Here is a 72,089-nt window from a genome sequence, read left to right as displayed (position 1 = left end):
GCATGATTCGCCACAATCCTTTCCCCTTGCATGGGGACTGTGGAGGCAGCTGTCAGAATACAGTTCCTGTCATCTGGGTACCTAGGACTCTCAGGAGGGGATCCTCACTGCCATGAAGACCATACTATGACATACTATGAATGAACTAGACTTGTGTAGTGTTAAACCTAACACTGAGACTTGTGTAGTGTTAATCCCCTGTTGCTTGTTGTTATAGCATTCCCCAACTGAACCTGATTGAAATAATAGATAAGTGCTTTCATAGGTATAGCATCATTTCTTCTGGGAAAGGTATGGGCACACATCTCCATTTTTTAAAATAAAAATATGAGGCTCAGAAAAGTTGGGTACTTTTAGGGAAGGCCAGTGAATAAATTGGTGGTTGGCCTCAAATGGCCTCAAATTTGGCCCTTGGGCTTTGTTCTGTCCGTGACTGGATATTGTCTCCACCGTGGTTGATGCAGTTCATTCATATGGCATCTACATTCCCCATTTCCTCCATTTCTCCCCTTTGATCCTTAATGAAATCCAGGCTTCTATTGGGTAAATGCCTCTGATACATTTGGACAATCCAGACAGGTCTCTGAAGGCTCCATTCTCATCAGTCAGATGAAAATCCTAGAAAGGGACCATGAGAGCAGAGAACCTTTTCTAGAGTCCAGATGATTTGGGAAAATGTGCATTTTGAGGATAGAAAAATTTAATCACAAAGACTTTTATATGTTTACAGAGTGTAAGTTGTACCTGCACACAGTACCTTGCCAACACTTTCCCTAGACGTGCACGTGTGTGCGCGCACACACACACACACACACACACACACGAGGGGGGAGAGAGAGAGAGAGAGAGAGAGAGAGAGAGAGAATATGAATTAATTAGGTCTAAATGAACTCCATGAATTTAACTGGGTTGTAGAGATGGAGAGAACAGGACTTGTTTTGAGTTCTTAGTGGTTACTGAAAGGTTTGTTGAGGAGATGAATGGGATTGTTTTGGCTTAGGAAAACAATAGGTAACTCAAGGCAAGAGTCACCTCCCTGGAAGTGTAATGCAAACTTCTAGTGACAAGATAAGGGGGGAGTCCAGGGGGTGGAGGAGGAGAAGGACCCCCATTTGACTGAAGGGTGGTTAATACAGGGCACTGATCGAAACTTCTCAGTAAACAGCACACATCGCTGCCCAGATCATCTGGCAGAAGATCAATAGGCTCAAGCTGAAGTGAGAACCATCGGGGAAGCTAAGAAATATTGCCTGGAGAATTGCATTAGGCAGCATTACACTCAATAAAGTCTGGTCCTGTCAGCCACTCACCCTGCCTTTGATTCAGGAAGACGCTTTCTTAGATTGGAATTGGCATGGCTGGGGAAGGCTATTAGATAGATGCAGGTTTTTACTTTGTGAGAACTGGATGGAGCCCTGTGAACTCTCTGGGGGGCTCAGAAATCCTTTCCCCCAAAAGTAGGAAGTTGATTTTACAGGATTTACTGGAATATGTGTTATTATTGGCTTAGTTTCTCCCCGTGTTTCTTTTCATCTCTCTGTCTCTCTGCCCCCCTCCCTCCCTCTCAGCCCCCCATTTCTGTTCTGTTCTTTTTTTTAAATCCCTGAAGGCTCTCTTTGGTGAGACTTTCCATACCCCGTCTCATTAAAACATGGTTCACGCTAAACATGTAGAATATAAAACATCAAGCTAGACCAAAAGTTAAAACTCGGGAAAATGGGTTTCTCTCTTCCCATTTAAATGGAATTTTCTCCTCTTCAAAAGAGTCAATGTCAAATCCAAATAAATCTTTGGTAATAGAATAAGATCTCCATTATCCAGAATAATTAGGGAAAAATGTAATACTCTGTAAAAAGAAGGCTGTCACATATGCTACATAGATTACTGAAGTTCCAATAATTGTACTATACTAAAATCTGCTGCATAAAAATCCAGGGATATGTTTCTGGTGATTCAGAAGGTCCACCACAGTGTGGTAGGGCACTGTTACCTCATTATGAGTAATTCTCATTATTTAGGACACCAACTGGGTGAATATAGGAGGCTGAGCTGAACCTTTTCTGACACGTGGACTCCCAGGGGAAAATTTATATATAATCTGTCTGATGTAAGCTTCATTTCTTTGACATTTATCTCTTTCATAAGAGTAAAAGGCTGAGAAAAAAATGTCTGTTTATTTTAGCTTTACTTTTGTTTGGGTTCTGAGAAGCAGTAGGCTTATAATCCTCTGGGTTTCTTTATTATCTTCCCAATGATTTTTTCTCATCCATGGTTTCATCCATCATTCTAGCATCCCAGGTAGACAGAAAGAGACAATTAGCATCAGCATCATCCCCACAATATGGATGGGAAAGCAGAGCCCCTGGTCATCAATGAAATGTTTTCCAGTTCTCCCACCCCATCATCCAAGCTGGGACTCCCCTGTCTTCTCATCCATTGCCTTTCATCAAGAGCAAACAGAGATGATTTCTCTTACTCATGTGTGCCAACTCTCTACTACTTGGGCAAATGGTTCACAATCTTGGGAGCACTTATCTAAAGAGGTGTCATGGTGGAAGAGAAAGAAGAACTAAGCCAAGTTCCCACTAAGTTGGAAAATTGAATCTCAAATCCTATGTTCACCTCAAACTTCTCAGCCTTTTGCCAAGAATGATTTGTTTAGGTCGCTTGAGCCCTGTTTTCAGCACCTGTGAAATGACCTTAGTCACCCTGTCTTGACATCCTCATGCAGTTTTGAGGAGGAATGAATGAACTATTTGTCAGGGAAGTCTGTGAGGATCATATGAATGACACAGCTTGTCCTTTGGCTGTGCTCTGGTTCCTTTTGTGAAGTTTCAGTGAGTGTTAGGTCCTGGGAAGGAGGTGTTTGGAGCTTGGTCTGAAGTTTAGAATTTTGTAGGCACTCAGCTGCCAGAGTGATGAAGTGTCGGTGAAGAACTCCCTCCCAGTTGAGGTTCAAGTTCATCTCTATATGGGAGGCTGGTGAGGTGTGGAGGTCAGCCAGGCCCTGAGAGACTAAGCAGAATCTTCTACCACTGAGTCCCTTCAGTGAGCCCAGGCTCACTCTGGACTCTGCAGGTGTTCAGGCCTCACCTAGAGATACAGGATCTGAAAAGTGTGATTTGAGAGGTTTCAAAAGGTACCTCTGTTCACACTCATCTTTCTGTCCTTTCTGAATTCCATCATCAATGTCAGTGCTGTTCTAAAGATCTCTCTGCAATGATAGAAAAGCTCAAAACTGTACTGTCTAATACAAGAACCATGAATCACAGGTAGCCACTGAATGCTTGAAATGTAGCTAGTCTGACTGAGGCACTGAGTTTTTAATTTAATTTCATCTGAATTAATTTAAACAGCCACATGTGGGCATGCAACATCAAAGTATTTCTCCTTTTCATTAACAGAAGACCCCTGTTAAAATGCTTCTGTATTATTATTTTAAAGTGAGGCCATATGGCCAAAGACGAGTTTCTGGCATGTGTGTGGGGACAGGGGAGAGAAGAAGAGAGGAAACTTGCCAGAAAGGCCAGCTCGTTGGCTCTCAAGAGGCCGCGAGGGGAACATCTGGCTCTTAGTCTTGGAGGCTTAGAAATAGGATTTTTCAGGGCATGGAAAGTCCAATTGATCTTCCAAAATAGGAGCTCTTTAATCAAGTGGATGCAATCAATCAGAAAGCGAATGTTTCCAAGTACAAGGAGGCTAGCAGCCCTCCCTTACCCAGGCATCAGGTGAGGGAGGGTAGTTATTTTATGCAGGGAAACCTGGGGTCTGGAGTGGAGGTAGTAATGGAGAGCATGCACCCAGGGGCCACAGCTTGAAATAATTCAGATGGCTGATGGGGTCCTACACTCAATGCATAGTGGATCTTATGGCCCTGCTGTGTTTCTGACTGTAGCCCTCTTTTCTGGAATGGTACTTGGGTGGTTGTCATCGGGTTTTGCTTCTGCTACCACTTTATTTTCTGGGCTTTCCTGCTTGATCAGCCCTATTCCCATTGTGTTAGTCCATTTGGTCTGCTCTAACAGAATACCAGCACCGGGAGGCTAATAAACAACTGAAATGAGTTTCTCACAGTCCGAGAGGCTGAAATGTTCCAATCAAGGTTCAAGATTCTTGATTGGAGGGTCTGCCCCCCGGTTCATGGGCTTTTCTTTTCTCTGTGTTTTCATTTGGTGGAAAGGGTGAGGGAGCTCTCAGGGAACATTTTATAAGGGCACTAGTCCTGCTCTGAGGGCACCTCCCTCATGACCTAATCACCATATGTGCCCAACCTCCTGCTATTGGACATCCAGCTTCAACATATAAAATTGGCAAGTAAGGGAGCAGATACATTCAGTCTGTTGCACTCTCTGATACATTACTTCTTTAGTTATGTCGCATGTGCAGCTGGGTTCCTGGAACACTTATTGCTTGAAGAGTATTTAGGCCAGACAATGTTGAGTCAACAAAACAGTTCATGTCTCGGAGTGCAATCTCATTTCTCTTGTTTCCAAAGTCTTGGAGCCTCTAAGTACTGACAGCATGTGTTTTCTGTGAGGGGTAGCATACTGGTTAGTTATTCATATCCTTGTGTGTTCTCTTTGGTAAGTAATTTGGCATAGTCAAGGGTTGATAATTGAAGTGCTTATTGGAATGGACAACAACTAAGTGTGTGATGATTGACCCCTTGGAAATAGATAAGCTATGGCTCAGTTCTGGCCATACTAGAATTTGGGCAAGGAGTTGCCAGATCTTCTGCTTTTTTTAAAAAAGTTGATCATCTGGATTTTTTTCCATTTTTTATTTTATTTTTTATTAATTTACTTATTTAATTATATATATATGACAGCAGACTGCATTTTGTGCAGCACAACTTTTCATTTCTCTGGTTGCACACAATGTAGCGTTGCACCATATGTGTAGTCATACATGTACCTAGGGTAAGATGTCCATCTCATTCCACCATCTTTCCTACCCCCATTCCCCCACCTTACCCCTCCCTCTCCTTTTCCCAATCAAAGTTACTCCATTTCCCCCATGCTCCCCCTCCCCTGTTATGGATAAGCATCCACTTATCAGAGAGAACATTCGGCCGGCCTTTGGTTTTTGGGGATTGGCTCATTTCACTTAGCATGATATTCTCCAACCCCATCCATTTACCTGCAAATGCCATAATTTTATTCTCTTTTAATGCTGAGTAATATTCCATTGTGTATAAATACCACAGTTTCTTTATCCATTCATCTATTGAAGAGCATCTGAGTTGCTTCCATAGTTTAGCTATTGTGAATTGATGTGGCTGTGTCACTGTAGTATGCTGATTTTAAGTCCTTTGGGTATAGATTTAGGAGTGGGATGGCTGAGTCAAATGGTGGTCCATTCCAAGTTTTCTAAGGAATCTCCATACATCTGTATATTAATGTGAAATCTTTTGCTATGGTTTGGATCTTGAATGTCCCCCAAAGGCTGATGTGCTAACAACTTGGTTGCCACCCTGCAGTGCAATTGAGAAGTGGTGGAGCCTAGTGGAAGGGAGTTAGGTCATTGAAGGGCTTTTTGGGACCCCAGCTTCTCCTCCCTCTCTCTTTCTCTTTTTGCTTCCTGGCCTCCATGAGGTGAGCAGCTCCACCATGTGCCCCCCTTCATGATGCTCTGCCTTGCCACAGGTCCATAAATGGGGAAAACAACTGACCATGAAGTGAAGCCTCTGAGGCTATGAGCCAAAATAAACTTTTACTCCCTTTAAATTGTTTAGCTCAGGCATTTTGTCACAGTGATGGAAAATTGACTAATAACACATCTGATTTTTTCCAAAGTGGAAATGAGTTCCGTTAAAATATTAGGCTGGATACAGCCTGACAAAATACCTCAGCAATTTGGGTTTAACTCATGACCATGGATCAGAGTTTCTGGGTATCAAAGGAGGTGTTGGCCTAGGAGTCTGTCCTTTTGGGTTCTTGTCAAAACTCTCCCCCTAAATCACTATGAGGTCTTGGAAAAGACACCTTCTTTATTACTGCTCAGATTCCTCTTCTATGAATTAAATGTCAAATGAAATGATCTCTAAGGGTTCCTCTTACTCAGTATTAGTCACACAGGGTTGATGTAACAAAAGACCACTGAGTGGGTGGCTTAAACAGCAGGAATTAGTTTTTTCACACTTCTGGAGGCTAGAAGCCGAAGATCCAGGTGTCAGCAGGCTCTGTTTCTCCTGAGACCTCTCTTCCTGATTTGCTCAGTTTACCCTGTGTCTTCACACGGCCTTTTCTCTGTGCACATACATCCAGATGTCTCTTCCTCTTCTTGAAATGAAACCAGTCATATTGGTCGAAGCCCCACCCTTATGATCTCATTTCACCTGAATTGCCTCACTAAAACAGTTACATTGGTTTCGACATTTGCATTTGGGCAGGAGTGGGGACACAGTTCAGTCTATATATATTATGGTCTGAGAGATTATAATTTGTTGACAGGTCACTGAGGCTAGAACATGACTCGTACTTGACTGTCTCCTCTTGCCCACTCTCTGGGCCCACTCTCCACCTGCCCTGCCTTCGAGAGGTTAATCTCTATGTATAACATCAATGGACTTTCTTGCCTTCTGCCTTTGGTTAGGTTTAGCCAGTGGGGAGTCCAAGAAAATATTAGAGAGAAAGAGGATGATGAGGCAGGGAGAACCTCACTCCAAGTTGCCATGGGCTGACCATGTGCCTCACTGAAGGTCACCGCTTCTATCCAACAGCTTCTCTGTCTCCAGGTTCCCAAACCCCATGGCTCCCCTAACCCTGACACACTCTTGAGAAGAGTCCCTTTATTACACTTTCCTAAAAGCACCCAACTTGTGGGTGCCAAGATCCTGGCTGATAAGCTAGAGTATGAAGGAAACCCACTGGCAGGCCATCCTGTCCACCCCATTTTCTGCATCCGTACTCTCCTTGCTCCAGTTTCTAGACAGATTTGCCTCAGCCTGAGGTTTGGCTGGCTTCCTCCAGGCCACACACTTTTTTCCTGAGGCAAACCACATCATGTCTCTTGTTCTGGAGTGCATTTACTATTATCTCTTCACAGTCCCTTTGGACAAAGGTGAAAAAAAAGAGCTAGTTTGAAAATGCAGCCCCCTGCAGCTTGGCTCTGAGCTCTGCCTGGCTACAGGATGTTACCTCCCTGACTACCTGTGCAGGTAGGTGTTTCTCTAGGACTGAGGGGTGTGTTCAGAATGACATTTAGCCAGTCCCTGCTCTTGGGCATAAACCTCTGAGGATGGAGCAGATTCCCTCTTTCATTCACAACGTCTACACTGACAGCCTCTTCCTACGAGTTGAAGGTCCCCCTCTGAAGTTTCAGGTACTGTGCAGGCTATAGATGTAGATGAATATAAATGAATAGGGAAGAGATAGTAATGAATGCAATATCCAGAGTAGGGGAAGGGAAGACAAATCGTGAATGGTCATTGTAATACACGAACAAGATGGAATAAAGCCAGCACCACGAGTCAGTCAAGTGATACGGATTGGGTGCAGTGGCATGGAAGGATGGTTTAAAGGTATGAGCCCTGGACTCAGACTGCCTGAATTTGAGTCCTGCTTCACTTCTTCATAGTTTTAACATATTGGACAAGAAATCTAACTTTTAAAACATCCCCTGCCCCATTTGTAAAATCCAGGCAATCATAAGTTGTTTCTGTTAGGAATAAATGACATGTAATGTCTGTGATGTGCTTGAACCAGTGCCTGGCATATCTTAAGTGCTTCATAAATGTTCATTAACCCCATTCCTTTCATTGCTATTTAGCAAATAACAATGATTGCATAAAGGAATGGGGTTTGTGGTGGCCTTGAAGAATGGGACTATTTTATGTAAAGGACTGGATCATTTCAGAAGGACAAAGGAACAGGGATAAAGGCACAAAGACAAGCTTATTTAAGAATTATTAATCAATCCAGCTACTACATGGGGAACATTATTAGGAAAAACATTAGAAAAATATCAAGAAGGGCACTGGATATCAGGTGAGGGGGTCTGCACATACCTTTTTAGTTAGTGAAGAGCCATTAAGAACAAGGATTCGAAGCAGGGCTGTGTGTATTTAGATAAACTTGAGGAGTCATTAATCTGGCTGATTTTTGTGAATTGGGTTGAAGGTGGAGAAAATAGGAGAAGGGTATTACTGTTGTCTATGAAGGTAGTAACAAGATCTGCCAGGAGGAAAGTTGATAAACAATAATCAAACTCAAGGCAGAACTAGTTTGGCAGGAGGTGGAGCAGCTGGTAGCTCAAGTGTTAAAAGCCACTCAAGTCCAATGGCCACGCCTAACTTCAATTGGAAATTAAAAGGAGCACTTAATCCTAATGTCAATCAAAGTATCACGCACTTTACAAAATCCTGGTTCAAACATAGAGCAGGAGCAACAGCCCACCTGTGTGGCCATGTGTGGTGCTGACGTGGAGGAATCAAGACCTGTGTCCTGGGGATGGGGTTGGGGCACAGGGCATACATACACATACTTTTTTTGTGGGCAGCCACATGGAGCAGCCTGAGGCAGGAACTTGAGCAGCTGAGGACTGTCATCAAAGAGCACATGTGCGCATTTGTTCAGCCCCCCTCACAGCTCCTGCCCCATCCTGACGAAGAAGACTGCTAACATTTAGTCAGCGTTTTATTTAGAAAGATAGCGCTTTGGCTGGTATTTTAACTTGTGGGAGCTTGCTGTCCTAAATGTAGTAGGAAAGTGCCCTGAAACCCACATACCAGACCTGCAAGGAAGGTACAGAGAAGCCAGATTGTTCCACCTGGGAAATGAATGTTAGACTCTAGTAAGTAAGGATGGAGTCAGAGTTATAAAGAACCCTAAGCTCCCTGACCTCACATCCAGGAAGGATTTATAAAGAATGGTTGGGAAGGAACTTAGTCATGGGACACTATGGGGAAACCCAAGTATGTAATCCAGGAAGATCTCTCAGAACCTAGATCCTGTTGATGAGCCTTGTGTTGATAGGCTACAGATTCACATGAAATGAAGAGGATGGTTTTCCTAACACAGAAGAAGCAAGAGGAGGTGAAGGTCTTTTTCATAACCAGAGAGTCCTCCACAGAGCAGGGCTGCCTGGTGAAGCTATCAGAGTATAGGAAGACCATCTCCAATGGGGCTGGCCATGAGGAGCTGTCCACGGTGCTGGGGTTGGACAGCTGAGCCCTCCAAGAGGTATTCTATTAGCTGCCATGTGACAGGTGCTGAACCAGGTGCTTTGTGCACCCCTGTCTTTAGTCCTTGTGGCAACCTTTCGAGTGAGTACTATTATCAGTGGCCTTTCTCTGGTTTGCTAAAGATATACTGTTCCTTTTGGAGATGGAGGTGGCGGAGATTCATTCTGAAGGCAATAGAGTTCAAGTCACAAGGGAGTATTTAATGAGAAAGATTAAGCATGTATACCCATACTCCACACCATTGATTACAAAGTTATGTAGAAATTTCAAGTATGTTGGTTAAAAGAGAAGGAAAAAATTAACCCCTCTTAATCAGAATAAGGCAAATCATAGGCTTTTTGTGAAGATCAGTAAGACCTTATTGCTTTTTAGTAATTTTCTCTTTTCTTTTTCTTGGCTAAAAAATAAAGGTTCTGAAACAGAAGTAGAAAGTAAATCAAGTATAAAGTAAATCAAGTATAAAGTAAATCAAGGCCCATCTTTGATTAGATAGGGAGAGATCTTTGCTAGGTCAATTGAAGGAAATGAAGGGAAATTTCTGATGCCAAACATTGGTACATTTCAGAGTCTAAAACAACATTCATACCAGGGAAGTGATTTTGCTTAAAGTCTCATGTTGCAAAAATCCAGAGGGAGAGAAGTATAGTATTTAATCTAGAACAAGGACTGAGAACAAGCCCAAGATTCTCACTCTGGGTGCACAGACCCTGGGTAGGGTGCAAAGGGAAGTCCATGGATGGGTTCTGGGGGAGTTATATATACCCTCGAAAAGTAGGTAAAATGTTGTTTATGGATGCATTTTTACAGGGAGGGATTGATAGCTTTGAAGATATTCTCAAAATGTCTAGGAATATCCATAAGATAAGAGCGACTAGTTAAGTCTTGGTGAGCAAAGATTCTAATTATACCTACATATTTACATTTATGGGTTTGAAATAAGCATCCCATTGAAGCATGACATTTACAATAATTAAAATTAATGCTTATGTTTGTGTATTTTAGCAAAGAGTTCTGGTTTTATAGGAAACACATCTAATTAAAAATAAATTGTGTGTTGTTCTTTTCAATTGGACTTATTCCTCGAGGGAGCCTACAAAGTGAAAAAGACCTTCAATAAGTCAGGAGGAATCTGATGGAACCCACAATGTGAGAAGGCTATCACTCACCTGCCTAAAATCCAATAGTGATCCTTGTAAAAGACTCTGCTGGAGGTCACTCTGTGTCCCCATCTATCACTCTGCATCCCCCAATGTGACCCATTAACAATTGCTGATTTTTTTTTTACTTTTAGCTTAAGAGCAATGGGAAGCCACAAGTCAAGAGAATGACATGGTTAACTTGGACTCTGATTCTGACTTTGGTGTACGGAATGGATTGTAGAGGAGCAAGGGTGGAAGCAGAGGAAACAGCTGGAAGGCTTTTGCAGTTGTCCAGGTGAGAAGTGATGGCAGCTTGGACCAGGTGGTGGTGGTGGAAATGGAGAGAAGAACCCCACAGGTGCCCCCTGCTCTGCAAGCCCATTTCCTCACTAGACCCTGTCACCAGAGTGTGCTCACGAATTTGCAGTACATGGAAGCTTGTCCACACTTCAGGGCTCTGCTGGAGTCTCCTCTTCCAGGAAGCCTTCTCCAGGCAAGGCCAGTCTCCGTGGTCTTTCAGAGGTTGTGCATATCTTCTGCACTGCCCATTCTCCCACCTGATGCTTCTCTAGGGCTTGGCTGCTCTGCGTCCTCTCCAGGAGATGCTTGCATTTCTCTTGTTGTCTTGCTTTCTCCCGCAGTGCGACTGGAAAACCTGTGGCTTGATGACCTGATTACAGGCACTGCACACTACAAGATAGAAGTCGTCATGTGCTGGATAATGGCCAAATAAGTGCATATCTTCTTTATTAAGCCTCATAACCTCCCTGCTTTTTCCACCCTCTTTTCCAGCCTCTTCTAAATCTACATTGTCGGAGAAGTGTAATTTGGCGGCGTCGATCCAGGAGGACCAGGGTTTGCCCAGAAACGCCTCCGGACTGGGCACTTTGCGATCCAGTGTCGCCATTGCTCGGCTTCAAGGTCATGTATGGTCTGGACCACATCCTGTGCCAGGCTCCCTTTCACTCTCTATATGCCAGTTAAGATGGCCTTCAAAATTTCAGCACATTGGGTCTTCTCGCCACAGGGCCTTTGCCCATGCTTTGCCCTTTCTATATGTGATTTTTTTTTCTTTCATCCTCTCTTTCCAAAGCTATCTCTGATTCATCCTCCAGAATGCATCTTAATGATTACTTCCTCCTGGAAAACTTCCTAATTTTCATAACTAGATTAACTCTCCCTCATGTGTTGAAAACAAATATTGATTGTATGAATATGTGTTTGATGTCTGTCTCCCCAACGATGCCACAAGTTCTATGAGAGTAGGGATTCAGAGCATCCCTCAGAACATAGCACAGCCTCAATAAATATGTGTTGATTGGAAAAAAAAAAACAATTGCTGAAACAGGAGATCAGGGAAAACTCTAAGTGGGGCCCCACTCTCCTTTTTGTTCACTCAGCAAAGTTGTTTACAGATCTCTGATGGCCAAATATTTGATTCAGCTTGTTGAAAGTAAGAATCAGGATGCAGCTGGATAGGTGAAACCCACAGATTTAATGGGGAAGAAAGATGGGTGTGTGCATATAAAATTCTCTTCCTTTACTCCAATCCTCTGTGTGTTTCTGACTCTTACTATGATCTTGTTGCTCTTTAGTAATTTTCTCTTTTCTTTTTCTTGGCTAAAAAATAAAGGTTCTGAAACAGAGAAAGTAGAAAGCAAATCAAGGCCCATCTTTGATTAGATACGAAGAGATCTTTGCTAGGTCAATTGAAGGAAATGAAGGGAAATTTCTGATGCCAAACATTGGTACATTTCAGAATCTAAAACAGAAGAGCGTGTGTGTGTGTGTGTGTGTGTGTGTGTGGGTGTGTGTGTGTGTGTGTGGTGTGTGGGTGTGTGTGTGTGTGTGGTGTGTGTGGTGTGTGTGTGTGGGGTGTGTGTGTGTGTGGGGTGTGTGTGTGTGTGTGTGTGTGTGTGTGTGCGCGTGTGTGGTGTGGCCACACCAACTACAAAGGACATTTGATTCTTCTCAAGTGTTTTTACAGCTCAGTGAGCTCATTAAACCCTGGAAACATGTGCTGTTATTTTTGTAAGGGCAGAAAAGTAAGTATAGTATTATAATCTCAGAGTTTCCCTTGAGAAGACCTAAGCTTACTGAAGGAAAAAAGGATATGAATGTTAGGGTCCCAGAAGCTTCTAGGTGCCTTAGAATGTGGAGATTCCAGACATGAGAGCATACAGGGCACACACCTCCCTCACACCTTCATCTTATCTCAAAACCAAGGCAGGTATGCATCGGAAGCAGCTGTGACCTGGAAAGGCCCTGACCCTGTTGTTGGAGGCAGGTGCTGGGGCTACAGATTTAGTTGCAAAGAAGTTTGGGAGGACTGTGAATCAGGACTTCCAGAGGGTAGCCATGAGGTCAGTGCTGGTTTCCCAAGAGTGGCATGTTGGGCATCCCTGACTCATGGGAATGAGGCTAGGAGCTGCTCATGACTGTGTCAATTCCCCAGTGGAGAGGACCTGAAAAGTTATTCTTCTGGGCTGGCCACCGTCCTGATATTAGAAGGTCAGAAGATGAGAGACCAGCTCAGTTTTATGGCTATCTTGGTGGATACAGAACTCCTCCCTGCTCCATGGCAATAAGTAGGAAACAGGGCATGTGTGACATCACTCAACCCTCCCAGGATCCCCACCTGGTAAGCACTGTCAGTTTTCCTGTGTTACATTTGAGGGGACCCATGAACAGAGATGTTAAGTAATCTGACATCACACTGATAATGATGAAGCTGAGATTCAAATCCAGACTTTGAGTTTCTGGTGTCTATGTTATACTGCACTTGGACTTTCAGAATGAGAATTAGGCTTTCCTTTATCACATCTGTCTTTCCCAAATTAAGCCTTGCTCTTGCTTATGCAAACTGTCACCAGTTCAAAGGACAAAGGAGAGAAATGGTTTGGGGCATATATTAGGAGGAACATCAAAGGGGATGTTCCAAAGAAAATTTTGCTTAAGATTCCATTTCACCACTACTTCCTCCAAGTCAAGAATGAAGAGTGATGCACGTCCTAGCAGAATCCTTCATTTTCTTCTCTGAACTCTATGTGGCAGCCCAGCAAGAGAGAGTGAGAGGGGGAGGTGGTTCATGTCACTGTCTCAACTGACCCAGGTGAGGAATGGCAACCCCAAGGGGTGAAGACAGCATCATTCCTGAAGCAGCATGGGGAACCACATCCTGGTGCTATCAAGTGCTGTCTTTCTTTCTGGATCTCAATCCTCAAGATGGGGAGCCCTTGTTGGTGTATAGGAAAGTGTATCTCAGTACTCAAACCCAGGGATATCAGGACCAGATTCTTGCAGTTTCATGTAATCTTAAATAAAATTGCTACTATCTTCTCAAATTAAAAAGCCGAGAGCACTCAACTTGTAGTCAGTGAGCTAGTAATACATTTTATCATGGACTTCATGGCTTCTTAGAGTAAAATACAAGCTCTTAATGAGATATTTAAATATTAATAAGAAGCTGAACATTGTTTTTCCAACCCATTGAAGTAAATGTATGATAAATTGAAATGAAGTTACATTATATTCCACAGAAAGGAGAGGAGAAAGTCTGATGCAGAGGATTTTCCCTTTCTTAGTGAATTCTGACAGTGCTTTTTGCAAGAGGCTAAATCTATAGGTTAATACATTTAAGCTTGTAATAATGACGTTTGACCTCAGGAATGGGATATACAAGGAGAAACTTGAGGCCACAGTTTCTAGGTGCCCTGGGGAAAAGTCAGCTATCTAGTGACCTGAGGTTTGATCTTACTCTTAAGTCTTGCCCAGCACCAGCAAAACATTAAGATCACTGGAACTTGTCAATGTCATGGCTGTGTTTGAAGTTGATGACTGACATGTGAGAATCAGGTCCCACTTCACTCCTTTGATCCATGTCACTGAACATGCCTCTCATAGGATCATGAAGTGTCAGAGTTTAAAACATCCCCAGAGCATCTCGGCATTCTGTATATGGAGAAACCAACGTTCATTGAGGGAGAGTGACCTACCCAAGTTCATACTGTAAGTTACCAGCAGAGGTAGGAACTCAGCTCAGCTAAAGCACTGGGGGAATACCTGTAACAGGTGTCCAGCTCCCACTTCAGCTTTCCCTAGAGAATGATTTTCACCCATTATCTCTGAGCTATGATCATGTTCTCCCACCTAATGCCTGCTTGAGCCCATCAGTATTAATGGGTGGTGAAAGTGTAGACTTCGCTACAGTTCCTAAATGCATTGGGGGTTGAACTTTGCACACAGAAAGATGTGCACTTTGAATTCCTTAGAGATTCATTTAGACTTCATTCCTGCATTCTTTGGTCTCCAGTCTCTTTGCAAAGTAATGAACTTGCAGCTTGGAACAATTGGTGACTGGTCTGTAGCAAATTGTGTGTATCTCAGTGACCCCTGGACTTTGGAGATATGTTGACAGTGCAGTTCAGAGGACTGGTAACCAAGGAGAGCTGGTAAATGGCAGGCCCCAGCCTACCCAGCCATCTTTACTGCTCTGTGGAGATATTTACTTTCTAATCAAATTGGAGAACTTTATCATTCTTCTCCTGCCTATATCTGCTGTCTTGCATTAGTGGCTATGACTATCCCATTCTCATTTTCTTGAATGCTCTTGCACTCAAATATATGTACATTCAATCCTACCCACCTGGCCCATCCAAATTCAAGTAGTTATGCTGTTTTTATATAACATCAATGGCTTTGATGAAATATAGTGTTGTGTGGGCTGATTCTGATCCAGTTTGCTTTGCCCCATGGCATCTGGCACCATGCCTTCCACAGAGGTGTGAATAAATGAATGAATGATTAAATAAATGATTGAAAAGAAAAACCATTCTTCCCAGTATCTTTCACCAAATCAAGGACCACAGAAAATGTTTTATTGTCATATCACTTTTAAAAAATGTTCCTTTTATCTTACATTACAAACCACCTGAAAACTTGGTGTCTTCAAGTGCCAGGTTATTATCTCTCAGTTTTGTGGACTGGAGAAGCACAGCTGGGTGTCTTTCACTTGAGCTCTCTCATGCAGTTTTAGTGATATGGAGGCTGTGGCTGGATTCATCTTGACTGGGCTAGATGGACAGGATGCCCTGGAGGTAGATGCCAGCTGTTGGACTATCAACACTTATCAACTGAAGGGACCACCTACACTTGGCCTCTCCCATTGGCTTGGGCTTCTCACAGCATGGCAGCCATGTTCCCAAAAGCAGTCTCCTACAAATGAGTATTCCCAGAGAGGCAAGAGCAAGCTGCAAGGCTTCTTATTACCTAGTCTTGGAAGCCCTGGAATGCCATGTCCACTGCATCTTATTGGCCAAGATACAAGGGGAGGAAGTAGCATACATCCACAGAGAAGGCAGGCATTGACAGTGGCCATCTTTGGAAACTTCCAGCTGTAAGTGAATATATTATCCTGGGGGTGCTACCCAACTGCCTGCACCTTCCTCCAACAGGTAAGCTGCTGCACTGCTGTGACTGGTACAGTTCCAGTATTCCGTATATTTGGGGGAGTAGGTGGTAGGAGGGAGAAGAGAGAGAGAGAATCGGTAATTTGAGATAATGGTTAAAGAATTAGGCCTGGGAAAGACAATGCAGGATATAAAATGAAGAGATTAGGGAAATGGAGTGGGAGGATGAGTGCTGGAGAAAAACTTTGCCTGCTTCTTCTACCAGCTCCCAGTATGTTGGGGTGGGTTGGAGAGAAAGACAAGCACAGTTGAAAATGTTTTAATTATTTAAGTCACATAAAATTATAATGAAGATCATTTTAAAAGAGGAAACAAACAAACACACAAAAAACCCCAAACAAAAACAACCAACATCCTGACAACTGGACACAACTGCATTCATTTTTCTTTTCAATTTTAATTCCTCCTATGTACGTTTTACATCTCCATCCTGGGTTCTACGTTTTTCACCTGCAATTGTTTCATAAATGCTGGCCAACGAGAGCAGCTGTCTTGGTGTCTTGGTTTTAGAGCCTTCAACCCATCCTAGTTGGGGGGGATGGGTGATGGGCCAATGAGCTGAGAGGGAGTCTCAGGCTTCCTGGAGTGCCTCCCCCACTGGTGATTGGCTGAGCCTCTGGGGAAGCTGGATTCGGCCCCTCCCACACTCTGAGGAACTGTCCCTGCCCTGCTGCCCTACCAAGGATGAAACCCTCTGGTGCTTCCTGAGTGTTACAGCTGTTAGCAGGAAACACTCTTCCTTTAAGCAGGGAGAAAAAGTGAATTCTACCCCGCTTCTCTCTTCAACCTTTCAAGGATCTTATAAGTTTCTTAAAACTATTAAGCGAGGACACAGAGGTTTAGGTTTCTTGTCTTTACAAGGGCTTATGTTTCTTCCGGGAAGGGGGATTTAATTTTACTGCGGTAGCAATTTTTCATCACAAGAATCTGCTTACCTCTTTGTTCTGATATTGAGATGCCAGGTTTGGCACATTCTGGGCAGATGGAGGGCATCCCCTGCTTTCTGCAGTGTCCTCTGCTCCCCTTTTATTTAAATGGGATCTATTCTTCAAAGCCTCTTCAGTTTATTCTGTGTCCTCCTGGAATACTTTCCTGGCCTTTTGCACCCGTGCCTTGGTTTCTGCCATCTGAAAAACCTTTATGTTTGCTCATAGTCATGTCCTCCTAAAAGGCAGCATGAGGTCATAAACAGATGCTGGAAACCTGGATACTTCAGGTCTTGTTCCATTGCCAACCACCTGCGTGACCTTGTTTAAGTCTCTGTGCTCTCTGAGCTTCAACTGTCCCAATTTTAACATGAGGAGCTGATCTCTTTTGTTCCTTCCTACTATGAGTTTATAATCTGAGTCCTTTGACCTTTGGGATCATCCTTGCACATCACTCCAGAGACTGTGGAAGTTTGTTTTGACAAATCACGCTCATTCCCCACAACATCCTTGAGTCATCTTGCTTGTAAGACATAATCTTGCTCCTAAGACATTGTGGAAATGTGCATTGTTATTGAAAACATGAATTGGGTCTTTACCCTGCTGGTCTGTCTCTTTCATTCAATAAAGACTTCAGACTCTGTTCTTTCTTGTGGTTGATGCTCTGAGTCTCTGATTATGATAAAGTGTGGCAAATGGAAGTATACTTTCTGAAGGCTGTACTTCAAACACTCTATTAATGCAACATGCCACATACCAATCCCAGTAGAATGCCCACAAGCCAATTTGGTTCTCCTTTGATGAGGCAGAGATGCAAGGCAATAGCTACTCCTCTCGGAGGGAGAAGTGATTAGCTGGAGGGCTGCTGAACCCCTGCTATCTCCATCACCAGAGCATGAAGGACCATGGCAAGGACAAGCAGTCTGTCCTGGGAAGTCCATGTTTGCTGGGTCCAAAATTGCTCAAGGTTTTGTTGTGCTAGAAAAGATGATAAGAAAAGTATTGAGGGAGATGTACAGGATTTGGTTTAAAATCAGAAAATGCCAGAGATTTCTAAGGCTATTTTTATGTCCTAAAGCATGATCTATTTGGGGGAACTACCATTGTGGTTAACCAGTGGACACCAAATGTGAGACCCTCCTCAATACTCAGTCGAGACCCCACCTGCTCTCAAGACTAATTTCTACCATAGTCCCCCTTTCTTCTACCCTGGGGACACCCCACACTTCCCTGAATCCAGAATTTCCCTTATGGTCTTCCCTGGACTTAGAATGTATTAGTCCAAGTGACCCTCATCTACATCTCTACTCACTTTTGGGGGGCAAAACCCAACCAACCAACCAAACCAAAACCAAAACAGAAAAACTTCAATGATGCCTTTACTATGGGCTTCAGCTTTAGGATTTAATCCCAGCTTTTCTACTTTAAGGGAAGGTTACTTGACTTCTCTGATAACCTCAATTTTCTCATTTATAAAATGGAGCAAATAATCCCTGCTTTACTGGATTATAGTGAGAATTATATGAGATGGTACTGAACTGAACTCAGAGACCCAGTGAGTGAGCTTTACTGTTGCATCCCTTGCGGGGGGGGGGGGGGGTTATGGGAAGTAATACAGTTGCTTTGCTTTGGATGTGGTTTGTCCCTCAGGGGATCTGTGTGGGAAGCCTCCACTCTCTAATGTGGCGATATAAGGAGGTGGTGGAACCTTAAGGAGGTGTGGCCTAGTGGAGGGTGGTTAGGTCCTTGGGGACACTACCCTCAGAGGAATTAATTCTGGTCTTGTAGAAGGAGTTAGTACAAAAGAGCAAGATGAACCCTCTCCCTGGTGTCAGGCTTTCTGTTTCACCCTGTGACTAGTCCTCCTTTTACATGTGCTCCTTCCATGATGACATCTGCTGCGTTATGATGCAGCCAGGGGCTGAACCGATGGCATTGCCCTATCTTAAACTTTCAGTTTTCAAAACTGTGAGCTAAAAGAACCCTCATTTCTTCATAAAATATCCAGCCTCAGGTATTATGTTATATTTTATCTCACTGCCAGATAGAATACTTCTTGAAGATAAGAAATATTTGCTACTCTTGTTTATCCCTTTCGATGCCAAGAACAGAGCTTGGTATAGAAGAAATTCTTAATATATTCAGTTCAGATGAATTGACTATGTCATTTTCCTTGCCTTTTCCTTCAGATTATACTCAATAAAGACAGGAGAAAGTCAGTGTTCCAAAAACAGGGCAAGAGCTGCCTACATTTGTAGGCCACATTTTATCAAAAGTGCAGCTTAGGGGTCTTGGCTCTTAAACTGTAAATTCCAGGGAGAAGGAAGGGGATTGAGACCATGACCTTTATGTGTGCTTTCAGTATTTAGCGCTCTGCAGGGCACTTGCTGAATATTTAAGTGTGTTGCTATTCATGATAAAAGCTTGTAGAGTGACAGATCTGGGAGCAGAAAGACAACTCAGTAATGGATTTCATCTTAGACAAATGCAGGAGAAAGCCTGCCTAAGGGTTGTTATTGCCCTAACTCTTTCAGCCCCATCCTGAAATTCTGTTCTGCCCACACAAGTGCTGCTCTGGAGTGTCTGAGCATCCTTTTGATGATAAGTTTCATCTGAACAGTGGTGGGAGAGGCCTGGTATTGGGCAGCCCCTCTCCTGGTATGCCAGGGTAAGGTCCCCTGGGCAAGAATTCTCTACATTCTCCTGAGGAGTAGCCCAGCCTAGGAGGGGGTTGTCACCTGAGCTGACTTTGGGTTCAGTGTTAGTGACCCTGGCAAGATAAATAAAGCTGAGGTCAACAGGGGCAGCTCAGCACAAGCTCATGGTTAAAAACACAGACTCGAGTCAGACGTTCCCCATCTTTAAGATGAGGGTGAGGGCTGGGGATGTGGCTCAAGCGGTAGCGCGCTCGCCTGGCATGCGTGCGGCCCAGGTTCGATCCTCAGCACCACATACAAACAAAGATGTTGTGTCCGCCGAGAACTAAAAAAAATAATAAATAAATAAATATTAAAATTCTCTCTCCCTCTCTCTCTCTCTCTCTCTCTCTTTAAAAAAAAAAAAGATGAGGGTGACCGTTGGAATGCCTACTTTATAGGTTTATTAGGAGGATCAAATCGATAAATTACCTAGAGCTCTGCCTGGACCAGAGTAAGATAATATAAGTGTTGGATGTTGTTATATTAGAGCTGTAAGGACTGTTCTCAAATTTGTATGAAAGATCATGTATCTTGAGTTGCTTTTGTGCCTCGACTTGGCTCATTCTCATCCTTGGGCTGAGAGGGGCTTTCAGGGTGGAAAGGGGGAACTTGTGCAGTAGTTCAGGTAGGAGATGAAGGTTGATGTGGCAACAGTGGGAAGGAGGAGATGTATTTGGAGGAACTCACAGCAGTTCCATGGGGAGCTAAAGAGATCCAGATTGGCTTCCAGGTGACCGAGACATGGGATCTCTGGGTGGTGATGCCTTAAATGAGACAGGGAACACCGTAGAAAGAGAGTTTCGTGTGGGGAGATGAGATTGAGAAGCCTGCAGAATAGCAGGTGGAGGTGTCCAAAGAGTGTTCATATGGAGATTTGGGGGTGTTGAAGAGAGGTTCAAACAGAGCTATAGATTTTAGGAGTTACCAGTATTTGTGATGAGCTGTGAGAGCCAGTAAGACTCTCCAGATGACTTCCTATGAAATACCCCATTTCCAGGTCATGGTCAGATTATGAACACTTTATGATTTGTTGGGTATGAGGTCCCTGCTCCAAGTACTCACTGTCATTTTAGTTTGAAAGCAGCCATAGACCACATGTAAAAGAATGAGAGAGCTGTGTTCCAATAAAACTTTATTTACAAAATCAATAAAGAGTTTGCTTATTATCCTTGTGCAGACCAGTGTCTTACACATGTTATAAATGTGTACTATGAAATAAGTATATAATAAATATTTGTTGGATTTATTTACTAGTTTCTGGAATTGTCTGAAGTTCATGCAGATTTTTTTTCAACAAATTTTTGCTAATGACGTACAAATACACCACAAAAACAGGAAAGAGGAAGGATATTAGGAATACTGCTGCCATACATAAAACAAGCTACCATGAATTAGAGATATACTCTTGTGTTGCAAACTATCTAGCTGAAAACCTTTTCTGAACCAAGAACTAGGCCCTCAGCCAAGTACGATAAACCAGAGTTGTAGATTCAGGCGCAGGTGATGAGAGAACCACTGGATTTTAACCCCCTGAGGACTGCGGCTGGTGGGAGAGACTTCCGTTTCTAGGAGAGTGCTCCTAGAGCCCTCAGGGACCCTGGACAGCATTCTTAGGTCTGGGAAATTGACTGCAAAGGTATTAAATAATTAAGATACTGTCCAGGAGTATTTGTAGCTTTCATTGCTTAGAAGCAGCTGGTGGGGGGAAATGGAACATTTCCGGAGGGAGAAAATCAAAAGAGTAGATGAGGAATGGAAGCCATGTGAACAAGAGAATGGTCATTTTGGACACAGGAAACTAGTCATAGAAAATGAGAGAATGTGAAAGAGAGGGAAAGGGAGAGGGAGAGAGGGAGAAGGAGGAAAAGAGGGAGAGGGAGGGAGAGAAAGAAATATCTTTCCTTCAAACAATAGGGTGGTAGAACAGATAGTTAGTAATTAAAACAATCAACACAAGGGTGGAAGGTTTCAGTAACTAAATCATTGGTACACTTTTCATTGGTCATTCAGCTCACCAAAATCTATCTTTAACTTTTTTTTTTTTTTTTGTATCAGGGATTGAATCAAGGATGCTTAACCACTGAGCCACATCCCCAGCCCTTTTGATTTTTTATTTTAAGAAAGGATCTTATTAAGGTGCTTATAACCTTGCTAAAGTTGCTGATGCTGGCTTTGAATCTGCATTCCTTCTGCCTCCCTCTGCCTCCTGAGCTGCTGGGATTCCAGTGTGTACCACTGTGCCCGGCTTATCTTTTACTTTTGAAATCTGAAGCTACATGGCTCAACCTTGTTCACCTTCCTGGGGACAATTCCAGGGTCCTAGTTGTCAGATAATGGGAGAAAAATCTAGAGAGGAGGTTTGTATTTGACAAAAAAGAATGTGCAAGAGGCAGAAGATACCTGGGGTTCCTGGGCAATCCATATAATTGCGATCTTTAGTATCTGTGTTGCGGTGATGGCAGCAGCTTCCTCTGTGTTGTGTGTATGTGTGTGCATGCACCTATATACACATACACACAAACATGTATGCATGTTTGTGTGTATGTGTATATAGGTGTGAATATACATGTTTGTGTACACATATGAAGCTATAATTGTGTATGTATATATGTATAATATATATTATATAAATATATCCATAATGATGAGCATGATTTAAATGCTTGAATTGGTTGCTGGTAGGTCCCATACCAACTGAATTGTCCAAACTTATTCAGGGCAGTAAGAGTTCACGTGTAGAGTAAGAACAATTCGGCATCCATTTCCTGAGTTAGACAGTATTTGGGAAAGCAAGGACCGAAAGGAAGGCCAGATTTAAAAAATTAAGATATAAAAAATTAAAGATTTAAAACATCTGTATCTTTGGGGCCACTCTCCAACAGGGCAACCCATGCTACCCCCCCTCCCCCCTGAGCTGGGGCAGTTGACAGCACTTGGATCTCAGCACGCTGTATCCAGTTACTGTGGGCCCACCTGGGCTGCTTCTTAAGTTGGTAGTAGCTACTTGTGTGGAAGTCATAAAAATTTGCATTTAGTCCTTTGGCTTCCGTGCTCAAGCCCATCTCCTCCACTTCGGTACCAAACTGTTCTTGCTAGAACTCAAGTTCAGTCAGACCACGTCTTGCTTAGGGCTCCCCAGTTCCTGAAAGCAAAGCTTAAGCCCCCTTGTCCTCCATCACCTGCATAGCCTCCTCTTTCCATTTCATTTCCTGCCTCATTCTCTACAGTCCAAAGCACCCAAGCCTCCGCTTCTTCTGGACAGTGCCCTTTTTCTCCCATCAAGCCATTGCAAATACATTTTCCACTAACCTAAACACCTGGTGGGTGTCTATTCATGCTTCAAGACCCAGCTTATTTGCTACTTCCATTGTGAAAACTCAACTATCCCCCCCACTCCCTCTCCATGATTGATAGGACTGTGCCTGTACTTACAGTATGACACTTATTTTCTGCATTATAGTTGGGCACAGGGTTTGGGGTTATATCTAATTTGAAGCCTAGATCCTTGGCTTCCTAGATGTGTGGCTTTTCACAAGTTACTTTGGGTGTTCACAATAACTCCTTTGGACCTCAATTTTATGATCTGTTAAAAGGTGGATTTTCAGAAGTTCTATTCATAGGGTTGTTGGGAGGTCTTGATGCAATTATATGTATCCATGGGTTTACTTAACACAGTGTTTAGAACATAATAAGTATTCAATAAATTCAAGCTTTTCTTCTTTTTCTGCTCCACTTGACTTTAAGCTTGTGGAATCTTGGAACATGACTTAAGTATGTTGGTAAACCAAATGCCTAGCTGTATTACTAATGCATGGTTGATTTCAGTTTTAAGTTGCTAGTGATGAAAATACAACTCAACATGAAGAAGGAAATAAGTACATGTTTGGTTGAATGATGTGATGGGTTGAGTTTTGGGCCCAATTTTCCATTATTTTCATCCTTACCTTATAGTGGGCAGAGTGAACTTCATTCCTTGACTTTGGGATTGGCCACTTAAGTTACTGGACTATTTAGGAATATGATTCAAACAGAGGCTTATGTAACTGGGTTTCCTTTTGTGCATTTGCAAGACATGCATTGGATGCTAGTTCCAGAAGATTGAGAACAACATAAAATGGTCCCGAATCTAACCCCAGGCCTGCAGAGCAATCTAGATGAATTTGGACTAGATCAGTCAAACTTAAACTGATCTCTAACCCATTAAGTTATGTGGTGGTTTATTACACAGGAAAAATTGTCACACATGCTTCTGTTATTTTGTGATCTGGCTTTAAGGACAAATCCAATGCACCCAACCCTCTGATTCAAACATGATAGAGAAAACGAAAAGGATGTCATTGCTGAGAGATAGGAATGAGATAGATAATGAAAAAAAATATTGAAATTCAAGTCAGATGAGAAGTGATGACTGAGCTTCCCTTTATGAGTTTTATTTCCAGATCTATCTGAATGATGAGAAGTCTTCCAATAGTCAGTGTGGGGATGGAACTTTTTATGACTGCCCTTGTCAAACATGTGCTCCTAGAATCTCTCTATTGGAGAGGGACTCTCAGAGGTCACCAGGCGCAGCCTTTTGACCCTTGCACAGATGTGTTCTGTAGCATTCCTGACAGAGCTGTCCAATTCAGTTACTTACCTGCTATGTGACCTTGGGTAGGCACAAAGGTTGGCATTTCAGAGTCAGGCAGACTCGTTTTGGAATCCAGCATTGTGACCTTCACAGCTTCCTCATTTCTGGATCTCTCATTTCTGCTAGAAAATAGAGACAATTAGAGTGCCTACCTCACAGAGCTGCTGGGAGGGCTCACTGGACTACAAAATGGTATACCCGGTGCAGCATCTGGTACCAACTATAATGGCTCCCTTCCCTTTGGAGCAGCACAGAATACATTACCTCTCTGCTGTGTGAAAGCTTGTCTCTATAAAGAGGAGGGAAGAACCCAGCTGAGATCCAACTGGGCCCTTCCATGTCCAGTCCAGAAGCTGAGCTTGCTGGCTCCCAGCTCATTTGATGGGGCATTTCGATTTTAAATTGTAAGTTGTCAGCACATTTAAATGTCCCAGGTCTAGGAAAACATCAGAAGGAATTATTGATTGCTTTATTGATTAATCAGATAGTTTTGTGTAAATTATGGTTCATAAAATTCTGGGGTTCCTGTCATCTTTCATAACACAGACTTTCAGTGTAAGCTAAAGTAGAAATTACTCCCCTCCCTGAAGGTAGGATCTAGAAGAGCAGAGATGGATCATGTGAACTGAGTGGATGCAGGAGAGGTAGCGGGAGAGATTTCTTCAAAGAACAGTTTCTAAGTGAGCTGGATTATAAACATATGAGGAAAAAAGAAGGCACAAAAGGTCGGGCAGGTAGGGAATGCCTTAAATAACATTTAAGTTTAGACTCTGAAGGCAATGGGGGAGCCATTAAAAGTTTTTGAGAAAGAAAATAGTCAGTTCAGAGCTTTGCTTCAGCAAGATTACTCTAACAAGAGGCTTGGGTAGGGGGCAGACAAGCAGAGACAGGAGAGTACTTAGGAGTTTATTGCAATTGTCTGGACAAGAGGTGATAAAGGTTGTGCTTGGGCACTGGAAAGGAGAACAAATAGAAGACAGACTGCAGTCCAAAGCGTACAGGACTTATTGACTGACTAGGGAAAGAGAGCAGAGAATGATTCAGGTTTTCAGCACAGGGGAAGCGGCTGAGTATCTAACTTCATGTGCAGGAAGTAGAGCGTATGTATCATTCCCAGGTTTTACCCCTTATTCTTTTTTTTAAGAAAAACTTGTTCTTTTTAGATATACATGACAGTAGAGTGTATTTTGACATATTATACGTAAATGGAGTATGACTTATTCTAATTAAGATCCCATTCTTGTGGTTGAACATGATGCGGAGTTTCACTGGTTGTGTATTCATATATGCACAGAGGAAGATATGTCTGATTCATTCCACTGTCTTTCCTATTCCCATCCCCGCTCCCTTCTCTTTCTTTTCTTTTGCCTAATACAATGAACTTCTATTTTTCTCTCCCCTCCCTTTATTGTGTGTCAGTATCCACGTATCAGAGAGAACATTTGGCCTTTGTTTTTTTGAGATTGGCTTATTTCACTTAGCATGATAGTCTCTAGTTCCATCTATTTACCAGCAAATGCCATAATTTGATTCTTCTTTGTGGCTGTTACTCCTTATTCTTAATGCATATGTATGTGTATATATGTGGCTCCATGTCCAGATGGAGCAGTATCAATACTAGGATATATTTTTTAATATTTATATTTTAGTTGTAATTGGATACAATATCTTTATTTTATTTATTTTTATGTGGTGCTAAGAATCAAACTCAGGGCCTTGCACATGCTAGGTGAGCACTCTACCGCTGAGCCACAATCCCAGCCCCAATACTAAGATATTAATAACCTAATATCACACATGCACACAATTGCATTTCAATCCCCACTGACCTATGTGTATGTGAAATGAGTTATGGTGAAATCTTTCTAATTTCATCAGAGAATTTAAGTTTTCACACTGGAAGGGTAGGGATTATATGTTAGGACTCTGAAAATATTTAAACTTGTCCTACTGATAATCGCAGCTGTGATTTACTGAGTATTTATTCGATAATGCCCTTTATACATCACATCACTTGTCCCTATAACAAGCTGTGAGATGGACACGTAAAGGTCCCTCCTTCCTAGCTGTTCTCAACTCCCTCCTTTCTTGTTGCCCAATAAAGGCTGGCCTCCTTGCAATAAGGGTGGCCACGGAACCCAGTCTGGACAATGAGAACATTAATGGTATATTCGTAGAGAGTCTCAGGTAAGACAATGGCTTCCTAGTAGAAGGAACAGTATAAGAGGAGACAGCTAGCCTTCCTCTGTCTCCTCCTTCCTGGCTTGGCCACGGTGGGTGTGGTGCTCAAAGTTTTCAATCACAGATGACCAACATGAAGATGAAAAGTCAATGACCCTGGATATCAGAGGCAGAGACACAGTCTGTGTGACCTCAGTGACAATGTCAGGCCACTGGACCAACCTTGGAACTCTTACATCCATATTTCCTATTAAGCACTTTAGCCACTCTTGGTTGGTGTTTTTTTTTTTTTTTTTCAGTTATTTGCAGATATGCAACCTGATGCTCAGTAGCTTACCCAGGGCCAAACAAGGAAGTGGTGGAGCTGAGATTCAAACTCAGGTCTTCCTGGCTCCAAAGTGGTGCTGTTAGCTTCTTATGATCTAAAAATAAGATATCTTGTCTTTGTTCCTGGTTCCTGGTACAGAGTTCCCCAAACCCTTAGAATTTCCTGGGTGATAAGGGTGATAGGAGCATTCACCTCTTAATGGGTCCCTAGTTTCAGGATGCAGGCTGGATGTCAGAAAGAACAAGCCATGATTAGAAGCCCAGAACCTTCAGCCTCACCCCTAGCCTCCCAGGAGAGGAAAAGGGATGGAGTGAATTAATTACCAGTTGCCAACCATTTGGTCAATTGTACCTATGTAATGAAATTTCCATACTGCCCATCCTCCTGAATGCTTCTGAGTTGGCACACACATCCACATGCTGAGTGGGTGATGTACCCCAATCCCAGGGGGACAGAAGCTCCTACACTTGGCATCCTTCCAGACCTGGCCTTATGTCCCTCTTCATCTGGCTGTTCATTTGTGTCCTCTGTAATAAACTAGTATGTAAGCAGAATGCCTTCCTGGGTTCTGTGAGATGTTCTAGCAAATTATTGAACCCCAAGAGAAGGTTGTGGGAACCTCTGATTGATAACCGGTTATCAGAAGTAGGTGGCTGGGACCTATGATTAGTATCTGAAGTAGAGGCATCCTTGTGGGACTGAGCCCTTTAACTTGTAGGATTTGATGATAACTTCAGATAGAAAATCACAGAATTGAATTGAAATGTTGGACATCCCACTGATGGAGAATTGGAGAATTAGCATGGGAAAAACCCACACACAACTGGTGTTCGGAAATGTCAGGAGATTAACAAAAACACAAAAACCAAAAAAACAACAACTTTATTCCTACATCTGTCTTCGATACCCACACTGAACGGTACAGAGGTCTCATTGTGCTGTGTCTGATGGACACATACTGTGTTCATTCCAAGAACTGCATCTCTCACTGCTTGTGTCACGGTTTTGGATGTCTCCTTACTGTCAGGCACTGCGGCGTATCTTAGGAGATAGTAAGATAATTATGATTCAGTCCTTCTCTCAGGATGTTCATGACATAGAGGAGGGTGGGCACACTATGTTGGTCTGATACAATTTTTGTATGACCTGTAACTAAGAATGATTTAACATTTTTCAAATAATTAAAAGAAAATAAAAAAAGAATTTTGTGACCAGTAAAAAATTACATGAACTTAAATTTCAGTGTCCATATTGTGGTTTGGATATCAGATGTCTCCCAAAGCTCCTGTTAATGTTCAGAAGCAAAATGATTAGATTCTGAGAGCTATAACTTAATTATTCCATCCTATTTGAATGTACTGTCTGGTGGTAGCTGTAGGCAGATGACGTGTGGCTGGAGAAGGTGGGTCATTGGGGATGTGCCCTGGAAAAGTATATGTGCCCTGCCCTCCCTTCTCCCCCTCCCCTCTCTGCTTCCTGACGTGGCCATGAGCTGAATAGCTTTCCTCCACCCTGCACTCTGCCATGATGTCCTGCCTCATCTCAGACCCAGAGTAAGGGTCTTGGCTGTCGATGGACTGGGACCTCCAAAACCATGAGCACCAAGTAAACTTTCTGTTCTCTAAGTTGTTCTTGTCGGGTCTTTTGGTTACAGCAATAGAAAAGTTGACTGAAACGGTCTATGAATACAATTATATTAGATGCAGCCAGGCTCGCTTCTTTACATGTTGTTACTGGCAATGTTGGTGCTTCTCTGTGTGAAAAATTGCAACAGAGATGATACAGTCTGCAAGGTCCAAAATATGCACTACCTGGCTCTTATAGAAAAGGTGTGCTGATTCTAGTTCTAGAGGGAGGGTTTTGGAGGTGGGGAGGATTAGGCAAATGAACAATTCATTCTAGGCAAGGGAAAGAGAGAGGATGTATAACTGAGATATTTGAAAATTTCCCCCAAATAAGAGGAGAGTCCAAAGTTCTGAGTCTTATTTCTAGAGTTTCCCCTTTTAAAGGTCGATTTTATAAAAGAGGTGGGGCTGTGGGAAGAGTGGAGGTGGTTTGGGGTATTTGTTAGGTTTAGTTGCCTAATGAATGTGTGTTTTTACTTGTTCCTTAGACAGAGAACGGTATGCTGCTGGATGTTTGAACTCCACCCAAACACAGAGAACAGATCATGAATTTGTGTGTGTGTTTGTGTGTGTGTGTGTGTGTGTGTGTGTGTTCCTGGGGATTGAATTCAGGGCTTTGAAAATATTAAGCACACGCTCTAACACTGAACTACACCCCTAGCCCCAGATCATGAATTCTCTTAATGCACATGTGAAATTTTGAGTTAAATAATTTTACATTAGAAAATTTGATTAACCCTTTAATGAAGGTCCTTTGAGCCTCCCACATACTGCTGTCACCTGAAACTATTGTGTGCTTGTGGGTTTCTGTGCACACATGATATACATCCTGCTCAGATCCTGATTCCCATCAAGTAAGTCCTCCCATGAGCCAAGAACCCACATTCTTGGTATGCGTACCTGGGATGGTGGAACTCCTTTTACATGAACCAAACTCTTTAACAATATGAGGAACTGTTTAATTTTCTTTCTTTTTTCTTTCTAAAAGAAAGCAAGTGCTAAGAAGTTTGATAGTGGTGGTGTTTGTCATGTGTATGTCATCACATAACTTAGAAAGCACTTTTCTGTCCATTTTGATTCTGACCCTCAAAATGAACATGACCTAAATAATTGGATCATGAAATGGAGAACAATTAAGCTACATGAAAATCCAATTCTGACATACCAACAAAAGAAGCTTTTGAGATCAATGAACTTAAACCCTTGAAGTCTGTGTTTCAAGGGAGAGGAAATGGAGGAGTGGCTGCAAAGGCAGCCAATCAATGACAGAATCAAGATGTGTGCTTTCCGTTTGTGTTAATGATGGCCAAGGTCATCTTATTGCTGGGCTAACTAGACATTACTTAATTATCACATCTCAATCATGTGGTCTATAGATGGAGGGACTCTGTCATTTGTTATCCAGACCCAAATACTTTGGCTCAATAGGCATAAGCAAAACCATTCACTGAGACTACTGGTCACTTCTGGTCAAGCCTACAGAGTAGGTTTGGCAGGTGCAACAGGCCACGTAGAGCTTTTCAGGTTGTCTCTAAAATTTGCTTCTATTTTCTTACATGTGTTCTTAGTCCTGTTGGCCCAGCACCTTGTAACTTTTGCATGTGAGACAAGCCTGTGGTACAGTTGTTAATAGAGATAACAGTTCAGTTTCTCCCACTTATTGTTGGTCTTATGCCACATGCAAAGCTGGGGCAATAGAGAAATCAGGACCTGAGTGTCGGGGGGTCATATGTGTGCCAGGTCTCCTGCATTGACACAGCCATTCTTTTTCTCAGGGGTGTTAGGAGTCCTGTCTTTAGTTGGTCCAGGAAGAACATTTTCCAGGAAGAGGGTGGTCACTTCTAGACAAACAACTTGGGATATCCAGAAAAAGGAGGACAGAGACTTTTTTCCTTGATACTCTGTGTATGTTTTATTGTGTTTTGTTTTTAGAAAAGAGTAACAATCAATGTTTATTGATTATCAGTGGTGGCTTATTTCTGAGCTAACTAGGGGAACTAAGAAACACAACAGGGGAAAGAAAAAGAAAACATTTTTCCATTATTTCTTCTAGTAACAAACTAACTTAGGAAATAGAGTTAAGAATATTAAAATAATGTTACACCTGTACAAACGATCATTAGTATAGAAATGCAAACCCTCCCAAATATCAGAATAACTATAACCTAAAAGACTAGAGACTACTGTCTTAGCTCAGGCATTTATAAAACAGGAGTTACAAGAAATATGCAGATACACACTAGTGAAGGGGAATTTAATTCACTTCATTCAGTATATAACTGACCAAGAGGACAAAAGCAAATGAGAACATAGAATAATCTAACCAATTAATGAGATAGACCTGATTAAATCTCATAACTGACTAAAAAATACTAAGTTTTTGTTTTTTCAAATGCTGTGAAAACATTCTTAGATGCTGATCATATTAACACATACAGATATCTTCAATAAATTCCAAAAAGTAAATGTAGTGTGGATATTATATAACTGCAATACATTAAAACTAGACATTGATAACAGAACAGAAAGCAAAAGCTCCTTTCATATGGAAATTTAAGTGTCTCCTAAACAACTTTCAGAGAAGAAATAAAACCTTATATGTAAGATTGTTGTAGGAAACAACAATAATAAAGGTTTTTTTTTTTTTAATCAGAATTTGTAGGATACAAGTCAGGTGTGGTGGCTCACTTCTGTAATCCCAGTGACGCAGGAACTTGAGGCAGGAGGATTGCTAGTTTGAGGCTAGCCTTAGCAATTTTCTGTCTCAAAACAGAAAAAAAAAAAAGAATTTGTGTAATACAGGCTGTTATGGGATGAATTATATCCTCACTCTCAAATTCATATGTCTTGACTCTCAGTACCTCAGAATGTGGTTTCATTTGGAAATAGAGTCTTTACAGAGGTATTTTTTATTTATTCCTGGTATGAATATTGGTGTATCTGTATACTGGGTGCCTTCTCCCATTAAATTTTCTAGATGGATGTTATTTGCATATGTAAAAATATTGATTTCTGTATTTATTAGTTTTGAACCTGTATTCATACTAAATTATCTTACTGTTCTCAACAATTCTTCCATTCCCTTGACTTTTCCAGATATATAGTTTTACCATCTGTAAATACTAATAGTTTTACTTCCTACTGTTCAAAAATTTTTGCTGTCAATTTCTGTCTTTTGTCTGTTTACATTTGTTAGTTCCTCCAGTATAATTTTTAATAAGAGTGGATATTGTCATCTTGCTCTAGTCTCTAATTAGAATGTCACAATTTTCCCACTAAAGATGATTTTTTGGCTTCTAGGCTGAGAGACACATACTTTACCACATTAAGAAATACCATTTTGCACCAACTTGGATGACAGTGATCTAAAAGACAGAAAATAACTGGTGTTGGTGAGGATATGGAGAAAACAGAGTCTTCATACAATGCTGATGGAATTGTAAAATGTTTCAATCACTTTGGAAAATGTGGCTTGTGGTACTTCCTCAGAAAGTTAAATACAGAGTTACTGTATGACCCAGCAGTTCTACTCCTGGGTTTCTAATCAAGAAAACTGAAATCATACATTTATACACCAAAAAAAAAATGTACAGAAATGTTCATGGCCACATTACTCATAATGACCAAAATGTAAAAACAACCCAAATGTTCATAAATGGAAGAATGGGCAAATAAAATGTAGTATATCCTATCCATGCAATGCAGCATTATTCTACAATAAAAGGAAATAAAGTTATGGATACATGCTACAACATGAATGAACCTTGAAAACATGCTAAGTGAAAGAAGTCTGACTACTTATGGGATGGCCTGATTATATAAAATGTCCCACATTGGTAAAAATACAGAGGCAGATAACAGATAAAGCCCAGGGCTGGGAGTGGGAAGGGCAAAAGGAGGTGATTGCATACAATGGGGAGGAGAGAAGTTGGGGTAATGGTGGGGGAGCAGACGGTGACGGATGAGCAAAGGTTTCTTTTGAGGGATGATGAAAACATTCTAAAATTATTGTGATCATGGCTGCACAACTTCAAATAGACTAAAAAATAACATTGAATTGCATATTTAAAATGGGTGAATTTTATGGTTGTGAATTATATTTAAATAAAGCTGCTATATGAAAAACAAATCTCTTATGAAAAAAATCCTTATCCACGCTAACACCTAAAACCATCCCATATATTACCAGTGTTTGGAAAAAAACACTGACAACCCAAGTAAAAGTATGGTGTATGTCTACAAAATCATCTGAACTGAATCTAATAATCATGAGGAAACAACTAGGCAAATCCAGAAAGTGGCATAATCCATGGGACAGTACACTTGGATTCTTCAGTAGTGTCATTTATGACCATTTCCCTGCCCCCAAGAGCAAAGCTACTATTCTAGATTTTAAAAGATGAAAATGAATGTGTCAACTAAATTCAGTGACTCTTGGGTGTATCCTATATTTGAAAAAAAAAAAAGAGAGAGAAGCCAGCAGCTCATAAAAAGCATAGTTAGGAAAATGGAGAAAATTTGAATATAGATTAAATGTTAAATAATATTATCAATATTAAACCCTTTACGTGAGATAATGGTTGTACCACTATGTAGGAAAATTCCCTCATTTGAAGTAGAAATCCACTTAAAACATTATGAAATAAAGTGTCATGATGTCTGCTTCTTTTTTTAAGACACACATACGCACAGTCAAAGTGGTAAAATGTGAATCTCTAGTAGGTGGAAGGTACCCATGTCTTCACTATGCTATTGTTTCATTTTCTATAGTTTTGATATATTTCAAAGAGAATATTGACAAAATGAATTAAAATGCATTACAACTTTGAGAAAAAGAGATAACTGAAGAAATGATAGATATGACTTGAATAATTTCGATAGTTGTTCAATATCTGGCTCATTTCTTGATATATGCATTTTACTTTGTATAATACAGTTTTATTGTTTTTATTTCATATATATATTAAATATTCCCTTGTATCATATATATATATATATATATATATATATATATATATATATATATATATATATAATTTGATCACTAATTCTCCAATTTACCTGAAAATCTTTTTTTTAATTATTATTATTACATAGAGCTGTATCCTGGGATCTCAGTCAGATCAGCTTTTTCTATGTGTACTACCAACTTGTTGGGAGACTCTGGTCAGTTTGCCTTCCCTTTTCCCATCTTTTAAAAAGGGAAACAATTATGAGAGTGAAGAGGCAAATCACATAGAGGAAGAAGATGTTTATAACATCATGTTTATAACAACATGTATGTTCAGAATACATAAAGATCTAAAAATTTTTTAAAATAGATAAGCAATAATAAAAAAAATGTGCAAAAGACTGGAACAGGCACATTACAAAAGAGGATATCCAAATGGCCAGGAACAAAGTGCTCAGCTTCATTAATCGGGAAAGGGCAATGAAAATATTAGGTACATTTCCACACTCATAAACATGGCTGAGATTAAACAAACAAACAAAAAACAAAATCAAGGGCTGGTGAGGATGTAGAACCACAGGAACTCTCACTTTTCATTTGAGTAGAAATCATTTTGGAGAGTGGTTTTCTAACACCTGATAAAGCTACTCTATGACCAGGCATTCCTTTCTCCATTCAATGAAAATCTATAAACATTTCATTAGAGAAATTTACAAGGATGTTCTGAGCAGCATTATTTATATCAGGCCCCCAACTGGAAACAACCCACATGTCCATGAATGATAGAACAAATACATATATTAAGGAATTTTCATATAAAGAGATATTATACAATAAAAACGAGTGAGCTACGGGACAGGATGGATAAATTTCGACAATAGGATGCTGAAAGAAGCCAAACCAAAAAGAGTATATACTATATGATTCCACTTATGATTCCACTTATGAAAGTTAAAGCACAATCTGACATTAAAAGTCAGCGTTGTGGTTGCTTTTGGGGAAGAGAGGGTGGTAGTCAGTAGGAGGGAGAACTAGGAGATTTCTGAGGGGTTGATAATCTAATTACTGATGTGGATTGCTGTTGGTTGAGTGAATTTGCTTTGAAAAAACTCCTCAAGTATGTCTCTATAGGACTATACTTAGTAGGCCATATACTTGTGAAAATTCATAAAAACAAAACAATAAACTTTTAAATATTCCCTTGTCTCCTATCATATCTCCCAGGATTATCATACAGACATGTGACATCAGAAATGAAAGAGTTAAGTATATCATGCTTTGGATGATACACATATAACATTTAACATTTAACATGATAACATATAACATTTAAATCACTTAGGTGCCTAATTGTTCATAGCTGTATATGATGTGTAATGCATATTGATAACATTTGTGGAATTATTATAGTTTTTGATTCATTTTCTTATTTAATTTTCACACAAATGGTGTAGCAAGCTGGTTGGATATAAATGAAAAAATGAAAGCCTGTAGAGGTTGAGAGATACATGCAAAACTTCTCAGCCAGAATTAGTACTTAATTTGGAAACAACAAGTATAGGAAACTGGCTGTAGGTGTATAATTCATTGTATTCATTTTTATTTTGCTTTACAATTCAGAAATCCCGGGCAGAATGAGTGCAAAGTCTCAGATCCTGAGTGTCGAGGTCTTCTTCTCCTTTTCTAACTCGGCCAGATTGCACATCTTCCTGTGTCTCAGTTGATAGCCACTAATAGACTCTGGCTGGAACACGACATTTATCTCCTTCTCATTTGTACCACACAAATGAAGTTACAATAATGGCACTTTGTTGGCACTGAGGAAGACCAGTTCCAAAGTGTCCCACTTTTTCTCACTATTCAGCATTCAGAGTTGATGCAAAATAACAAATACTCTGACCCAGTTTGAGAACACAGCCTGGTCATGTAGCAAAGAGGAATGCTTTCGTCATGGGGTCCCTTATACTTCCTTCATGGACCTACCAAGTCTCAGTGCCTGAAGTGCCCATCAAGGGTGAAGCGAGAGAGAAGACCGATGGAGCTAGAGATCTTGTTGTGACAGTTCTCTGTGTGGCCCAGGAGCAGGTCATGGGAAGGAGGCTAGGCCAGAATTGTGATGACCCTTTGTAAGAGTCAGCATCCTATAATGATGGGAATCCGGGAAGCTACAAAACCACCTCCTCGTGTGGCAAGAGACGTGAACTTTGAGCCAGAAAAACCTGAGTTTGAGTTCTGACTTGGCACCTCCCCAGCTGTGTGACCTTGTTCCAATGCATCCCCTTTTCTTTTGGGTCTCATTTTTCCTGTCTGTAAAACAAAGGGCTCTTTGGATGCCACTGAAGGAGCTGCTTCCTGTTAGTTCATATCAGGATCTCCAAGGACCTGTGCCCCCATCTGTGCAGAGGGGACAGTGATGCCTGCTGGTTTGTCTCCTAGGGTTGTTGGGAGATGTGTGGATGCAGGAGGGGCCTGGAAGATTTTCTTAGTTGAAATGTGTTGGTCTTGGGAGCTGCTTTCTAGATTTTCAGCAGTGTAATCATTAACCATTAACCCCACTTTCTTTTATGGTCCCTTTCATAAGCTGCATTTTGTTGGAACCATTATCTTACATTAGCTGGCTTTCTAAGGCCTGTTCATCCCTCAGTGAAGAGGCAATTCAGATTAATCACATGGAGCTGGCAGAGCAGCATTCCACTGGCTACTGGAGGGAGGGAGAGGTCCACTCTCTCCCTTTCCACCCCTCAGGCCTAAGCAGTCCACACACACACACACACACACACACACACACACACATACACACACGAGTCTGGTGAACCCCTCTGGACGTTTACTAGATTGTCTTTGGAGACAGGAATGAAACTGCACCCCTGTGTGGGATGGCCAGGACCGGGACACTTTTGGGACTGGTTAGAGCCTCCAGTGACGGGGGAGCAGAGATGATAGCTTTAATGGTTCTTCTCTTGGGTCCCCATGACTTTAGGCATCTTCACATTCTTGCGGTCACTGTGGGAGGTAGGAGTCTTATGGGGTGGGTGCTCTATGGAGCTGGGCAAGAGCAAGTCAGGACCCTCTCTCTGAATCTGAGAGAGACATCAGATTGCTTCTCTGTAACTCTGGTGTGTGTGTGTGTGTGTGTGTGTGTGTGTGTGTGTGTGCATGTGAGGGGACAGTGGAGATATTTTTATTTTTTGGTACTAGGGATTGAACCCAGGGGCACTCAATCCCTGAGCCACATCCCCAGCCCTTTTTTATAATAATATTTTGAGACAGTCTCACTAAATTGCTTAAGGCCTTGCTAAGTTGCTGATGCTGGCTTTGAACTTGTGATCATCCTGCCTCAGTCTCTTGAGCCACTGGGATTCTACAGGTGTGTGTCACTGAGAGAGATTTTTAAAGGAGTGCAGTACCCTCCTGAGTCAGCATATTAGCAGCAGAAAAGTTGGGAAAGCCCCCCAGAGGGCAGATATTTCAGAGGGGGAGCCAAGGCTATAAGACCCAGTCATGATTCCACACAGAGAATGTTCCATTAGAATCCTTAGAGGGTGTGATGGATTTAGCAAGGTTCCCCAATTTTTCATGTCCATCCAGAGCCTCAAAATATGACCTTATTTGTAAACAGGGTTTCCACAGAGAAGTTAGTTTTCTTATGATGAGGTCATACTGGATCAGAGTGAATCCTAATTTTATAGCTGGTACCTTTTTAAAAATTTAAATTTAATTTAGTTTTTAAATTTATATATGACAGCAGAATGCATTACAATTCTTATAACATATATAGAGCACAATTTTTCATATCTCTGTATACATAGTCACACCAATTCGTGTCTTCATACATGTACTTTGGATAGTAATGATCATCACATTCCACCATCATTAATAACCCCATGCCCCTTCCCTTCGCTTCCGGTCCCTCTGCCTTATCTAGTGTTCGTCTATTCCTCCCATGCTCCCACTCCCTATCCCACTATGAATCAGTCACCTTATATCAAAGAAAACATTTGGCATTTGGTTTTTTGGGGATTGGCTAACTTCACTTAACATTATCTTCTCTAACCCCATCCATTTACCTGCAAATGCCATGATTTTAGTCCCTTTTATTGCTGAGTAATATTCCATTGTGTGTATATGCCACATTTTTTTTTATCCGTTCACCTAATGATCTTTATAGGAAAATGGAAATTGGGGAAGAGAAACAGATACCTAGAGAAGGCCATATGAAGACAGAAAGAAGCAAGGACTGGAGTGATACACAGGCAGAGGTTGGAGAGATGTGCTGCAAACCAACAGCTGCCAAGGATTGTTGACAACTCAATCCTCATAAACCAGGAAGATGCAAGTGAGGATTCTTCCCTGGATCTTTCAAAGGGAGCATGACCCAGCTGTCATCCTGATTTGGGACTTCTAGCTTCCAGAACTATGTGAAGATAATTTCTGTTGATTTAGGTCACACGGATACTATGATGGCAACCCTAAGAAATCAGTAGAGGCCAAACCTTGGTTCATCTGTGATGCTGCCTACAGTGTACCCCATGCTTCTCCCATCCTGTGAGTTGTTTCACCAATGGCTCAGTCTCAGTTGTAAATCTGCCTCCTAAAGTCCCTATTCCAGAGGAGAAAGACACCCAGCTGAAGATGGACCAGCCAACACCATGTTCCTTCCCGTCTCTGGACCTAAATGAGAAAGAGAAACTGTCTTACTTCCCTCTGCTCTCCATTTTATGCTCATTTTTCCTGGTTTAGTTAGACCCTCGGGGTTAACATGGATTTTAAAAATTCCTAGTCTCCACTGAATGCCCGACTTCTCTTGGCAATGTCTCTAGTAAGAGGTCATCTTGCCCTCTCCCCCAGTTCAACCCCTCTGAGATCGCAAGAATGTCTTATTGCCCCTTCCTTCTCCCTCTCACCCTTCCATGGATATTCATCAACTACCAGCTCTGTGCAGAGAGCAAAAGACTGAGCCCCTGCCCATATATTTGATGCTGTAGATTTGATGCTGTAAAGCTCTTCCTTTGTCAGCCTCTGATCTGCTGCCAAGGCAAGCCAAGCCTGTTCTTGGTCTAGGCAGGCAGGGGAATTGTGGTTGTGAACTTGTCACTACTCCCCTTCAAAGTCAATCATGTCCTGCTCTCACATCTAGACCAGTGTAGGCATTAGGAAAGGAAAAACGGTTGAGATGGCATCTTACTCCTCTTTAATCAGTCTGGGTTGCTGTAAATGGCCTCCAAACCCATTTTACAAGGCAATTGATGTTTAAAACACTCCAACCATGAGAGAATTGGCCACCTCTACGCTGCATCTATCTCCAAATCAAATTAAGTATCCGATGTGTGTTTAGAAGGGATTGCTTTTATTATATGGGACACACATTGTCACATGATATTGAAGAGTGTTATCACACGTGTAATTGCCAAAATGCAATATATATATATATATATATATATATATATATATATATATATATATATATATATATATAATTATATATTTCATTGTATAAGAAATAAAATCTTCGGCAGGGTTACCCAATGCATTGAATAATCTGATGACATTTTATGGACACTTTGGAGCTAGCAGAAACTTTGTAATGATCTAGCTTTCTCATTTTTATGACAGAGGAAACAAAAGTAGAAAGAGCTAACTTACCCTGTCCCACAGAGAGCCAGAGACTGACGAGAGAATCACACTCACATCTCTGGCTTCTTCCCAGTGGCCTGCGGGGATGTATTCCATTTGTGGATGAGGATCCTGAAGCTTTTGAAAAGCGAAACCTTTGATGGACAGCCAAGGTCACGTGACTGGTGTTTTTATACAATATGGGAAGGGCACTTTACTTGTTCTTGGAGATAGACACCTTGACAGCTGGATAGAGGTAAGGACCATTTGACATATGTTTCCTTTTGAGTTTAAAATTCTATGGTGGGGTTCAGCTTCTGTTAAGTAATTGCATAATAGACCATAATGGAGAGGGAACCAAGACTGGCTTTGGGGGTGAAGATCTTTTTCCTACTGCCAGCAGTGACCAAGATGGGCCATTCATTTGCTTTTGATGGGATGGGTCTGGGACAAAGTGAGGCTATGTCCTTCTTGTGCTCAGAAGAACCCTCAGAGTTAATGTGGTCTCTTAGCAAGAGGGACTCAAGCCAAATAGGAAATTGATTCAAGAAAACTCAGATCACCAGTCCCCAAATCTCTGCTTTGAGATACAAGGTGCTGCCTCACCCTGATCCATTATTTGACTTCCTTGAGCTCTGACCCAGACTGCTGATCACACAGCAGTGCCAGGACAGCCCCTGGGAAGGCTGAAATGGGGTTGAGTTATCATCACTGATGTTTGGGGAGCTCAGCTGTTCCTGAAGGCTGTATGGAGCCCATAGACAGTCCTGAGAAAGTCTGGCCTCTACCCTGGATAAGGTGGCAAGACAGGTTGTGGGTGAAGGAGAAAGAGTTGGAGCTCATTCATTCACCTATTCCATTCATTCAACAAATATTTGCTGAATATTTGCCATATGCCCTTCGTGCTTTAGGGAGCTGTTAGATAATGCAGTAAACTAGGTCCTTTTCCTCCTGGAGCTCCCATTCCAGTGGGGAGACAGAAAATAAGCAAGTAAATATTTTCATGTAGAATATATCATCAAAAAACAACAGATACTGGGAAGACAAGCCAAGTGGAAGCATCAAGAGCAATGGGATGTGCAATTTTAGAGAGGGTATTCAGACCCCTCTGAAGAGGGCACAATTGGGCAGAGAACTGAGTATAGTGAGAAAACAAACCAGAGGTCTATTTGGAGAAATGGTATTCCAGACAGAATGAAATGAAGGTGCAAAGACCCTGAGAGGGAAGGATGCTTGCCACTCCCACAGGGAGGGGTGGAGGGGAGGTGGGAGTGTCTGGAGAAGAGTGAGACTGGAGAGAGGAGGTGAGAGATGAAGGCAGGAGAGGAAGCACGGGACTAAGCCAGAAGGACTTGTAGATCATGGTAAAGGTTTTAAAATTTATTTTGAGCATCATGGGGAGCCATTGGAGGGTTTTGAGCAGATCATTTTGTGGTTGCATGGAAAAGAGACCTTTGGGGGCCAGATGGGAAATGGAGAGTTGGCCAGGGAGGGTCCTGCAGGCAGCTCGTGGCTCTATTGGCTGGGTGAGCAGGGGTAGAGGTGAGGGATTTAGAGGATCTCATTTTGTGTGAAGGCATGAAAGCACTTTCCCCTCATCCTTCCAGCTTCCTTCCAATACTCTTTTTTATTGATTTAAAATAAAATAAATGACAGAAGAATGCATTAAAATTCTTATTACACATATACCACAATTTTTCATACCTCTGTATATAAAGTATTTTGACACCCTATTCGTGTACCACCCTTGCTAATCCCTTGCCCCCTCCCTTTCCTTCCCACCCCTCTGCCCTATCTAGAATTCATCTGTTCTTCCCATGCTGATATTTTTTAACACCCTCTTCTCCCCTGAAGCCTCCTGGACTGGGCAGGAGAGAATCAATGGCTTCCTGCTCCCTGTGTTCCCACTGTTCTTTCTCCTAGGGCAGGATAAGAAGTACTGAGGAAGGGGTTAGGAAATCTTAACTCCAGGTCTAGGCCTTCCATAACTACCTGGTGTACTTGAGCACATTGCTAGTCGTTTCTGAGGTTTCATTTCGGCACTCTTAACATAGTGCCTATCTTCTCTTTGGTTTCTTGCCCCACAGGCTAGTTGTTAGATAATGTGAGTAAATAATTTTGCAAATAGTCAAGAGTTAGGCACACACAAAAAGGATCTCACTCTCTTTTTGTTGTTGTTGTTGTTAATCATTATCCTACCTATTCAGAAATAACCTATCATATGCTAAAGGGGTGGGATGAAAAATACCATCTCAGTGAACTGGAAGAAAATTAACCAGAGCTAACCAGCTGCACAGAGTCGTTCAAGAACATGGTGGTCAGAGAAAATGTGTTCATGTGAGCTTCTTTGTTTTGCTCTCTTAAGTTCTGGAGAATACAGGACCCAACTCCCCAAACCTCCCAATCTCCAGGGATAGATGGGAAAAGTGGTGTACAGAACAATGGTCTGTACCAACCTCTGTCTTCCATCATCAGACTAAGATTGCTTTGCAATCTCTGAGCTCTACTATGTGAGGCAGGAAAGGGGCCTTGACTTGCTTAAAGAGTTTCAGCAAAGCTTGTGGAATAAAAGAATGTTAGGTTACCTCCTATGTTGGAGTCCAGCATCTGTCTATAATTCTTCCCTCCTTCTTTGCCTTCCGTGGTTTCTCCATGGCTCTGGTATAGTTCCCCATCTCTTTGACTTTGAGCTCAATCATATGGATTGTTTTGATCAATCAGATGTGGGCAGAAGTGACATACTGCAAATTCCAAGCTGAGAATTTAAGAAGCATGGTGAATTTCTGTCAGTCTCCTTGGAGTTTCTGGTCTACATTATGAGAATAACATGGCCTAGCACAGAGTGAAGACACAGATCAGAAATACTCCAAAGCATGAGTACAGTTTAGTTTATGGAGTTCAGATCAAGTCTTGCAGAGAACCAGTTAAACTGCAGTTAACCTTTGAGTATGAAATGTATGCTTTTTGTTAATCCACCAAGATGTTGGGATTGTTTGTTACATGGCATTGTTATAGTAAAACCTGACTCATACACCTTGTGGGGTAACAGAAAGACTGCTAACTATTTCAGCCTGTCCTCCAGTTATTTTGAATCCTTGGGGTTACTCTATGCTCCCCAGGGAAGTGCTCAGTTTTGTATTTGATTCCTTCTATGGCTAAACCTTCTTTGTTTATGTCAATTGATCTTTGCTAATAGAATAGTTTTAAAGAGCAAACTCCATGTCTATACCCAGGACATGGATTGTCCTCACTCAGTATTAGACCTATGTTGATCCCAAAGTGAAAGTATTGCCATTAAGATAACTAATAGAAACATTTGAAATGGAAGGCCAGAACTTTGGGTATATCAGGCCACAAGGCTTCAAATAGGAAATAGGTCAAGGTGTTATAATAGAGATAAGTCCACAGAAAATCATCTGCAACTGCAGTGTCATCTTCATGTTTGAAGAGTGACTCAGATCAAAGCTCTGAGATTTGGTGAATCAGGAAATAACTTTTCTCTTGGCAGCAATTGCCATCACTTGGGTTTATCAAATAAGATTTTAATCTCCAACCCCTGTGTCTCTAGCTATGCTTACTAGGTGGAGAGATGAATGACCTTCAGGAGCTCTTCCAGCTTTTTGGAACGAGGAAAGCTTCCTACAGGACTGGAGGAGTAGGAGAGTGTAATGTGAGAGACCCCTGGACCAGAGTCACCTTGGCACCTTCTGACATGCAGCGTGTCTGAGTCATAAACTCTGGACTCATCTCAGGGCTGGGCAGGGTTTTCAAATCATTTGCCACTCCCTGTCCTCATGACTGGAACTTTGGAACACATCTGTGAGAAACAGGTGAGAGGAAATGCTCTTCTTGAGGCTACATATATTATCTGTGGATAACTCTGTGCTGTGGTCAGAATATGTGGCCCTAAAATTCATATGTAAACATACTCATCTCCAGTGTGATAGTGTCTGGAGATAGTGCTTTTGGGAGATAATGAGGTTTAGCTCTGGTCATGAGTTAGTGCTCTTAGGAGACACGAGAGCTTGCTCCTGCTCTGCTCTCTGCTATGGGAAGACAGCCATCTGCAAACCAGGCTGTGAGCCCCCACCAGATTCTGGATCTCCTGGGACCTTGATCTTGGACTTCAGAACTGTGAGAATATACATTCTATTGTTTATCTCATCCAGTCTAAGGTAATTTGTTATGGTAGCCTGGGCTGAAGCACTCTTATTATTAAGCAGTTTCCTCACACTCTTCTAGCTTTTCACATATTTTAAAGGTTTAGGACAGGTGTTGGCAAATTTTTACTCTAAAAGGTCTAATAATAAAGATTTTATACTGAGCCACCCGGTCTCTTGTGAAAGGAGTCATCAAGAAGATGTAAAGGAACGGTGTAACTGTGCTCCAATAAAGCTTTATTTATGGACACTGAGATCTCAATCTAATATGATTTTCACCTGTCATGAAACATAATTATTATCATCCTGATTTTTCCCAACTATTTCAAAATGTAAAAGCCATTCTTAGCTTGTGGGCTATATAAGAACAGGTGGGGCTGATAGGCTCACAGACTCTAGTTCTCCAGCCCTGAGGAAAGCTTCTCCTTATCCTTCCAGACAATCTGTCCATTATGAGTCACTTCTCTGTCACAATGGACAGTCACCAAATAAATACTGAGAATTATTATGGACCAGGGAGAGAGTTTGTATCATGGGATGGAGATAGGAATCTAAAAATGACTAAGGAGCCTGGAGCTAATTTCACAGAGGTGGAGCTATTTCAAGGGTCCCTCTCTCTATCACAAATCCCCAGTGGCCCTTAGGGTCAGAGAGATGTCTACTTCCATCTAAACATTTCTTGAGTCCATTTATTTTATTTGTGCCTCATGCTCAGTGCACAGTGAAATAGAAGACCAAGTTTAGCACATTTTGATTACTTGCCGACCTTTGGCACTCACGGGTCTATTTTAAGTCGTCTGACCTTCTGTTCTTTTGAAGGAGACATGGAGGTAGACAAAATTCTTTTACCAAGATAAGCAAACTGTTCATTCAAAACTCACAAGTTTCTCTTCATTTACATCATGGTGTGCTCCCAAAGCACTCCAAAAGTGATTGCACACCTACCCATCGACACTCCTGGCAATGTGTGGTGTGTATGTTTACTTTCCCCATTTGCGTGACATGGAGACCATCTAAAGCAGTCCTGAGGGAACTTACATTGCCCACTTTGGGGAAATAAATGAACTGAAACTCAACACCACTGCGGGAGTAGGGATGCCACTATGATGAGGTCTTAAACTGCAGTTTAGTGGAAATCTAAGATTGCATGTGGCAATAAAGGACTGACAAAGCCATATGGCAACATTCACTCTGCCTTTTAAGCTCTAACCAGATGTTCTGGAGTCCAGAGACTCCTGATTCTGGACTCTCTCTGGAAAGAGTCAATCCAAGGCTTCCTACTGACTTCTTTTCCCTATAAGTCCCCATTTGGTTTCTAAACCCTGTTTTCAAGGGTTCTAGACAAAGTTCCTGGGTCCCTACATGGAGTTGGAGAGTTTTGCAGACAGAAAGCTTTTTCCTGCAGGCTCCCTTCCTTTCCCAAAGAGCCCTCATCCTGGAAAGGGCTGCCTGTCCCAAATTGAGTGGGTCCCTGCTCTTTGTTAGTGAAGAGCCTGTGAACTGTCACTCCAGGACCTACATGGCTCAATTCCAGTAAAAATCATAAAATTCAGAGGATTATTAAATTCAACAAAAAAATTCTGGAATAAATAATTTGTTCACTCATCCTTTCATCCAGTGAAGATTATTGAGTGCCAACTGTTTCCCAGGATTCAAAAGGGACATGCAGGTAAAACGGCCTGGCCGTGGCCTCTGGAGCCTTGCCTGCACAGTGAGATGATAATTGCACTGGAATGTTCTGAGTGTCCTTTTAGAGGCATGGACCATTTCCATGGGGCAACAGAGGCGATGCTTTCCTGCTTTCTGACGGACACCATTGTAGGTACCCTGGGCACTTAAACCTGTTAGGGGTGATAAGAATGGAGCTCACTCTCTCTAGCTCATAGCCACACTTTGCAACTGTCTCCCAAACAAGCACACACCTGGTTCCTAATGTGGAGAGTTCAGTGCAAGGCCCTCCCAGCACTGGGAACAGGACTCCTAATATTTACAGTGCTAACTGCAAAGGAGGCCAGACATCAGCAGAACCAATAATAATAACGGCAACAATAATAAGAGCTAATGCTTATGGGTGGCTTACCGTGTGCCCAGCACAGTGCTAAGAACTTTGAATGTGTTTTCCATTTGAACCTTCACAGCAACCATTTGTGGTACATATAGTTACTGTGCAGAAGAGGGTAAAAAATGCCCAAAAGTTAAGTATCTTGCCAAAGATCTACAAAATGATGCAGCTTGAATTGGAACCCAGACAGTGAGAGTTCAATGCATCCTGTTGAATCATCTCTATGGAAATTGAGATAGTAAACTATGTGTTACACTTCTCTTCTGGATTGGGGCTTTTCCTTCCAAAGTCACATTTAACCCAAGTGGCATCCCGGGAGGTGAGCATCTCATCATTTCCATTTTCAGATGAGATTCCTGCAAGGAAATGACTTGTCCAGGACCAAGTGTAGTCTTGAGCACACTTCACATCTTGTCTGTCTATAGCCCCAAACCGGAGATACAAGAGAAGGAGATTCTGGACTTCCCTCAGAACACTTACAGTCTGGGCAGAAGACAGGCTTAATCTGCCTGTCATTCATTTACAACCCTTAGGATCCCTTGATAATGATGCTAATTTCCATGACCTCACTCTCTGCAGAGACTGGAAAATGTAAGTTGTCCCCTGATGGATGGACACTGGGGTTCAAAAAGAAGGAGGTGAAATTTGGAAGCTGTCCTCTTGCTAATTAAAATGTGGCTTCCAGATCAATAGTACTGGGGTCACTTAGGTGCTTGAGCTACTATAGGGTGATGGGTATTTCCAGGGCATGGTGCTCTTCCTTGGGTGACACTGACCACCCACAACTGAATGTCTTTCTTAGCCACATATATCTCTGAGCATACAGCTGACAGACTGAGAGACCTGGGTTCTAATCAGTACTTTCTCTCATTTGCTGCATGACTTGGGGAAAGTTCTAAGCCCTCTCTGGGCCATTTTCCATCTGTAAAATGCCCAGATCAGTCATTTTCAATCCTGACTGACCATTAGTCTAGGGAACTTTTAAATAATTATGATGCCTGGGACCTACAGCCAGAAATTCAGATTTAATTAATAAGGGATGAGGCCCAGGTATTGATACTTTTAAAATGCCCCACATCACTATAGAAGTTTATGATGGTTCAACTTATGATAGTTTTGACTTTATTATGGCCCCAAAGCAATAAGCGTTCAGAATTTTGAATTTTGACCTTTTTCCAGGCTAATGATATATGGTAATAATGCTCTCTTAAGATGCTGGCACCTTCAGTGAACTCCCAGTCAACCCCACGATCACAAGGGGAAGTCACCAATATCCTATAGCACACTGTGTTGCTTAGCTAGGAGGTTTGGCATCCTACTTGTAGTAAATGCCTTTTTGATTTACAGTATTTTCAAACTGCAATGGATTCAGCTGGACATAACCTGATCATAAGTAGAGGAGCATCAGGATCTTGCACAGCTGGTGTTGAGAAGCTGGAACCAGATCATTGGTTTTCCGGCTTCTGGAGGCAACAGCATGACCTTGATCTGGGGGCTCCTGAAGGATTCGGATGCTCAGGCCCACTCAGACCTTCTGAGTTAGAATTTCCCAGTGTGGGGTGGAGCTGGGCATGAGTGCATTTAAAAAGCTCTGGGAATGCTGCTGACATCTAAGCTTGGGAACTCCTGGAATCTATGGCGTCTGAGGTCTCTTTCAGCTCTGACTCTGAGGTCCTTCCAGGCAATTATTTTATTCTTTTTTTTCCCCATGCCAGAGCTGCCTGTTGGTGGTAAGCAGAGACGTCACCAGCTTGCAAGCTAAGCTTCAGTGTCCCCTGAGAATGCAGCCAGCTGGCAGCAGTGCAGAAAAGTGGTAAACACATTGAGCTTTCTTTATCAGCTGTGCCATGTACATGATGTGACAGCGGACTGGCTCTCAGGGTCAAGGCCAGCAGGGCCACTGAGGCTTTGTGTTAGCAGTTTGCCACTGCTGCTCAATTTTCTCTGCTCTATGCTTTGGCTCAAAGGTGGGTACTAGCCATAGGCTGCTACTGCCTGGACCCCAGCCCCAAACCCACTGGAACAGGAAAGAGATCAGCTTTGGAGACTTAGACTCTTTCGGGTAGCCCCTTATGGTGAGATGGGTGAATGCCTTGATTCCAGAAGAATCCAGGGCTAGAAAAAGGAACTGAGAGGAAGTATTGAAGCAGGCTTCAGGGCAGAGCTCTGACCCTACCCTGACTCAGAGAAGCCATCCTGATGTTGCCTTTCTTCCACACACATGTGGTGGTTTAATGCAGTGGAATTTATTGTGGGTAATGGAGTTTCAAGCTCCTATGGCTAATGAATGATTTCAAACGTGGAGAAAGATTTATTAAATAAGTCAAGCATACTCCTCTGCGAGAAGATGACTGTGAGTGAAAACAATTACATAGTTAAACAAGGAGGAAAGAATTTAAATGCATATTCAAAGTTTTCTATCAGTTTAAATGTCTGATTTAATAAAAAAGTTTGGGAGAATAGTTTCAACAAATTAGTCATCAAGATTTAATTTTTTTTTTTTTTTTGATTCAACAAGAAACCAACAACTCGGGTTGACATTTAAAGACATTACTGATTGGTGTTTGGAGAAGAAAACAAAAAAGCCTAGGAAATAAGTTCGGCAGCCTCTTGCAGTTCCTAGGTTCTGGTTTCCTAAGCACTCAGTGGACCTCTCCCTGTAGTGGAAGGCAGAGTCTGAGAAGCAGCAGGAACTAGTGTTCAGAGAGGAAAATCAGGGATGGGTTCCTGATGGTAGCAATGGTCCAGAACCTTCCAGAAACCTTGGCCCATTTTGTTGTGTATATGGAGAAGCTGAGGCTTCTCCAAGGTCGAATGGGTGATACATTGCTCCATTGCTCTTTCTGTGAAATGGGAGTAATAACATTGGCTTCAGCAATATCCAGGAGGAAGGTATGCAATGGTTAGTCCCTGGAAGTGATGGGTGTGGGAAGGATTGGTGGTGAGCTTCCATGGTAGGTTCACTTTGTGAGGGGCCTACCCACCTTGGCCACCTCACCAGTTGTGCTTCCAGAATCAGGGCTGGTTGAGGATGCCCTGTCCCCTCACTGAGCTGAGGACAAGCACAGGCACGAGAGTCCCTGACATTTTCCTTGAGACGGTGACAGCTGGTGAAACTTTTGACTAAAGGAATAAAGAGCAAGTGGCAAAAAAAAAAAAAAAAGTTAATGTGTTAAAAATGGTTTAAAAATGTGCTCTACCATCTGTTTGGCCACCAAGGTTTTTTGGGGCATGCGTGGGAGGAGAGACCTCGTCTCCCACTCCTGGGTCTCACCTCAGTCAGGGCCAATAATGAGGAACGTTACAAAGTCTGTGATTTTGTTTTCCATTTCTCCCAACCTTTCTTTCTGTTCCTGATATGCAGGTCCTTACTTTGTTTCCGGAAAGGATTTTTTTTTTAATTTCCCCAATTGAAATTAGTAATGAAATTTGGTAATGAAATTCTAAATCTGCAAAACCCAGTGTAGTCAGCTCAAAAGGCACGTTTTTTGGGCTAGAGTTATAGCTCAGTGGTAAAGTGCTTGTCTAGCGTGAGTGAGGCACTGGATTTGATTCTCAGTGCCACATGAAAACAAATAAATAAAATAAAGGTTAAATTCTTAAAAAAAAGCGGGGCGGGGGGAGGGTGCGTTTTTGATTTTGGCATTTGATTGCTGAAGTCTGATCCTATTGTAAGAGAAATGGGACTTCACTATTTATTTATTTATTTTTATTAGAGCATTATAATTATACATAGTAGTTAGGTTCATTTTGACAAAATCAGACATGCATGGAATTTGATTGACTCCATTCCAATCCCTTTCTCCCCCTTCCCTAACCTCTTTCCTCCTCCTATTCTCCTGATTCTTCTGCTCATTTATATATTTATTTTTGATCAGTGTTTTCTACTTATAAATAGAGGTGGAACCGCCTGTGGTACATCTATGTATGCACATGGTGTGATTTTTTTTTTATTTATTTTTATTGATTATTTAAAGCATTACATAGCTCATGGTGTGATTTTGTTGAATTCATTCTGCGTTTCCTCCCCTGTCCGGTCTCCCCTCCTCTTTCCTCCATCTCCTTCTTCTACTCCACGGATTTCCCTGTATCTATATGATACCTCATCTCACCCTCTTCTTTCCCCGCTTATTTTTCTCAAATTTCCACATATGAGAGAAAGCATTTGGCCCTTGATTTTCTGAGTCCAGCTTAGAGAAATGGGATGTTAAGAGACAGGTATTTAAGCTCTACTCTGCTTAGCTATGTTGTAATCTTTATATTTATTCAGGTTTTCCTTCCTGTCCTAAAGCGTTACACATTTCTCCCACTGACATTTCTTATTAAGTTTGTCGGAATTATTTTCCAAGGTTCTGTTTCCCTTTTGTTAAAAGGTTATAAAGATCCATATCATAATTAGTTATGGCTGTGGTCCATGAAAGCTATTAATTTTGTGTGTTGATTTTTATATGTGGTCCCCTTGATGAACTCCTATTTGATTATAATAACCTTTTGGTTCCTGTGGATTTTTTTAGGTAGATGGTTATATCGACTGCAAATATTAACAGCTTTGTCTCTTTCTATTCAGTGTTGAAGTTCTGATTTCCTTGTCTGTCTCCCTGGGCAAGCCTTCAGTACAATATTAAAAAGGAATAGTGATTATGAATACTTTTGCTTTGATTTCTATTTTAATGAGCATTAACTATGAAATTTGCTGTGGGTCTATGATAGAAAAACATTATCAAATCAAGTTTGTCAGTTTGTTTTGATCAGAAATGGGAATTAGATTTTGTCAAATTTCAGCATCCAGTTCAGATCATTTGTTGAGATGATTTTATCTTAGTGAGAGACATGGCTTGTTTTCTAATTTTGAAACAAATCTTACATTCTGCTCCCAATACACTGCTATTTTTGATTTTCTATACTTTGTGTAGGATTTTTGTACACATACTCACAAATAATATTGGGTTTTTGTTTTATTGTTTGTTTGCAGTACTGGGAATTAAATCCAGGGGTGCATCCCCAGCCCTTTATATTTTTATTTTGAGACAGAGTCTCCTAAGTTTCCAAGGCTGGACTTGAACTTGAGATCCTCCTACCTCAGCTTCCTGAGTTGCTGGGATTAAAGGCACAAAAGATCATGCCTGGTGTGACTTATGTTATTTTTTCCTCTTTCAACTGTGCTTCTCTTGTCTAGTTTTGGTATAAGGTCATGCTGGCCACACAAGATGACAAGGTAGTTTCCAGGTTCTTCTAGGCCCTGGGACAGTATACTGCATGGAATTATGGATTTCTTGAGTATTTGGTAGAACCTGACCATTAACTTTTCTACCTTACTCCTCTTTAGAGGGGTTTGGATAGGTTGATTTTTTTTTTTAATTAGTGCAATCTCATCTGTGATTATTTAGTATTTCATACTTTCCTTCTTTTTGAAGAAGCTTTTTGTGATTTATTGTTTCCCAGAAGATTATCCAATTTACCTAGATTTTTCAAATATTTTGGTTTAAATTAGCAATACTTTCTCTTTAATTTAAAATATGTTTTGTCTACCCTGTGTCTTTTCTCAGTATTAACACTATTTATTGTGTCAGTTCTCTGTCTTGCCACAGATTATTTTAGTTTATTATATTTTCAAAGAACCAGATTTTTAGTTTTGTTAGGATCTAAGGTTTTTTTCCTAGTTTTTAATTTTTGCAATTTATTCATATTAATATTTTTCTTTACTTACATTAGGCTTATTTAGTTTTTCTATTTCTAACTTCTTTTTTTTTAAGAGAGAGAGAGAGAGAGAGAGAGAGAGAGAGAGAGAGAGAATTTTTAACATTTATTTTTTAGTTTTCAGCGAACACAACATCCCTGTTTGTATGTGGTGCTGAGGATCGAACCTGGGCCGCACGCATGCCAGGTGAGCGCGCTACCACTTGAGCCACATCCACAGCACCTATTTCTAACTTCTTACATTTAAAAAATCTTACTTTTTAAATTTTTTTTAGTTTTTCTCTTTTTCCTGTGTAGTAAATTTAAAACTGTAAATTTTCCTGAGTCTGGTTTATATCTCAGGCTTTGATATATGGTTTCTTCTTGTCATTCATTTCTAAGTGGAAATATTATTTTCTCTTTGTTAACCTAAGAGCTATCTAAAAGGTATTTAACATTTTCGGTTGCATCAATCTTTTTTTAAACTATTCTTTTGTTTTTAATGTCTGTATTCCAATCCAAATGGTAACCTGACTGACATTTTTCTTAGGGAATTTGCTGAAATTTCCTTTGGAGCCTAATATGTGCATAGTTTCTTTGACTGTTTCATGTATAACTGAAAACAATGTTATTCAGATGCTCTCTATCTTTACCCAATCTATAGCTACTTGATCTGGAGATTTCTCGGTGACAAAGTATGTCACCATGATTGTAGCACTTTCTCCTGGTATATCTTTAAGCTTTTGCTGTATATATATTGAAGCTATGTTATTATGTGCATAAAACTTCATGATTGAGATATCCTTCTTTACAGTATTACATCTTATCAAGATGAATAACCTTTCCCCTTCAGCGCATTCATTGCTCTTTGTCTTACGAACTATTTTGCTTAATATGATTATATCTCGACTACTCTGTGTTTATTAGGATTTTCCTGGCATAGCTATTGCCATTATTTTATTTTTAACCTCCTTATGTCATTTTGCTTTAGGTATATCTTACCAGCAGCGTTTAACTGGATTTGAGTTTATAAATCTAAGAGTTTCTGTCAATCAACAGGGATTTAAAATCACTAACTTTTATTGAGATGACTGATATCATTGGACTTAATCCTGTCATTTGTTGTGCATTTGTTTATCATAAATTCTTATTTTCCCCCTTATCTCTCCTATTTTTGTTGAATGATTTTTCATTTCATATTTTCTTCTCTAATAACTTGAAGTCATTCAACCTATTTTCTGCTTCCAATAAATCCACTGCAATAGACTGATGCATTTTAAGAGAAATATGGTTATCTAGAGTCAATCCCTTTCCAGATCCTTCCAGTGAGAAATGCTAACACTTTTACTTCTTTCTTTCTCTTGCTACTAGTTCCTCTCTCCATCTGAACACTTACCATGCTCTTATGACCTAAGACCTCAGTTACAAAATATTCATGATTTTGCTTTAATAGTAAATTGAATTTCAGCTAGTAAACTTTCTTAATCTCTCTGACTCCCTCGTTTAATGTGGCTTCTTGGGCCCCAGGTTTTCCCATCTGGTTTCCTTTTTTCATTTCATATTGTTCCATTCTGTCTTAAGAATTCTTTCTTCCATGATTGAAAGTATTTTAATTTTCCCTACTTATGATGTAAAGATAATTATCATGGGCATCGAATTCTAGGTTAAAATAAATTCTCTCATAACTTTGAAATGATTATTGTTCTGTTGCCTGTTGCATTCAATGGTACCAGGAAGGATTTGGATGTCCCTGGATTCTCGTTCTTTACAAGGGGCTACAGACTTACTTGTGTCCCCTGAAAATCGACACATGAAGCCCTAACTTCCAGTGTGATAGTATCTGATAATGGGACCTTTGGAGATAGTTAGGAATGGAATTAGAACTCTTGTAAGAAGAGACACTGGAGGTCCCTCTCCTCCCCTCCCCTCCCCTCCCCTCCCCTCCCCTCCCCTCCCCTCTCCTCTCCTCTCCTCCTCTTGTATCATGTAGGAGCACAAGGAGAAGGTGGCAGCCTGCAAGTCAGGAAGAAGCCCTCACAAGAACAATGCTGGTACTTTGATCTAAGGCTTCCAATCTCCAGAATATAAATGTCTGTTGCTTACACTGCCCAGTCTATAGTATTTTGTTATGGTGGCCTAAGACTAGTGAGCAAGGCATTAGTTATCTGTTAGGGGAATGTTTTCTTCTTCCTTATAAATTTTTCCACATAGTGGGTCTCTTCTAAATTTATCTTGCTTGGCAGTTGATGGACCCTTCAGTCTGTGGACTTTCATCTTCTTCCCCTCTGGGGAGTTCCCTCGTCCTCTTATTTAAGGATTTCTTCTCTAGTCTCACTGTTCCCTCTTTTGGGATTTTGGTGCTGTTGGATTCATTCTCCATCTCTTTACATTTTTCTTATCTTCCAGGTATGCTTCTTTTTGTGCTGTTTCTGGGCAAAGTCCTTCTGATTTAGTAATTTTCTCTTTAGTTTTTACCTATTCTGATATTCAGCCCATATTTTGAAGTTTTTTAAAATTTCAGCACTCAAATTTTTGATTTCTAAGACTTTTAGTGGATCATTTAGTATATAGGCCATATGCCCTCACATGAGAATACTAATTGGACCTTTCTAGAAAAGTCTTTTCTATTTGTTCTATGATTTTTTTTCCTATGAGTTTTGAGTTCTTCAGTTTGTTAAATTTAGTTTTTCGTGATAAATTTTGCTCCTTGGATTGTTAAGTGGACTATTTCTCTTTAGTACCCAACTGCAAAGTTTCCCCAATAAGAAAGCTGAGACAAGATGGTGCATTCAGTGTCCCTTCCCAGTCTTATCTTTTACAAAACTGATTTATTTAAGAAAAACAACCAACTGTGATGAAGAGGCAGGCACCCCTCCTGTGGGTTTTCTTACTTAGAGATTGGGAGGGGACACTGAGAAAGTTGGGATTTTAAGTTTTCTCCTTTCTTCTTTTTTTATTTTGCAGGGGGTGGGGGGAGGGTTCTGCAGATTGAACTCAGGGGCACTCGACCACTGAGCCACATCTGCAGCCCTATTTTGTATTTTATTTAGAGACAGGGCCTCACTGAGTTGCTTAGCACCTTGCTTTTGCTGAGGCTGGCTTTGACCTCACAATCCTCCTGCCTCAACCTCCCGAGCCCATGGATTAAAGACATGTGCCACTGCACCCAGCAAGTTTCCTCCTTTCTTTCTATTGCTTGAGTGAACTCCAAATGCACTCTGGCTCCGGCTCCTCTAGGATCCCTCCCTTGTATCTTGCACCTGCAGAGAGTGGCCTCCGGGTTTGAATTTGTCTCTATATTTTTTCTTTTGTCTCTAGTTTAACCTTTCCACCCTCCTCCTATGTTTATGACATGATTTTTTGGGTAGATGTTTGTCCTTGAACTTTGCTCTGGATGTAAGCAGATATGAGGTCAAGAGTAGCTTGAAATAAATTTGCTCTCTTGGGTTTCTGCCATCACTATATAAGAGAAGTGTGTCCTGGATACACCTCTGGCCTAAGAAGGGCTGGGGGAAACCCAGAGCAGACCCAAGGCCAGAGGCAAACTCAGCTGAGCCCAGTTGAGATCAGCAGGTCTGCTCCAGCCAACTCACATGTGCCTGAGTGAGGATAAGTGAATGCTGTAAGTCACCAGATATTGGGGTCATTTGTTATGTTACATTATTATGGCAATAGCTGATTGATACATTTGTCTTATTGAACCCAGGCCAGGGCACACTCCCTCTTCACCCAACACTTCACTGACTAAGGTCATGGCCTTAGTCATAACAGTAAGAATGTGAGTTGTTTCCAGTTAGTGAGGTTAGTGTTTTGCAGGGCCTGGGACAGGACTGTAGCAGAAGGCAGGATAAAGCAGGCAGCCAATCTTGCTGAATTGTGCTGTCTGATGACTCTGCAGACAGGAAGAGCAAGGACTGGAAAGATTTCTAGTAGGAGCCAGTGGCACAGGCCTGGGGCTGGCTTTCTGCCTTGAGCCTTCTTCTCTCCTTTCCCCATGAGTCTTCCCATCAGGACACAGGGGCCAGTAATGCCTCCCTGAGCCTGAAATATAGTCTGACCCATGGCTTCTGGGTATATCAGACTAGGACAGCAGAGAACTGCTGTTCTGAAAGCGGAAATTATACCTTACGAAAGGACAATGTAGACATTGAGAATCAAATCTTATCAAAATATCCTGATTTGCATATTGAGGAAGTCAAGGGGAAAGCTCCTTTGTCTTCCTTCTTACCCAGTTGAAAAAAAGTGATTTTAAAGGAGGCTTTATAGCAATCATGTTTCTATTGCTTAAGTGAATTCCAAATGCTACTGTAAATTCCATTCATTATTTAAACAGCTTCAGCTCCTTTGAGAGCCTAAGTGCCTTACAGGAAGGAAGGAGCTACCAGTCCATGCAGGTTGGGGAGGGGCTCCTGCTTCCCTAGGCAGAGGGACAGGGTCTGTGGTGTTTATAAGGAATCTGTAGGATAGTGGGCCAAGAGCCCATTGAGTGGACCTGGGTCAATAAGAATAGGGCTGGGGGAATGTTTAAGATTATCTAGGATGTTTTCCTAACTTTCCAGGTCCTGAGAATCATCTGACGCACTGGTTAAAAATAGATCTCCAGGCCCTCCCCTGCAGATGCTATTTTAGTAGATCTGGAGTAGGGTCCAAATATCCATGCTTTAAAGAAGGATCCCAGGTGATTCTGATAGACACATGTGGATAGTACTGAGAAAACTGAGGCCCAAGCAGGGGTCTTGCTCTCACAAAGCCCCAGTTAGTGCTGGAGCTAAATCCAGGACACTATCACGCAGACTCAAGTGGCATGGTTTGGAATGGCTGATTTCGATCACTGTGGGATTGGACAGCCTGGTCTGAAGATTTGTTGGTCTCTGGTCCTGCTTTGGGGGGCTCATTTTCTCTTTGGAAGAATAGGCAAAGGCATTGCTCCTGAAGTCAGGTAGAACCAGGTTCAAATCCTGCCTTTGCTTTGAATTCACTGTATAATTTTGGGAAAAATGTTTAACTCTTTGGAGCCACTGATATCAGCTCTAAATCAAATAATGTATCTTCACCTAAGGTGTGGTCAATAAATAAGTATTGATTATGAAGTGCCAGACCCCTAAGCATGGGACAGGCCAGTATGATGAACTCATTTAATAAATAAAATAATCCACTTTCTAATCCCTTTTAAAATTAAGGAAAGTGAAGAAGAAAAACAATTTCAATGATTGATTGAAAATCACTCATATAACAAGTGAGGGGTGGAGATAGATTTGAACTTGGGCTGCCTGTGGTTCCCTTTTTTCCATTTGAGGTCAGGGCTTGGGTCATTCTTATCCCACGTACTCTTGGTGCTACAGGCCCTTGCATACACAGAGACTTCAATAAATGCTTGATAAACGAAATAGAGATTTAAGGCAAACAAACAAAAAAATGTACTTCTAGTGTGGCTGAGAATGAGGCATTGGCCTGGGGCAGCTGGAGAGAGCCAGTAAGAAGCCCTGGGAAAAGAGGCCTATACCAAGGGAAGGAGGGCAGGGCCTCCAGAACCAGTCCCTGGGAGTTAAAGACAAAATTCAGGCCGAACAATTAGCACTGAAATGTGCAGGAGCCAGGAAACTTCCTTGCATTGTCGCCTGCAATAAAGAAAAATCCAGACTGAACTGGCTGCTTCGATTAGAAGTGATGTAACGAGTAGGCTTTGGCCTAGTTTTCTTAAAGCAGGCGGGTCCCCTGGCTCTTCCCACACCCTTTTCTAAATTGTCAAGTGACACTTACCGCCATCTAGTGGTCACAGCCACACTGCACAGGCGTGGGGAAAAAAAGGTTCTGGATCATGGGGATTGGAAGATGGCTTTGGCTTCCCTTTCCCAAAAAGGTGAGGTCCCAGAAAGGGAATAATTCTGTTCAAAACATTCCCACAGTTTTCACTTTATTATATCTCAACAATTATAAGTCAGGATTTATTAGCTCCTTTTTATGGGTAGGACAAGTCCCTAAAGAGGAAGGGTCTTGCTCCAAAGTTGCATCATGGACTCTTGGTAGAGCCAAGACTAGGACCCACGTGTTCACAAAACTGATTTCTTTCTTTTTTTTTCTTTTATATTTTGGTGCTGTGGATTGATTCCAGGCCCCTGTGCATGCAAAGCAAGCACTACACCAACTGAGCTATATCCTCAGCCCACGAAACTGATTTCTTGACCTAGAAGTAGCACAGAGAAGCTTTCAGCTCCCTAAGTCTCCTTGGAAAAGGGATTTATCCTGGAGGTCTTGGGTGCCTGTCTACATGGAGGTGGGTCCCTTTCAGCTCACAACATTTGAGAGTTTTCTCTGGAATGAGACTCCTTAGGTGGGCTACCTGGGCCATAAATGGTCATGTGAGGTGTGTGGGGGGGTTGCAGAATATGAACACTGACTCTCAGCCCCAGACCCTACCAATCAATCTAAGCCCCAGACTCTCATAATCAATCATGAAATCAGACCCTACCACCAGACACTTAGTGAAAGCTTCTCTTTCCCTTAGATTAAAGATGGAGGAACAGGAATGACCAGCCATTCCCAGAAAAGAGGAATGACTCGGCTGATACCATACTGGGACAGACCATGGTTAAAGTCTTTCTTTCTCTCTTTCTTTCTTTTCTTACTGTGTCTTTCTGTTGTATACACTCAGTTATAAGAACTGGTGGCTGGAGGCCATACTATTTCAGGTAAATCTAACTGTTTTTGGCCAAGAGGGAAAATTGGATTCTAATATATTGCAAGTAACACCACAAAGTATGCAAATAAAGACCAGAGCCCCTGAATATTCATGTGTGTTTTAGCATTCGTAACAATGGTGGTTCTCAAACCTTTTAAGGAAATTTGAGGCAGAACTTGTTTTCATGGAAGAGATAAAGGCAATACAAATTGAGGAGGTTGACATTTGTTGCTGACATTTGTTGTGTCCCCCAGGCATGCCTGCAATGCTTGAGAGACAGGGAAACAGGGACTGGAAACCAAGCCATTGTGCAGGAGCACTGGATGTGGAGTCCTAACACTTGGGCGTTGGGTCTTGTCTGGCAAGAGTTTACAGTGTGTCCTTGGAAGTCACTTTCTCATTTGGATCCTTTCCTACTTTCTTGTCATTCCTAAAAAAAATCTCAACCTTCCTCCTGCCCAGGGTTGTGGGGAAGATCAAATGGAGGGAGTAGGAGAATGGGTGAGAAAATGTTTTGTGGAAAGTAAATTGTTATATTCATAAGTGATTCTTCTTTCACTAAGTCAGCATTAAATTATTATACAATAGAAATGGAAGACTGAAACATTCAATTCCATGAGTTTGGACTCATAATCAATCATGAAATCATTACCCCGAACAAGATAAAAAGCATTCACATCATGTTCTCCTGGGATCCTTTCTAGTCAACCTTCCCACCCCTCTGTTCTGATTTCTATCACCTTAGCTTGGTGAGCTTTGCCTCTTCTAGAACGTTCCATGAACAGGATGTGCTCTTTTGTGCTTGGCTTCTTTTGCCTACCATAATGCTTTTGAGATTCATCCAGGTCGATTTTTCCTTTATTGCTGAATAGTATTTTATTGTATGGACATACCATTGTTTGTATATTTTCCTGTTAAAAATATCTGAGTGATTTTGGATATTTGGATATTTGGATTAAGACTGCAAAGAGTATTCCAGTATATATTTTAAGTGCATTTATGAACACATGTCTGTTGAAATAGGAATGGGATCCTGGAGCATATATGATAGATATATGTTTAACCTTACCAGAAACTGCCAGACAGGGATCCAAAATGCTTGTACCATTTTACATTCTCAGAGGCAATGTCTAGCATTCTATTTTGTCTGTAGAATTCATATTTTGTGTTGTCAACCTTTCTCATGATAGCCATTCTGGTGGGCATGAAATGGTATCTCAGTGCAGTTTAAATTTGCATTGAAGTTGAGATCCTGTCATGGTCTATTAACCACATGCATATCTTCCTTTTCAATGTATCCTTTAAGTTATTTGCCCAATTTAAGAAACCTGGCTTATTGGGTTGGGGATGTGGCTCAAGTTGTAGTGCGTTCGCCTGGCATGCGTGTGGCCTGGGTTCGATCCTCAGCACCACATACAAACAAAGATGTTGTGTCCACCGAAAACTAAAAAATAAATATTATACATGAAGACATCTTTGTCTTCTCTAAGATTGCAAATATTTCCTCCTGTGTTTTATTCTAGAAGTGTTATGGTTTTCACTTTTATGCTTAGGTCTATGATCTGTCTTCATTTATTTTTGTGTAGGAAAGGATGATGGGGTTGACATTTAAATATTTCCATATGGAAAATGGCCACTGTTTGTTAACAAAACTTTCCTTTTCCTTTTGAACTGACTTAATACCTTTGAAGATTAATTTTTACATTAAAATGCTTAAAAAGTAATTAAATTTAAAAATGATCCTAGAGAGAGATGGTGACTATTTGGGGAATATAAAGTTTCATGAGTTTTAACTCATGTATAGATTTATGTAGCCACTGCCACAATCAGATATAGAACAGTTTGATTTCCGCAAGAAACTCCCCATACTATCTACCTTTGCTGACAAAAACACTCTCTAGATTACTGAAACTTTACAGCAACTCTTAAAATCAACTTTTAAAAACATGCTCTAAATTTGTACATCATTTTATAAATCATTTTGGCTATTTTAATTAATTTCCATTTCTACATAAATTTAAGAGTCAGCTTGTCAATATCTTCAAAAAATTTGTCCGGTATTTTGATTGGATTTATGTCAGATCTACAGATCATTTGGGGAAGCACTGACATCTTAACTCTGTTGAATTTTGCAATCCATGAACATGGTATATTTCTTCGTTTATTTAACCTTTGATTTTGTTCATTATAATTTTGTAGTCTTTAGCATATAAATCCTTTATGTGTATTCATTTTCTGAAAGGGTATTGTTACTGGGATTGTTTTAAAATGTTGTTTTTCACATGTATATTGATAATTTATAGAAATATGTTTTGTCTTGACCTTGTTTCCTGCAATCTTTCTTAATTTGCTAAATTTTAGAAGCTTTAATATAATATTTGGTGTTTTCTTCATAGACAATCATGTCCTCTGAAAATAGAAACAGTTTTATTCTTTTCTAATCTGTGTTTTTTCGTTTTTCTGTCTTGTTGCAAGGACTAGGACTTCCTGTACAATATTGAAAAGAAGTGACAAGAGTGAGCTTCCAAGCTCTGTTTCTGATTTGACAGATAAAGTTGCCAATTTTCCCCATCAAGGAGATTGTTAGCTGTAGATTTTTTATAGATTCCCTTTGTCAAGTTGAAGGAGTTCCCCTCTATTTTGGGTTTACCAATTTTTTTTTCTTTTTTATCAAGAATTGGTGTTGAATTTGTTAAATACTTTTTAATTGATATGACCATGTTTTGATTCTAAAAACTCAAATAATTCTTGTATTTCTGCTATAAACCTCACTTGGTTGTAATTTATATAGATATTGCTGGATTTGGTTGCTATAATTTTGTTGAGAAATTTTGTTTCTATAATTAAGAAGGCACTTAGTCTGTAGTCTTCTATTTGTGAATTTTTTTTTGTATGTTTCTGGTATCAAAGTAACACTGGATTCATAAAACAAGTGGAATATGTTATTTTCACTTTGCCATTCTGGAAGGAATGATTTAGAATTTATATCACTTCTTCTTTAAATATTTTATAGAATTTTCTAGTGAAATCATTTGACCCCAAAATTTTGACACAGATTCAAGTTCTTTAATATTTACAGTACTTTTAGGTTATCTATTTCATCTTTAGTAAATTTTGATTGATTACAGATGTGCAGGAATTGTTTGACATCATCTAAGTTTTTTGAATTTACATGTATTGTTATGTTAGATTGGACTTATATTCAATCTAGCAGGGGGGGAAGGTCATTCTGAACTGGTTCTGTAGTATTTGAATTAGAAGTATTTCCTTACTACTTTTAATGGCCATAGAATCTGTAGTGATATCCTCCTTTTAACTCCTGATATTAATAATTTGTGTCTTTTCTGTTTTTTTTTAATTTGTCAGTATTTCTAGGCATATCTAAATTTTTTGAGTAATTAAAAATAATTGGCTTGTTTAATTTTTAATTACCTTTCTGTTTTCAATTTCCTCAATTCTGTGAGATATATATATATATATATATATATATATATATATATATATATATATATTCTTTCCTTCTGGCTGCTTTGATTTAATTTTGATCATCCTTTTCTACTTCCTTGTGGTGGGCTCTCAGACTACAAATTTGGGACTTTTATTCTTTACTAATGTAAGCATTGAATACTATAAATTTCCCCCTAAACACTGTTTTAGATGCATCCCACATATTTTTTGTATTTTGCATTTTAATTCAGTTCAAACATTTTCTGATTTCTCTTGAGACTTATTTCTGTTTTACCCTCTGTTTATACTAACCCTGAATACAGCAGATCCAGAAATCCTGAAGTGGGTAGTATCATGAACATCGAGCTCTAGGAGAAGCTTTATAATTCTGTCTCAAAAACAGAAAGTGAAACTTCTACTCTTACAAATCAAGCATCATCAAAAAATTAGATTTTATTAACACCACCTGATTTTAAAAATTGCTGTAAAGTTTCAGTATTCTAGAGAGTGTGTTTGTTAGCAAAGGTAGACTCAAGGTAGCTGGGTCTCAGCACGGAGCCAGAGAGTGTGTTTGCAAGTCTGCATTATTTATAAGTGTGTTGTTCAATATGCCAGTGTTGGAAGATTCTCCTCTTCTCTTTCTACTGTTGATTTTCAGTTTAATTCTATTATAGTTTGAGAACATACTTTAAATTTTTTTTGTATTTGTTCTTTTTAGTTGTACATGACAGTGGAATCTATTTTGACATATTTATACAAATATGGAATATATCTTATTCTAATTAGGATCCTAGCCTTGTGGATGTACATAATGTTGAGATTCACTGTGGCATATTCATATATGAACATAGACAAGTTATCTCAGATTCATTTCACTGTCTTTTCTATTCCTTCCCCCTCCTTTCCCTTCATTTCCCTTTGTCAAATGCACTGAAGTTCTATTTTCCCCCACAATCACAATCAGAGAGAACATCCAAGCTTTGGGTTTTTAGGATTGGCTTATTTGACTTAGCATGATAGTCTCTAGATCCATTCATTTACCAGCAAAAGTCATTCTTCTTTATGGTAGAGTAATATTCCATTGTGTATATAAATCACATTTTCTTTATCCATTCATCTGTTGATGGACATCTAGGTTGATTCAATAGCTTAGCTTATGGTGAATTGTGATACTATAAACATTGATATGGCCATGTCACCGTAGAATGCTGATTTTTAACTCCTTTGAATATATACTGAGGAGTGGGAAAACTGGGTCATGAGAACATACTTTGTATGGTTTCAGTTATTTTTAAATTAGTTAACATTTGTAACCCAGGACCCATGGTCCATATTGGTGAGTATTTAATATGCACTTGAAAAAAATGTGTATATTGCTTTTGTTGGGAGAGAGTGTTTTATAAATGTTAATAAAATCTAAGTTGTTGATGATGTTTGATTTGTAAGAGTAGAAGTTTCACTTTCTGTTTCTTGAGACAGAATTATAAAGCTTCTTCTAGAACTCACTGTTCATGATACTACCCACTTCAGGATTTCTGGATCTGCTGGATTCAGGGTTAGTAGAAACAGGGTAAAAGGTAATTCATAACTGGTTCAATAGCACTTGAATTCTGATCTCAACTCATATCTACCTGTTATTATTTACTTTATAGATTCCTCAGGGTGATTCACATATTCTGAACAGGTTTTAAAATTGATTTTTTTTCTTTGGGCAACTCTCTGTTCTTGCAGGTGTGTATGGAGTGGACCTCAATTGCAGTCCTGTGAGCCCTGCCCTACCTATTTACTGTATTCTACCCAACGCTATAACAATTGGGTGAGGAACAGGCACGTGACTCAAGTCATTTCTGAGGCTTGTGTGGGTATCAGTGGGAACCAGAATCTCTTTTCACTGGGGTTATTTAGCCTCTGTGATGGAATCACAGCTTGGGAAGTGTTTGCCTGAGAGTGAAAGGACACATTGAGGAAAATGAGCTGGACAAGGAGAGGGAGCCACCCTTAAGGGGCTTGCTGAGGCACCTCTGTCCACGTTCCTAAAGCTACCAGGAATCTCTCACATTCCAGTTCAGGAACCTGAGCAAAGTAAAACAAAACAAAACAACAAAACAACAAAACTACCTTCTCTGCATTATCCAGTATCAGTTGTCAATATTAAAGAAATATTAATACATATCTACATATCTTAAGTTTTTTTTCAATTTTCTTATATATCTCTGTCAAGAGATCCATTGGTCCCTTAAGCCCTGGGGTGGCAGCCCCTTCCTTGTGAGACAGCAAATAGCTGATTTTATGGTTCTCCAAACAGAAATGGTTGTCCTTAGAGAATCTCAGCATGAAAACTGGGCAGAGAAGCTGGGTCTCAGCACGGAGCCAGAGAGTGTGTTTGCAAGTCTGCATCTGCTGGCAAGATTCATGTGAAAGGCAGACTGTGCGCCAGGGTTTATTTTTAATAATCAGAAGCCCATCTTACTTTTGAAATGTGCTGTAGCTTCCTGTGACGAAAGGGAAAAGACAGTTCATTCCATCTTTGTCTCACCCCATGGAATCTACATTTCTGGGAGCTCAGTGATGACGTGGCTTATTCACCTCTGGGACTCAATATTCAGAAGAAAAATAAAATGAGTGGGGGTGAGGGAAAAGGCAGAATTTCTAGAAACAGAAAAGGAAGATTATCTGTTTCTCTGTAGTGTTTTGCTACCTCTGTTAAAATTCATCAGGATTCCAAATTATGGGGTAGGTAATGTTCTGGCAGGGAGATGAGGATGTGCTCAGCATGAGGGTGAGAGAGCTTAGAACCACAGAGACAGGGGGCTCTGAGCCCAATGTTTTTCTGAGAGAGAGAGGAGGACCCTGGAGGGAAGGGCTCTACCCACTGTGACATGGAGAGTTAAAGCAGAATAAGAATCATGCCCTGGAGAAGGCTCCTCTGTGTGGCCTACAGCATCCCCTCCTGGTCCACACCATCCATGACTAATTTCAACCCCACACATTCCCAGAGTATGCCTTTGGAGGACCCCTGGGTGTGCCCATGCCCTCCTCCAGTTACTCATCCATCTGGCCACCTCCAGGTGAGGGGGCATGAGGCAAGGCCTGAGATATGGAGGATGCATCCAGAAGCAGGCCATTTGCTCTGGACAATGGAACACGAGTAGACGTGACCCATGTCAGGAGGGGGGCCTCCAGGAAAACCTGACTCACTGCCATGAGGGTTTATGGAGCGAGCACTTCTTCCATACACTGCTCTGTGCTGGGAAGCCTCTGGAAGCGCAATCTGTCCTACCCTCCATGAGCTCACTGCCCAGTGGGACAGGCGGATATGGAAGCATTAATGACCCAGGGTAATTGGGAACAGACCAGTTGTGTCTTGGCAGGGGAGATCAAAGAAGGGAGTGATCAGCTCTGCTGGTGGCTAGGATTCCTTAGAACAGCAGCCTGGAATCGAATCTTGAAGGACATGTCGGGTTCTCCTGGTAGGTAAGGTGCATGAAGAATCCCAGGAGAGGAGCCTCCCTCTTTGCTTTTATATCTTGTGACATTTGTCTCACTTGCCTTTTGTGAAACCACCATCAGTCTGCCTGGTCTCCTGTAGCCCGTTTACTGTTGGACCAAACACCACTGTGCCTCAGTTTCCTCATCTGTTAAGACAGTGTATTACCGTGTTCCCTTACTAGAGTTGTCCTCAGAATTAAATTGTTTCATCGCATGGAGAGCTGTGACGATGTGTGGAACGCACAAGACAATGCCCTTTGCAGTGAGCATTCAGTAAATGTTAAAAAATCCAATACTTTTTCTATGCCTCAAAGCCATTCTCTTCATCAAAGTGTTCTTCAACCCAAAGTGGCCTCTGTTATCAAAAACAAAACTCTATTCTGGCTGTTGGAAACCTCTAGTAGCTTTATGCCCATACTAAAAATAAATCTGTCTTGTTCTTTCTTTTGTTGCTATAACCACAAGACTGGACAATTGATAAAGAACAAAGGTTTATATATAAAGGTTTACACCACAGACTGGGTAATTGATAAACAATAGAGATTTATTCAGGTCATGATTCTGGAGGTTAGGGTTCGAGGAAGAGGGACCACATCTGGTGAGGACCTTCCTGCAGGAGGAGAGGACTCTCTGTAGAATCCCAGGGCATCAAGCTTACTAACTTGGGTCTTTCTTCCTCTACTTATAAAACCACTGATATAACTATGAAGGTCCCAGCCTCCTCACCTTCTCTAACCTTAATTACCTCCCAAAGGCTCCATCACCAAATATATTAACCTGACTTTGGGGATTAAGTTGCCACATTAATTTTGGAGGGGCAGACATTCAGACCACAGCAGCATCTGTGAATCAGCTCATGATCTGATCTATATTGGCACCACAAGAAGATGGCTCTAAGACTAGGGCCCTGCTGGGAAAGCACAATGTATGCTTGGAACCAATCATAAAGAGACCCCATAGGCCACCCGCCTTTCCAGCTAGTGGGTGCTTTGACATAGAAATCATCATCACCAGAATGGGGCTGTAGGGTTGGGTAGAGAGATCCCAGAGGATCTCCAAACAGATCCTCCAGCAAGTACTCCAAACAAACACACTAAGAAAGGGAGGATGCTGTCTTGGAGGGTTGTAAAGGTGGCATTGTGCCACACAGATGCCAGACATCTCCTTTCCCTTCTCTTTCATTAGTTCTTTCAGGCATGGGAAGTAGATTTCCAAGCATCACAGGAAGTCAGGCATGCTGCTGAGAATAGCCCTGAAATCATACCACAGTGACTGGGGTCCTGAGAAGAACGGAGGGGCCCACATTGAGCGCACATTGGAGAATGGTGAACTAAGAATACGGGCATGCTGCTTGGGCCCATCTACAGACTGGAATTTTGGCAACAATGGTAATTTCAGCTTTTGTGTGTCATCTCTATGACTCAATGTTTTACTATGTTGCTTCCTGCTTATTAAAATCTATTCCTGATAAATTTGTGATGAGGTGGTTGGCAGGCTCGCCTGTCTCGTATTTTATACGGTCCCAGGAGGAGTAGGTGGAGGTATATGGAAGGGAGGATGTGCCAAAAAGGGGGGAGGGCATTCGTCATTGAGACAGATCCCTAGGAGAGTTCATTGGGAAGAGACACACTGACAAAGAATTTACACACAGGCATCTGTCCAGAGAGAATCTGAGGTTGCTTGCTTACTAAAAAAAAAAAAAAGAGGTGTCGAATTCAGAATTGTGGGGTTGAATTGGAAGATTTCTAGGGAGAAGTGGCTCTTGGTTGGATCTTGGAAGATGCCTGAACTTTGGATATATAAAAGGAGAAGAGATGGTCTTCCAAGATGACTATGATAGCTACTTTTAGGTCTCAACTTGACTGGGCTATAGGGTACCAAGATGTTTGGTCAAGTATTCTTGTGGGTGTGTTTGTGAAGGTGTTTTTAGATAAGGTTAACATTTGAATCGGTACCTTGAGTAAGGCATATTGCCCTCCCAATGTGGGTGGCTCTTATTGAATCAGTTGAAAGCTAAATAGAACAACCTGCCCCCACCCCCATTCTCCTATGAATAAGTGGGGGCCCCTTCCTGCCTGACTGTTTTGAACTTGGACATAGTTTTCTTTTTTCAGTTTTTAGATTCAAACTGGACTATCAGTTCTCCTTGGGTCTCCAGCCTGCCAGTTTACAGATTGGATTTTTCTCCAGCACCTCTTCTGTTTCTGAGAATTTCAAATTTGGACCAGAACTATCAGCTCTCCTGGGTCTTCAGCTTGCCAACTGTAGATCTTGGCATTTCTCAGCTTCCATAATGCTGTGAGTCAACTCCTTACCCCCTCCCCCCACCCCCGACACACACTGCTAAATCTATTGGCTTCTATTGGTTTGATTTCTCTGCACAGAACCCTGACAAATATGATAGAGAACATAGCTTTCAAAGCAGAGTTGCAATAAGCACTGAGCTAGCACTTTCTGCACATTTAATCCCTTGGCTCAGTCTGTGGGATTCATTTCGGAGTCTAGCCTGTGGATCGATACTGTACCAATATTTATTGAGCACCTACTATAAGCCAGAGTGATGACATATTTTATATACTCATTTATTTAATGCATTTATTCAATCAACAGATATTTACTGAGTATCTAATGAATGCTTGCAATGCATCAGTGAACAAAATAATAATCTATGTGCTCTCAAAGTTTATATTGAGTTGGGGAAATACAGAGCCATAACAATAGATATGATAAATATATTAATTATACAGTATGTTAAAAGGTGATTAATACTATAAAATGTTGAGTAAAGGGCATTAAATATACTGGGTTTAATGCCTTTTAATGGTTGGCGTTGGGTTGCAATCTTAAGTCGGTTAGTCAGGGAGGCCTCACTATGAAGAAAATCTGAGCAAAGAAATGAAAAGCAGGTGAAGGAGCAATCAGACCCGGCAGTGGGGACAGCGAGTGCAAAGGCCCTGAGGTGAGAAATTTTCTGGAGCATTTGAGGAGGTGGGAAGGTGAGAGTGGCTAGATGGGGGTGAATAAAAGGAGAGGAGAAGGAAGTAAAGTCAAGGATTAAAAAAAGAGAGAGACAGAAAAAGAAGCAGACCATTGTAAAGAATGTGGCCTTAATTCCTAGACAGGAGTCTTTGCAGGGGGGTGATTGAATCTGTTTTACAATTTAGTAGAGTCACTGTGGCTGCTGTGTTTCAGTGGGTCAGGCCAGAGATAGTGGTGGTTTGGACCAGGATAGTGCCAAACAGAGGGGACAACATACTCAGAGTGACTAGAGTATAGTGGGCAAGGGCACCCTGGCATAGGACGAGAACGTTGTGTGGACAGGCATTTGGGGACTGAAGTTGGTCAGGCACTGGTCCTTCGGTTGCTGGGTTGTGGGGACTTCTGACAGGGTCCTGGAGAAGGCTTATGATGCGAGTGTTCAGGATCAGAAAGTATTTAAATATTTTAACAGCTCTTACATCCTATGATGTGCCCTCTAGGGATCAGGATGGAGCAACCAACTGTGAGGACTCGAGTGCCCACGGAGAGTTTTGCTTGTACCCTGGCAAAACTGCAGTAGCCACTGCAGGGCAGAGGAGGGTGGGTGTCAGGACCCAGCTGGCTTTTACGGAATGGAGTCCAAACTGAGAAGGGTGAGGCTCTAAATTCAGCCGCAGAATTCAAGCAGGCACCAGTATCAGGACATAAGATTAGTAATATTTTCATGTGCTATTTAAAAAATTTAAAAATAATTTAGAAATTCATTGTGAACAATAATACTGACATTTTTGACATGGGCAGCATCTAGACCTGCTTTTGCTTGTCCCAACCTTGCTCTTCTTGACAATTCTTACCCTGTTCCATGTTATCTTTAATAATAAATTAAAATTGATACAAATTGGTTCATCAGGGGCATTTTGGGCATCAATTTTTATTTTTAAAAATACTGCATGGAAATATTTTATTTTTCTCAGTTGCTGAGTATTTCTGGCATTTCCATACTTTTGGAGCCTTGCCCTGGTTTGGAAATGATGACCTGGGATTGGGGGGAGCATGGAGGCCCAGAGAGCAGAGTGGGGGAGGGGTGCACATGAGAGATGCAGCCAGATTGTGGGGTGCAAGCGGAGGGTGTGTGCGGCAGGCCTGCTGCTCGCTCCTCCTCCTGAGGATTCTGGGGAGGGGGCAAAAGGGTGTGCTGTCAGCAGCCCATCTGCACGGTGCACCTGCCAACCGGGCTTGGGAGCCAAGCGCCTACTTTCCTTGGTGAGGCTGCTTGGGAACCGTTTTCCCAGGAAGATGGGAAGCATCTCCTGGTCTGACTTGGTGGTGCCTTGGGGCCGACCCAAGACATTTCCTAGGAGTATGGACCCCTACCTTTTCCCATCTGGTACACACCCTGATCCACTTACCCTCTCAACTGTGACTCAGGTGAGCCCTGGTCCCAGTGTGTGAGAATCTTCACAGACCCCACCAGCCATAGGCTCCTGGCCACCTGCTCTGTCACTGAGTGGCTTCAACCTGCCTCGTAGCATCAATATTGTAAGTCAATTCAGATTTCCAGGACATCATGGCCAGGAGAGGGGATGATGGAACACCTAGAATCTCCCCGTGTTGGAGGTGACATGAGGCGGGACTCAATAGCTACCCCTAACTGGCTTCTGTCTTTTCCAGTCTGGAGGTCAGTTCACCAGCCTGGATCATTCCACTGTGTCTTCATTTTTCTAGAAGCCTTTGTTATCACCAGGCAGAACCTGGGAATGAAGCCAACATGAAACCCAAAGCTGAGTAGTTATGAGAGAGCAAATCTAGATTCTTCATTGGATCCCCTGGATGCAGCCATATCTGAGCCAGGGCTCCTCAAACATGAATCATTAAACTACTGTTTTGTCTTAAACCAAAATTTCAGCTGGACTTTTGATCACTTGAAATGGCAAGAATGGGCCCTACTTCCTTGATTAATACAAGAACTTAGCCACCTATGAGGATCCCACCTGGAAGACAAGGGTGGCGATCCTCTCTGGGGCAGTGTGGAACATAGCCTACCTACTCCAGGTGTGATCTTTGATCAGCAGCATTATTATCATTTAGGAACTTGCTAGAAAGGCAGAATCTCAGCTCTTTCCCCAGATTTACAAAATTAATATCCTGAATATATTTTTACAAGTGCCCCAGGTGATAAATAGGTGAGAAGTGCTAAGGTTCAGATAGGCTTTGAATGTGTCCCCTGAATGTTCATAGACCGGAAGCCTGGACCCCACTGTGGCAATGTTAAGTTGGTGGAAGCCTCAAGAAGTGGAGCCTGTTGGAAGGTGATGAGGTCACTGGGGTGCTGTCTTTGGAGGGAATTAATGTAGCTCTCAGAGGATCCAGTCAAGTTCCTGTAGGAACAGGCTGTTATAAAAAGAACAAGCCTGGCCCCTGAATCTCTCTGGCTTCCTGTCTCCCCTTGTGATTGCTCTTGCATGAGTTCTACCCTTGAGATGCCAAGTACCATGAGCCCTCAGTAGAGGCCAAACAATGAGGCTGCCCTATCTTGGACTTTTAACCTCCAAGTCTTTGAGATAAATCAACTTTAAAAAAAATTATAAAGTACCCAGCCTCAGAGGGTTTTGTTATAGCAATAGAAAATGGACAAATACAAGAAGCATTTGTGTTGAGGGCGAATCTTTTTTGTTTCCTGGGTCTTCTTTTGTGATTGGGTAGAGTTTAGAAGTTAACTGGAGTTTGGGATCAAGGTTCAAATCATAGCTTTGAAAACTTATTTGTTCAAGAACAAGGAGCATTACTTAAATATCTCTGAGTTTCTATTTTTTCTTCTGGAGAATCAGGGGTAATGACAGTAACTAACTGCCATGACTTTTAAAAGGATTTTGTGTATTTTACTCATGGAAAGTGCTTGGCACACTTTCAGGATAGAGGAAGAGCTCAAAATGTGCCAGCTAGGATTATTTCCACAACTCTGCAGTGGGGTTGCTTCATGCTCAGCCCACCTAATAACTTTTGATAGATCAAATGAGACAACAGATGGGAAAACATTTTTGGAATGTGCAAATTGATGAAAAAGGAGAGATTTTTCTAAATCTTAAAAGAAAATCATTCACAAAGGTTTTTCATCTATATGTGGTTAGTAGCTGGTTGGCTTCAATATGTGCCTTTGAACAAGGGTAGGAACCAGGTAAAGAGGTGAGGACAGGTCACCAGGAGGGTGCAGGGCTCTGAGCTGAGGGTCAGAAGGGCCAAAGGGCTTCTATCTTCCAGGGGGACACTGGATCAGAGCATTTGGGAAGTGAGCCTTGACTGAAAGACTCCAGAGAGCCCTGGGTGTTATGGATGAGGATCTTGGGCTTCAACCAGGAGGTAATGGAGATGAAACTAATTGCAGCGGACACCCAAATGACCGTGGCTTCTCTGTAGCCCTTTGACCTGCTGGATTGCCAATCTGTTTCTCTCTTAAGAGAGTGGCTTCAGGTGTTGTTCAAACCTCAGAAAAGCTTCAGTTGGGCCTTGGAGACCTAATTCAGCAGCCCCCTAGAAGTCATGGAAGGCCATGTGGGAGAAGAGGCCTGCCATCCTGGGAACCACTCAGTCACCCTGGAGGCACCACCCAAGGGAAGCTTTGGTGCACAGCTGGGCCTTCTGTGACAGGTTCTGTATGTGACTGAGAGTTGGGTCTCAGCCCAGCTGATGGGAGTCGGGTGGGAAGGGTCCTGCAGGGTGCTGCCAAGGCTCCAGGGGTAATAACAGTAACTAACTGTTTGGGTGAATGGTGGTCAGCCATGTGTTATTGGAGAAGACATGTGGACCCTCTGCCCAGTTCTTGATTCACACTAGGGATCCACCTCAGTGGAGATACTGAGCCTGGCTTTTGAGACTCCTAGGGGTAGGGAAGTGAACTAGGAGAAAAGCTTATTGGATTTCGATAATGGTCCCATCAGTCTCAGATACTTGTGGTCTCCAAATGAAGAGGCAGAGACCGAGAGGTTGAGAAACTGCCAACTCCAGCTTCGGGCATGAGGAGGCATTACAGTGTGAGGGAAAGAACAGACCAGAAGTCAGGCAGAACCAGGGTCAGGTCCCGCTCCTCCTGTTTAATCTTACCATCTCTTCACTTTGTGCCTCATTTCTCCATTAAAAGTAAGGAACACTCCCTTTCTTACAGGAGTCATGTTACCATTAACCCTGAGAGCACAACTGAAGTTCAGGGTCAGTGTGTGGGCCAGAAAAAGAGGTCTGTAGGGATTACTGAATTCAGAAACTGATGGAATGTGGCGGGGGGATTAGAACAGAGTTGGGTGGTCACTTCAGGACAATTCTTTCTAAGAAAGAGACATACAGTTTAAAAGAGAGCCAACATCACCGGTCTTAGGGCATAAGGGCTCACTCTAGTTGGAATAGCAGACAGATCCAACCACCAAGGTGACACTACGAGGGTTATGGTGGGGACGCTTTGCCTCTGTTCAGCCGCTCCCTCCCTGGACCCACAGCCACACCTCTGGAGATGGGCTTTGGGTGAATGTTGGTCAGCACTTGGAAAGATGAGGTGGACCCAGAGCAGAGGAAAGTGAGGGCCAATTGGGGTGCTCCAGGTGCCTTTGTGTTATGGTTTGAATGTGAAGTGTTCCTGAAAAACTCACATGTGAGATAATGTAAGAAGGGTCAGAGGAGAAATGATTGGGTTGTAACACAATCAATGAGTTAATCCCCTGATAAAGATTAACTGAGTGGTAACTGAAGTGGTGGGGTGTGGCTGGAGAAGGTAGGAATTGGGGATGGCTTTGGGACATATATTTTATATCTGGAGAGTGGAGTCTCTCTGTGCTTTCTGATCATTATGTGAGCTGCTTCCTTCTGCC

General features: G+C 41.5%; 1 protein-coding gene and 1 long non-coding RNA gene across 2 annotated transcripts; one reads left to right on the top strand and one right to left on the bottom strand.

The window, feature by feature from the left end:
* Positions 1-10,891: 10,891 nt before the first annotated feature.
* On the bottom strand, positions 10,892-11,230 carry LOC308637880 (ataxin-7-like protein 1; the record flags this gene model as incomplete). Its single annotated transcript, XM_081274726.1, has 1 exon — positions 10,892-11,230. The coding sequence occupies one exon, from the start codon at positions 11,228-11,230 to the stop codon at positions 10,892-10,894; it is 339 nt and encodes a 112-aa protein (XP_081130852.1).
* Positions 11,231-46,829: 35,599 nt separating this feature from the next.
* Positions 46,830-69,020, top strand: LOC308637975. The gene is made up of 4 exons (XR_014019718.1): positions 46,830-46,933; positions 65,443-65,645; positions 66,372-66,555; positions 68,908-69,020. It is a non-coding gene; the product is annotated as an uncharacterized lncRNA (long non-coding RNA).
* Positions 69,021-72,089: the final 3,069 nt, after the last annotated feature.

This window comes from Spermophilus citellus (assembly GCF_964194105.1).
Source record: "Spermophilus citellus genome assembly, chromosome: 18".
Lineage (NCBI taxonomy): Eukaryota > Metazoa > Chordata > Mammalia > Rodentia > Sciuridae > Spermophilus > Spermophilus citellus.
The sequence above is the reverse complement of the archived record's forward strand: the minus strand, read 5'-3'. Positions and strand labels throughout refer to the sequence as shown.